Below are 72089 nucleotides of genomic sequence, written 5' to 3'. Positions count from 1 at the left end.
TTAACCTAATATTTAGAACAGGGGTTGGCAACCTTCGACCCGCGGCCCATCAGGGTAATCTGAAGGCGGGCTGCGAGACATTTTGTTTACGTTGACCGTCCGCAGGCACTGCCCCCCGCAGCAGTTTGCCGTTCTCGGCCAATGGGCGCTATGGGAAGTGGCGGGCTGCGGGGACATGCTGGCTGCCGCTTCCTGCAGCTCCCATTGGCCGGGAACGGTGAACTGCAGCCCCTGGGAGCTGTGGGGGCAGTGCCTGCAGACGGTCAACGTAAACAAAATGTCTCGCGACCTGCCTTCAGATTACCCTGATGGGCCGCGTGCCAAAGGCTGCCGACCTCTGATTTAGAGACTGGCTTAAGTCCTGAAACTTGAGGTTTTATAAACCTTCTAAAACTTTTTTAGTATTTACTTATGGATATTCTCATTATCCATTTCAATGTACAGTCCCTTTTTGAATCTTGCTAAATTCTTGGTCTTTATGACATCCTGCAGTAATGAGTTCCATAGTCTATGCATTAGATGCATAGTCCAGGCATTATAGTCTATGCATAGTCCATCCTGATGTGCAGAAAGAATAGCAAGTATGGCAGGCGACCAGCTTGGTTTAACAGTGAAATCTTTGAGCTTAAACTCAAAAAGGAAGCTTACAAGAAGTGGAAATTTGGACAGATGGCTAGGAAGGAGTATAAAAATATTTCTAGAGCATGCAGGGGTATAATCAGGAAGGCCAAGGACCAATTGGAGTTGCAGCTAGCAAGGGATGTGAAGTGTAACAAGAAGGGTTTTTACAGGTATGTTAGCAACAAGAAGAAGATCAGGGAAAGTGTGGGACCCTTACTGAATGTGGGAGGCCACATAGTGACAGATGATGTGGAAAAAGCTGAAATACTCAGTGCTTTTTTTGTCTCGGTCTTCACAGACAAGGTCAGCTCCCAGACTGCTGCACTGGGCAGCACAGTATGGGGAGGAGGTGACCAGCCCTCTGTGGTGAAAGAACAGGGTAAGGACTATTTAGAAAAGCTGGACATGCACAAGTCCATGGGGTCAGATGCAATGCATCCGAGGGTGCTGAGGGAGTTGGATGATGTGATTGCAGAGCCATTGGCCATTATCTTTGAAAATTTGTGGCAATCGGGGGAGGTCCCAGACGATTGAAAAAAGGCAAATATAGTGCCCATCTTTAAAAAAGGGAAAAGAGAACCCAGGGAATTACAAACTGGTCAGCCTCATGTCAGTCCCTGGCAAAATCATGGAGCAGGTCCTCAAGGAATCCATTTTGAAGCACTTGGAGGAGAGGAAGGTGATCAGGAACAGTCAACATGGATTCACCAAGGGCAAGTCATGCCTGACCAACCTGATTGCCTTCTATGATGAGATAACTGGCTTTGTGGATATGGGGAAAGTGGTGGATGTGATATATCTTGACTTCAGCAAAGCTTTTGATACGGTCTCCCAGAGTATTCTTGCCAGCAAGTTAAAGAAGTATGGATTGGATGAATGGACTATAAGGTGGATAGAAAACTGGCTAGATTGTCGAGCTCAACAGGTAGTGATCAACGGCTCGTTGTCTAGTTGGCAGCCAGTATCAAGCAGAGTGCCCCAGGGTCAGTCCTGGGGCCGGTTTTGTTCAAAATCTTCATTAATGATCTGGATGATGGGATGAATTGCACCCTCAGCAAGTTAACAGATGACACTAAGCTGGGGGGAGAGATGGATATGCTGGAGGATAGGGATAGGGTCCAGAGTGACCTAGACAAATTGGAGGATTGGGCCAAAAGAAATCTGATGAGGTTTAACAACAACTTTAGAGGTTTTTAAGGTCAGGCTTGACAAAGCCCTGGCTGGGATGACTTAGTTGGGAATTGGTCCTGCTTTGAGCAGGGGGTTGGACTAGATGACCTCCTGAGGTCCCTTCCAACCCTGATATTCTATGATTCTATGATTCTAAGGATAAGTGCAGAGTCCAGCACTTAGGAAGGAAGAATCCCATGCACCACTACAGGCTGGGGACCGATTGGCTAAGAAGCAGTTCTGCAGAAAAGGACCTGGGGATTATAGTGGATGGGAAGTTAGATATGAGTCAGCAGTGTTCCCTTGTTGCCAAGAAGGCCAACAGCATATTGGGCTGTATTAGTAGGAGCATTGCCAGCAGATCAAGGGAAGTGATTATTCCCCTCTATTCAGCACTGGTGAGGCCACACCTGAAGTATTGCATCCAGTTTTGGTCCCCCCACTACAGAAGGGATGTGGAAAAATTGGAGAGAGTCCAGCGGAGGGCAACAAAAATGATTAGGGGGCTGGGGCACATGACTTACGAGGAGAGGCTGAGAGAACTGGGATTATTTAGTCTGCAGAAGAGAAGAGTGAGGAGGGATTTGATAGCAGCCTTCAACTACCTGAAGGGGGGTTCCCAAGAGGATGGAGCTAGGCTGTTCTCAGTGGTGGCAGATGACAGAACAAGAAGCAATGGTCTCAAGTTGCAATGGGGGAGGTCTAGGTTGGATATTAGGAAACACTATTTCACTAGGAGGGTGGTGAAGCACTGGAATGGGTTACCTAGGGAGGTGGTGGAATCTCCATCCTTAGAGGTTTTTAAGGCCCAGCTTGACAAAGCCCTGGCTGGGATGATTTAGTTGGGTTTGGTCCTGCTTTGAGCAGGGGATTGGACTAGATGACCTCCTGAGGTCTCTTCCAACCCTAATATTCTATGATTCTATGATAACAGTGTACGAGAATAACTCTCGTAGTAGTAAACATCTGGGAGATTCATTCTTGCATATATACCAACCCATTGCAGTATACAAGCATCTCACGATCACTAGCAGGGATTGAACCTTGGATCTTTAGCACCAAAAAACACAAGCCGCTTCGTACTGCATTGCTGAATCCTGAAGCTGTGAACAAGCAGCAGATGTTGTAGTTGCTGAGGCCAGCCAGTAGAGGGAGACATGATCACATGTATAGTAACTCCCCACTTAACGTCCTCTCACTTAACGTTGTTTCGATCTTATGTCCCTGCTCAATTACATAACATGCTCCATTTAAAGTTGTGCAATGCTTCGCTATGACGTCGTTTGGCTGCCTGCTTTGTCCACAGCTGGCAGCCCCCCTATGCCTCCCGCCTGCCAGCAGACCCCACAGATCAATGCCTTCCCCTCTTCCCCCCGCCTCCTGCCCATGGCAATCAGCTGGCTTGCGGCATTCAGGAGGGAAGGGGGAGGAGCGAGGACTCGACGTCCAGGCTCCCCTCCCTCCCCTACCTTCCGAACACTGCAAACCAGCTGATTGCTGAGGCAGGAGGGAGGAGGGAGCCTGCACTCCGAGTCCTCGCTCCTCCCTCCTGCCCCCTGGACATCGCAAGCCAGCTGATTGCCGTGGGCAGGAGGGAGGGGGGAGGAGCGAGGACGCAGTGCACCTCCCTCCTCCTTCCCCTGCCTCCTGCCCCCGGCAATCAGCTGGCTTGCGGTGTTAAGGAGACAGGGGAGGGAGGGGGAGCCTGTGCGCCATGTCCTCGCTCCTCCCCCCTCCCTCCTGCCTCCTGAATGCTGCAAGCCAACTGATTGCCACAGGCAAGAGGCAGGGGAGGAAGAGGGGAGGAGCGAGGACTTGGCATGCAGAGTAAATGGGGGGGGAAGGAGGGGAGGTAAGAAGAGGCGGGTTAAGGGTGGGGGGTTGGGGGAAGGGGTGACGTAGGCGGGCCGAGGGTTGAGCCCCCCACCCCTGGTGCTTGCAGAGTAGGGGAAGCTGCCGCTGCTGCTGCGCAACGTGCTTCTCCTAGCCTACAGCACCTTCAGCCTCCTTGCCTGCCTCATTGTCTCCAATGCCAGTGGGCTGTGGCTGTGTGGGGTAAGGCGGGGGCACCTCCCAACTATCATACTGTACGATATGGCAAAAAAAAATTTCCCTGGAACCTAACCCCCCCATTTACATTCATTCTTATGGGGAAATTGGATTTGCTTAACATTGTTTCACTTAGAGTCGCATTTTTCAGGAACATAACTACAACATTAAGTGAGGAGTTACTGTATTAAGCCAGTTTACCACACATTGCACACAAATTGCATAATGTATAAAATGATTGGAAGTCAAACACTGAATGCTTTGTTTCAATCTGTAGAGGAAATGTGTAGCTATGTTTTATAATCACAAACCTTCCTAAAAAGCTCCACTTCCTGCAAACAAGGACTCTGATGAATATGCTAACAATATCTCAGTGAGGCAGCCTGCAGAGAGACCCACTAATGTTACAGCAGCACCTCCTTATCCACGTTTTTCATTTTGCAGAGTATAATCAAAACCAAAGCTCTTTTGTTATAAAAAGAAAATCCCTCTATATTTTAAATCAGGATAAAAACATGTCTGTGGTTATTGGTTCAGTGTTTAGGTGGGCTGGAATGTTTCATAATCATGTCTATTTGCTTTTGCTTTACAAGAAAAAAACAAGCAACCAAAAAGATGTAACAGAAACCACTGGAGCCTTTGGAGGACACTGAACCCTGGCATGTGATATGAGCATTGCCTTTTGTAACCTTAACCCATCCCATGTGCTTGCAGTCAGTAATAAAGATCAGTCCAGCACTGCTGGGTTTCACACCTGAGTTAGACTATTAGGGCCAAATTTGCTTTCAGTTACATTAGTGCAGCTCCTGTGAAATTAGTGGGGTTGCACTAGAGTAACTGAACAAAATTTGGTCTATAGAGTGCATAGAAGATCCATGGAAATAAAACTACAGTCTCCTTTTGATTAACTAGAAGCTACATACATAAATACTCAAAATAAGAATAGCCCCCTAACCACTGACAGTTTTTTTTCTGAGCAAAGTGACAAAAGTAATGAAGGAAATAGGTATTTTCTACTTTTAGATTTCCCCCCCCCCCCCCGATTCTTGGAACAGATTTTTCACCCCACCTGAGTTCTGCTTGGATGCAGTGGAGGATGTTGGTTCCATGATCCTGAGCTGCCCAGCACAAGTTAAAGTGGCAGAAGAGTAGTCACATTGGGATGGCAACTGGCCCAGGAGCCACCTCTGCCAGCTTTCTGTTGGTGGAGAATTCCCCTGCCCAGGTAGAATTTGTCACTATCTATTTCCAGGTGCTTTTAGTCAACTTGCACTATGCACACTTACATGATGTAAAGTGTATGGAGTGGACCAGAGAATGTGTCCCTTTATCATTAGAAGTGTGTCAGAATTATTGGGCCAGTTCCTATGTTGATTTAAAAGAGCATATCTCCATTCATTTCAATTCAACTATTCCCATTTACCCCAGCTGAAGATCTAGCCCAGTATCTTTGGACCCAGAAAGTATTTAAGAGAGAGTCTCACAGCTTCTTCCAAAGGGCTTTGGAAACTACGTTTAAAACCTTAAGTAACATAATATACAAATGACATACACTGACTAGTCATGTGATGTTCTAGTGACATTTTCTGTACTTTAAAAAAAAAGCAGGACTACAACAGGATCTAGTAAGAGAAAAACAATAGATTTCAGGCTCCTCGTGATTTAAAAAAGAATCCTGCAGGGGTTCAAGGGAATAGGAGATGGAGCCTTTAACCACAGAGGTTGACTGTTTGAATTCAATAAAGGTTGATGGATATTGTGCAAAATATATGATCTTATGGTTGTGTGTGGTCGTGATGTCATGAGCTGGTGGGTCACAGTCTAGTATGAATTGTACAGGTGTCCTCTTGACAAAAATCATCATCCAGATTAGAACCACTATAAGCATCTCAGAAAGACCCCCACCTGCTGTCTCCAAAAAACAAAAAAACAAACCAAATCATGTTGACTGAGCCTCCTTACCTCTAGATGGGGTCCCAGTGTGGGGGCAGGAGCGAGGGTGGTTCCCAAACTTGCACAGCCACAGCCTGCTCTGTGGAAAGGGAACTTCAATGCCCAAGTCTCTTAGTCCAGTATCAACTCATTAGAAGTTTGAGAGGTTTTAAACAGGGATATGCTGCAAAAGGATTGGGAACTGTGGGGAAAAGGACAGAATTAGGCAAACCAAACAGCTTCCAAAAGCTCAAACAAATGTCACCCCAAACTTCCATTTTTAATGTTTGTATCCTTAAAGTATTCAGGACTTGCTTTTATTTTTCCTTTATTTCAGTGCATCTGGACCGGGCTCTTTTACTGCAGATGTCAGGCGGGGGAGGGGGTGTTTTCCTTTTCCAACTGCAATAAAAACAGGGTGTTTTAATGAGATTGCTGTGCATAGCTATGCTGCGGAGTTATTCCCTGGGCAAGCAAAGCCCAGCCAGCCACCCTCAGCGAAGACACTCTCCCTGCACTGAGGCCCTGATCCACTCTGTGTCCCGCGTTCTCTTTTAGAACGCGGCCCAGGGTTGCTAGGGGAACGCCGAAAGAGGCCGGCTACTGAAAGGTAACTGTAGCAACAGCAAACTCACCTCCTCCCTCTTCTCCCCCTCCCCCCACGCTCGCCCGCCCGCCTTCCCCCGACTCTTGTGCGTGAGCTCTGCAGGAGCTTTGCAACGCGTTCTGAAGCTGCTACTAAAATAGACTGCTCTGCATCGCTCGTGCAGTTAAAACAATGCACTTCTAATTGCTTTGCTGTAGTTAGACGTCTGTTGCAAACTTTTTCCCTTCTGCAGCAGGAGAACGACGCTGCAAAGCACATGGCTTGTGCATGAAGTATTGCAGGGAGGGAAAGTCGCCAGCTGGATTCCCGAGCTCATCATGAGTGACCTGGAGTCCCTGGCAGTGCCAAGGAACGATCATCCTAGGTACTCACTGCAGCTGGAAAACAGGAGGAGGAACGTTTTTGTAACCCAGTTAGGGGAACACAGGTAGGTGATGTCACTTGCACTCACGGTTTTATTTCCTTGAATCTAAAGTCTAAAAGGGGAGTGTTAAAGTGAATGTGCCTGAGAGACCTGAGTTTCAGAAATTGAATTCCCCTTTCCCTGTGTGTTTCTAGACATTTAGAATAAGAAGAACAGATTAATTAGTATTGAAGTAGCCTTTATGGTAGACATATAAAAATAGCTCCCTCCCCTGGGGATCTGCCTTGACTGTGGAGTTTGTGTCTCAGGGGCTGAGCTATCTTGGATGATGCTTTTAGGCTGGACAATTTAGTCAGATTGAAGCCATCTCAATTTCGACTATAAAATTATTGTTTGTAACATCTGAACGTGTCCATGTATTGTATCTGAATCGATCTTGCAAACCCAGAGTAGAGTAGAAGACAGCAAGGCAGTTAATCATTTAAACTTACAAGGTATAGAAGATAGTATGGAGTCTATTAAAAAAAAAAACCCAACCATGCATAATGAGACTCATATGCACAATTGGCAAACTCAGCCCTGGAAAAGTCCAGGACAAATCTGGGAAACTGAATATGTGCAGCAGCTGCTGCATATGTGTGTCCTGTTAATCTGTCTAGTTTGCTGTTTGTAATGTGGCCATCAGTATGGTTTCTGTTTGCCAACATACTGTAGTTGTGACATAAGTATGAATCTACCATGTCTGGTTGACCTGCTGGCTGTCTAAAAAGTCATGAGAGGTCAAGGATGCATAGTCCTCATGTATTTTGGCAGCCATTTCTTTTTTTATAAAACATCTTTTCAAAAGAATAAGTAACATACCAGACATGCCCATTAGTTCTAATTGTGCACATTTAAGGGCCATATCTAGAGTTTTATAGCACCCTAGACTCAAATATTTCAATCCCCAGTAATACAAGGCTCAAGGCTTCTAACCCTCATGACCACAAACAAACCAAAATGGAAAATGATAACTTGAGACATTTTGCAGTGGGATTAATCTTGTAATGGAAACTTAAATTCTTGTTCCAGTTCTGCCTGACTCTGTGCCCAGGGGCAGGTCACCAACTGCCAATGTTTCACTTTTCATATTTGTAAAACAAAAATAACATTCATCTATCCAGGTACTTATTTGAACATTTGAGAATACTTCTGTATGTCTTACGGTGTTGTGAGAGCACTAAATTAATCTTTTATACAGTGTTTAACTAAGGACACCAGGGCAAACTTCTAGTCTTAAGAGAAGTGCCAGGAAACCTTTAATGTGCACACAAGAGGTCTCTTTCAGAGTCTCACACTATAAAGAGCACTGAACTTAACTTATTGGCCATAGAAAGATGAAGTGAGTCTACCCTATTGGGATTTGAACATGTGGATTTAAGTTTTATTAATGACCTTGGCGCAAAAAGTAGAAGTGTGCTAATGAAATTGCTGATGATACAAAGTTGAGAGGCATTGTCAATACAGAGGAGGATCGGAATATTATACAGGAAGATCTGGATGACCTTGAAGACTGTAGTAACAGAAATGGGATGAAAGTCAATAGTACAAAGTGCAAGGTCATGCACTTAGGGTCTAATAATAAGAATTTCTGCTACAGGCTAAGAGCTCATCAGTTGGAAACAAAAAAAGAGAGACCTGGGTGTGGGGGTCGATTATAGAATGACTAGCCATCAATGTGAGGCAACTGTGAAAAAGGCAAATGCGCTCCTAGGATGTATTAGGGAAGGCATTTCCAGTAGAGATAGAGAAGTATTAATGCCATTGTACAAGGCGTTTATAGGACCTCCTCTGGAATACTGTGTACAGTTCTTGTCACCCATGTTCAAGAAAGATGAATTTAAAGTGGAGCAGGTGCTGATTAGGGGAATGGAGGGCCTATCTTATGAGAAGAGGCTGGAAGAGTTTGGCTTGTTTAGCCTAGCAAAAAGAAGGCTGAGGGGGGTTATGAGTGCTCTGTATAATTACATCGGGGGTAAATACCAGGGAGTATGAAGTGCTATTTAGGCTAATGGATAATACTCTCACAAGAACAAGTGGATATAAACTTGCCATGAAAAGATTCAGGCTGGAAATTAGAAGAAGGTTTCTAAACATCTGAGTGGGGAGGTTCTGGAACAGTCTCCCATTAGGAATTATGGGGGCAAATAACTTAATTCTCTTTAAGAGAGAGCTGGACAAATTTGAGTATGATTGTATGAGGGAGTTGCTTGTGATTGGGGGGCGGGGGAAGGGGCAGGGCTCAACAGCCCTGGGACTCACTCCCAGTTAATACAGGGATGGCCATGACTGGAGATGGTACTCTGGTGAGGTGGGCCAGGGCTCTGAGAGGGCACCGAGCATTCTCTCTCTCAGGTGCTTGGCTGGCTGGTTCTTGCTCATGTGCTCAGAGTCTAACTGATCACCATGTGTGAGGTCGGGAAGGAATTTTCCCCCATGTCAGATTGGCAGTAACCTTGGGAGGTTTTCGCCTTCCTCTACAGTGTGTGCATGCAGGTCACTTGCCAGCTACACCTGGGTCCATCTCACTTAATCAATTCCCTGCCATGGCAGGGGATTGGGCATTGGTGCATCAATCCCTCCTATTCTCAGCCTGTGGCACACAATAGTCTGGTCTCTTGTGGGTCTTATTTACTTTGGTCTAATTTTCTTTGTTGGGTTTAGTGTGTGGGTGCTGAGTGTTGTTGGTGGCCTGTGATATACAGGAGATCAGACTCAACAATCTAGTGTGGTCCCTTCTGGCCTTAAACTCTATCACTCTGATCTGGCCTGTCAAAAAGGTGTCCTTAATTCTCTCCATGTAAAAGTGACTCTCATTTGTTTTCCCAGGGAAGAAGAGGATAAAGACGTTACTCATATCCCCATCATCAGCGAGGTTAGATGTGGGTTTTTTTGCCTCCTCCTTTTGTGTCTGTGTGTCACAGGGAACATAGTTCAAGAGCTTCCCCTTCAACAGGGTGCTGTGTATGTGTCATCAAGACTCAGATCACCTGTGTCTGTCTATATGGGAATTGTATGGCCCTCATTGGTGTAGGATCTGAGTTTGGTGGCTGGATAGCTGTGTAGGGCACCTGAAAATTTGGGGCACCACCGAGACCATAGGCGATGACTTCTCATCTTGCCCGGGGATGCTGGACCGCCCCCCTCCGCTCCAGGCCCCGTCCCCACTCCACCCCTTCTTCCAAGCCCCCGCCCCACCTCTTCCTGCCCCTGCTCCATCCCCATCCCACCTCTTCCCCGCCTCCTTCCCTGAACGCACCCCATCCCCACTCCTCCCCTTCCCTCCCGGAGCTTGAACACCGCAAATCAGCTGTTTGCGGCACTCCGGAAGCACTGGGAGGGAGGGGGAGGAGTTGGTAAGCTCCGGGCCACTGGTGCGCGAGAGGCGTGGGGGGAGGAGGGTTGAGGGGAGGAGCTTGGTGCCAGTTCCCCATGGGTGCTCCAGCCCCAGAGCACCCACCCACGGAGTCCACATCTATGACCGGGACAGCAGGTAAGAGCAGGTCAGTTCCTGCACATCCAGCGCACGCTGCAGCCTCCTTACTAGGCAGAAGGCGGGGCCATATTCACAGAGCCGAATGTGCCGGCTCAGGGGTACCAGTTGCACTGGTATAGGTGCACCAGTATAGGGGCACCAGTATTCACAAAGCCAAATATGCCAGCGTAGGGGCACCAGTTTAATAATACTGCATAGGGCCCCATAAATCCTAAGGACAGCTCTGTAGGTGAGACCGTGGAACCCTTTTCCTCAGGAAAATTACCTCAGCGCCACGTATCAGTTGCTGAGCTAATGTGATGACATAGTTGCAGAAAGTTCCTTGAAAGGATGCTGCAGACAGCTCATACAAGAGCTCTGTTCAAATGTGGGCCTCTCAACCCTAGCCAAGCCATGTCATTCTTTATATGGGGGATTTCTTTTGCAAAAACACCTCAGTGCTCTTTTTCATACACACACAAATACGAGAGGCCAATTAACAAAGAGCATTAACAAACCAGTGTGGGCACCAAGCTGGAAAAATATATTCTGATAAGGAAATAAATTTCAGCTTCAAGCTTCCAACTACCATGGGCCCAATCGTGACATCTTTAGTTAGGAAGACTCCCACTGACCTGAATGGCAACTTTGCTGTGGACCTCAGTAGAAAGTAGAGCAGACTTTTATTAAGAACTTCAGGACTGGGCTAAGAAAAAAGACCATGACAAACCTCCTGAGGGTTTAGTGACACCTGCTAATCACTTCTTTGTAATTGGGATGTCCTGTCACATCTTAACGCCTTAACACCATCTTCTGAAGCATCTCATCCAACATGGTAAATTCTGATTCTTCTCTCATTTACCCCAGTCGAATTCCATTAACCAAAATGGAGTTATTCTTGAGTTACGCCAGTGGAGAATCAGGTCCTGTGTGCATTGCATCGCCATCAAGACTGGATTGTAGAAAATGTTGCCTGTGAGGAAATAAATACAGCCCAGCTGATATTAAGCCCCTGCACTGATATATAGCTTATGTCCCTCTGTATAAATTCTTTTCTCACATTGTGGTCACATTTGGCAGGTTGGGAGCTCTGGGCCACTGTCTGCTCTCAGTGCAGTCAAGGAAAGCTCTGTCATTTGCCTTAATAGGATCAGGACTTGGCCCTAAAACTGCAGCATTCATGTTCTTGTTTGAATCCTTGTTTTCTTATTTTAATCCATACCTTGAGGGCAAGGGGATAAAAATTATTATTTTGTTTAATATTTTAAGACAAAAAGTAATGATGCACTGAATTTGTTTTTATGCAAGACCCATGGGAACTTCACAGGAATTTATGTGCCTCTATTGATTTGAAAACCCAATTCCACTTGTAGGCCCCCAGCAAGATTCTTGAGACTGATGCAAACTCTTTGCAAAAAACCTTGGTTCTGAAGAAAGAGGTTGAAGTTGATCGTGTCACGGCAGAGCTGATTGCTAAGAGGCAGGAATTTAAAGAGCGGATGGAAGCTGTGGCTCAGCGGAGAGCACAATTTGCCAAAAAGCAGCAGGATGTAAGCATCATTTCCCATCTGTGTTATGAGAAGAGAGCACGCAGGGTCCCTGAGGAGTTAGTCTTGGTCTTTTCACATTCCCAGGACTCTGCTCTTGTGGTTTGCATATCTGCACACTTGCTTCTGGGCCTGGTGTAGTCAATGGTGCATTTGAGTGCTTGGCAGAGTCATGTTGGAGCAGGCAAGAGCTGCAGCCTGGTACGCTTTTTCCCAAGTGAGAGCAATGTGCTCTCCTTCGCTCTCTGTCTGATCACACTCACAGTGATAAGAATGACTTTCAGATTGCTCCATCAGCATTGGGTTGATCCTGAAGGCCTCTATAGACTGACACTGCTCTCCTCTGCTTATGCAGTAAAACATGTAGGGCTAAATTCAGCAGTGACACAAATGTTGGTGTCAGGTACCTAGTGGGGACCTGATCCTTCATCCTACAGGACTATAAATGGAAACAAACCTTGGTCTTTGAAGATTTGTAAAACTTTAGTTTAACAAGGATCAGCAAGCAGAACACGCACACATTTCATTGATTTTACACATAGTCCCTTCCCTGAATGGAGTGTTGCCCTGGTTTATTAAATATGTCATCTTTTTTTCTTTTTCTTTTTTTTGCCAGAGCAGGAATCAAGCTCTTAAATTTGACAAGTTTCTTAAAGAAAGTGATGTGAAGAGGAGGCGTGCACTCCAGAAATACCAAGCAGAAGTAAAAATGAATGAAATAAAACAGAGGGAGATAGATAAATTGGTAGCAGAACTTGAAAAACTCAAAGTCAGGTATGCAGCAGACCCACCTAGGGTTATCTAAAGAGTTCACTTTCCACCACCCACTTAAAGAGTTTTACTATTTCATTTTGCATATGTCTTTCTAACCTGTGTTTGTGTCTTAGAAACCTAAACTTCAGGTTTGCATTGTAGTAATCTAAACCCTGAAAGTTCAAATACTAGCAGGCTTAACTCAGTTTCTCAGGTAGATAACTTACATTCCACGGAGTGGTAAAACCTTCAGAACAGAGCTAAACCCCCAGATTTGAACATGTACACATTTTGTGAAAGCTTAAATCAGAAAGTCCAGAACGTTAAGAACATAAGAATAGTCCTACTGGGTCAGACCAATTGTTCATCTAGCCCAGAATTCTTCTTCTGATGCCATTGCCAGATGCTTCAGAGGGAATGAAGAGAACAGGGTAATTAGTGAGTGATCCATGCCCTGTCTTCCAGTCCCAGCTTCTGGCAGTCAGATTATGGGACACCCAGAGTATGGGGTTGCATTCCTGACCATCTTGGCTAGCCATTGGTGGACCTAGCCTCCATGAATTTATCTAATTCTTTTTTTACCCAATTATACTTTTGGCTCTCACAACCTCCCCTGGTAACAGCCCCAGGTTGACTGTGTGTTTTGTGAAGAAGTACTTCCTTTTGTTTGTTTTAAACCTGGTGCCTATTAATTTCATTAGGTGACCCCCGGGTTTTGTGCTATGTGAAGGGGTAAATAACATTTCCTTATTCAATTTCTCCGCAACATTCATGATTTTGTAGACCTTCTATAAAATCCCCCCCTTAGTTTCTTTCTAAGATGAACAGTCTCAGGCTTTTTAATCTCTCCTCATATGAAAGCTAATCCATACCTCTAATAATTTCCAATTCTAATATATCTTTTTGAGATGGGCTGACCAGAACTGCACATACTATTCAAGGTGTGGGTGTATAATGGTTTTATATAGTGGCATTTTGATATTTTCTGTTTTATTTTCTATCCCTTTCTTAATGGTTCCTAACATTCAGTTAGCTTTTTAGACTGCCACTGTACATAGAGCAGATGTTTTCAAAGAACTATCCACAGTGCTCCAAGGTCTCTTTCTTGAGTGCTAACAGCTAACTTAGACTCCATCGTTTTGTATGCATAGCTGGGATTATGTTTTCCAATGTGCATTACTTGGCATTTATCAACACTGAATTTCATCTGCCATTTTGTTGTCTAGTCACCCAGTTTTGTGAGATCTCTTTGTAACTCTTCACAGTCAGCTTTGGATTTAACTATCTTGAGTAACTTTTGTATCACCTGCAATCTTTGACTTCTCACCAGGGATCCTAGCTTTCCGTGATTAAAAAAAAAAAATCTCTGACAAAAAAATGAAAATCTGTGTTTTTCCACAGTTAAATGAAACACTGAACTTTAATTTCCCTAGCCATAATATGTATAGGTATCAGTTGAACACAAAGTTTTATTGCTATATTTACAATTTTTGGGCTGACAGCCCAAGCCCGCCACCCATTGGCCCGCTTGGCCCATTCTCCTGACTATCCGCATTTTTGATTATCCGATCTGGCCCCAGTTCCAATTAGATCAGATAATCAGGGTTCCACTGTATATATTTTTATTTTTTCACAAAATGTAAAAACTAAAGATGCTCTATAAAAATGTTGTTCCTTGTTTTTTCCATGGCAAGCGGATTTCTAAGATCCCTGCTTCTCACTGTTTACCCCTTTTTTTCAGATTATTTATGAATATGTTGAATAGCTCTGTTCCCAGTATAAATCCCTGGGGGACACCACTATTTACCTCTCTTCCCTGTTAAAACTGACCATTTATTCCTACCCTTTGTTTCCTATCTTTTAACCAGTTACTGATCCATGACTCCTTACTTGAGGGACCTTGTCAAAGGCTTTCTGAAAGTACAATACACTATATCCACTGGATCACCCTTGTCCACATGCTTGTTGACACCTTCAAAGAATTCTAATAGATTGGTGAGGCATCATTTCCTTTTACAAAAGCTGTGTTGACTCTTCCCCAACATACTGTGTTCATCTGTGTGCCTGATAATTCTGTTCTTTACTATAGTTTCAACCAATTTTCCAGGTGCTGAAGTTAGGCTCACCAGCCCGTAATTGCCAGGATCATCTCTGGAGCCTTTTTAAAAAATCGGCGTTACATTAGCTATCCTCCAGTCATCTGGTACAGAGGCTGATTTCAGCGATAGGTTACATACCGCAGTTAGTAGTTCTGCAATTTCATTTTTGAGTTCCTTCAGAACTCTTGGGTGAATACCATCTGATCCTGGTGATGTATTACTGTTTGATTTTTCAATTTGTTCCCAAAACTCCTCTATTAATACCTCAATTTGGGACAGTTCCTTAGGTTTGTCACCTAAAAAGAATGGCTTTGGTCTGAGAGTCTTCACCATATCCTCTGAAGGATACTAGTGGAGACTGATGCAAAGAATTGATTTAGCTTCTCCACAGTGGCCTTGCCTTTCTTGAGTGCTCTTTTAGCACCTCAATCATCCAGTGGTCCCACTGATTGTTTGGCAGGCTTCCTGCTTCTGATGTAATTTACACAAAATCTCACAGCATTTTTTTTTATTTTGCTAGTTGCTCTTCAAATTATTTTTTTGGCCTGCCTAATTATACTTTCACACTTGACTTGCCAGAGTTTATGCTCCTTTCTATTTTCCTCAGTAGGATTGGCTTCCAGTTTTAAAGGGTGTCTTTTTGTCTCTGCCTCTTTTATCTGTTTAGCCATAATGGCATTTTTTTGGTCCTCTTGCTGTTTTGTTTTTGTTTAATTTAGGTACACATTTAGTTTGAGCCTTTAGTATGGTGTTTTTAAATAGTTTCCATGCAGTTTTCAGACATTTCACTCTTGTACCTGTTCCTTTTAATTTCTGTTTAACTAGCATCCTTATTTTTGCATAGTTCCCCTTTTAGAAGTTAAATGCTACACTGGTGGATTTCTTTGGTATTCCCCCCCCCCAAGGATGTTAGATGTAATTACATTATGGTAGCTATTATTGAGAAGTTCAGCTATATTCATCTCTTGGACCAGATCCTGGGCTCCACTTAGGACTAAATCAAGAATTATTTCTCTCCTTAGGAGTCTCAGGATCTCCTGCTCTAAGAAGCAGTCGTTAATGGTGTCTAGAAATTTTATCTCTGTATCCCGTTCTGAGGTGACATGGTCCCAGTCAATATGGAGATATTTGAAATCCCACAGCATTACTGGGTTTTCTGTTATTATAGCCTGTCTGATCTCCCTGATCATTTCACAATCACCATCACCATCCTGGTCTGATGGTTGGCAGTGTATTCTTACTGCTATTTATTCAATATGGAATTTCTATCCAGAGATTTTATGGTATAGTTTGATTCATTTAAGATTTTTACCATATTTGACTCTGTGCTTTCACATATAGGGCCACTGCCCCACCAGTGCGACCTACTCTGTCATTCCTGTATATTTTGTACCCTGGTATTACTGTGTCCCATTGTTTATCATCGTTCCATCACCTTTCTGTGATGTCTAATATATCAATATCCTCATTTAATACCAGGCACTCAAGTTCACCCATCTTAATATTTAGACTTGTAGCATTTGTATATAAGCACTTACTAAATTTGTCAATATTTAGTTTTCTGCCTTCTACTTTTCTCTGTGTCATTGGTACCTAAATGTACCACGACCACTGGCTCCTCCCCAGCACTGCACATAAGTCTATCTAGATGTTTCGAGAGCTCCGCAACCTTCACACCCGGCAGGCAATTCACCATGTGGTTCTCCCAGTCATCACAAACCTAGCAATCTATATTTCTAATAATCAAATCTCCCATAACTGTTAGCTGTCTCTTCCTAATAACTCTGTAGGTTGGTCCCATCTCTGCTTAATAACAACAATCAAAGAGACATTCAACAATCAAAATCAAACAGTATGTTTCATAAGACCTGAATTTTCCATGGGGCCTTTGGTCAAACTTTCCTCTCTCCCATGTACTTTTACTGTATGCTGCTTTTGCTACATTCTACTCCGTAGGCACTTTAGTTAAAAAGGGGTGACTAGTCAAGACAATTATTTGTGAACATTTTGCAAATTCACATCTCTTTGATTTGCTTTTGAGTGATATCAGAAGTAGTAGTTGATAAGCGTCATCCAATCAGGGAACAGAAGCAATACCGTGCGACACAGCTTGTGTATTGAAAGATAGAATGTTTGTTGCAGCCACTTAGTTACACACACTCAGGCTGGAATTTGTTTGCAAAAAATATTAGTGAGACAACTATGAACAAAAGACGTGTAAAAGTCATGCTCCATTTGTGGACAGCTTGCAAACATCGCTATTTATTATTTATACTGTGGTAGCACCTAGGAGCCCCAGTCTTAGATCAAGGCCCCATTGTGCTAGTCACTACACAAACACAGAACAAAACGACAATCCCTGCCCCAGTGAGCTTAAGAACAAAGGGCTAAATTCACTGAATAACTTGTACAGGTTCTGAAGCTCTTAAGGCTTCCACCAGAAACTGAGAACAGGGCGATAATATTAAAAACATGGAATTTAATATAAAATAAATAACACCTATTTAATTAATCCAAACCCTCCACTTTTAATGGAGCTGGTACAGAATTACCATACTAAATCCCTGAACAGTTCAGCACCTTGATGGTGAATTTAGGTCCAGCTGTCCACAGAGCACACATGTTTCATTTTACAGATGGGCAAACAGGAGATTAGAGAGACAAAGGGGTTTGCACAGGAAGTCTGTGTGAGAGGCAGGAATAGAATCCAAATCTCCTGGTCCTGGGCCTTAACACGACTGTTCTTTTTTTGCTATTTACCATCAGAAGATAAAAGCTCTTGTGGCTATGGGGGAAAAATGTTTGTCATGGTTAGATTCAAAAGAACATAAGAAGGGCCATACTGAGTCAGACCAAAGGTCCATCTACCCTAGTATCCTGTCTTCTGACAGTGGCCAATGCCAGATGCTTCAGAGGGAATGAACAGAACAGGGCAATTATTGAGTGATCCATCCCGTCATCCAGTCCTAGCATCATATATTCCGAGACCAGAAGAGACCATTCTGATCCTCTAGTGTGATGTCCTGTATAGCATAGGCCCGAAAACTTCCCCAAACTAATTCCTAAAGCATATCTAAAACATCCAATCTTGATATAAAAATTGTCAATGATGGAGAATCCACCATGACTTTTGGTAAATTGTTCCAATGGCTAACTACACTCTCATCATTATAAATTCATACCTTATTTCCAGTCTGAATTTGTCTAGCTTCAGCTTCCGGCCATTGGATCGTGTTATAACTTTCTCTGCTAGACTGAAGAGCCCACTGTTAAATATTTGTTCTTTATGTAGGTACTTATAGACTGTAATCAAGTCAACCCTTAACCTTTTCTTTGTTAAGCTAAATAGATAAACACAAAGGGTATGTCTACATAGCAAAGAAAAACCTGCAGCTGCCCGATGCCAGCTGACTCGGGCTCACAGGGCTTGGGCTGCTTCATTGCTGTGTAGACTTCTGGGCTTGGGCTGTAGCCCGAGCTCTGGGATGCTCCCACCTCGCAAAGTCCTAGAGCCTGGGCTCCAGCCTGAGCCCAGACTTCTACACAGTAGTGAAATAGCCCCACAGCCTAAGCCCCACGAGCCGAGTCAGCTGGCATGGGCCAGCTGCGGATGTCTAGCTGCTGTGTAGATATACCTAAAGAGCTCAATTACCATAAGACATGTCTTCTAATCCTTTAATCATTCTTGTGGCTCTTCTATGAACCCTCTCCAATTTATCAACATCCTTCTTGAATTGTGGCCATCAGAACTGGACACAGGGTTCTATCAGTGGTCGTACAAGTGCCAAAACCAGAAGTAAAATAACCCCCCTACCCCTACACGAGATTCCCCTCTATATGCATCCCAGGATCACATTAGCTGTTTTGGCCACCACATCGTGCTGGGAGCTCATGTTCAGCTGATTACGCTCCACGACCCCCAAATCTTTTTCAGTCACTCCTCCCCAGGATAGATGGGATGGTCCCGTGGTTCAAGCAGGCCACTAGAGTCCTACTCTCATTGGTTATTGACAAAATTCCCATTGACTTTATTGGTACAAGGTCCCAAGAGTGTTGGGTTCTTGGCTTTGTCACAGACTAGCTAGATAATCGTGGGCAAGTCACTTAACCTCTCATTGCTTCAGTTTACTCATTTATGAAAATACACTATGACTACAATAGTACAGTAATGCTATTCTAACAACACTAACTTCTGCGCGGTGTTGGGAGGCTGAACTGATTGGGCACTTTTGGATCTGATGAAGGATGCTATGTCATTTATATGCAACATACTTACACCATTATTCACATTACTATAAGGGAAATCCTTTCCCATGAGTAGTGCAAGTGTGACAAGAAGCCACAATTGACACAGGGGATTCATGTAATTAGCTCCTTGTGTTCTCATTGGTTTTTATTAAACTTTAAATATTTCTTGCTGCATTTTTACAGACAACAGAAGCTGCAGAAGAAGGTAGCCAAGCAAAAAGTGTATGAGGATTTCCTACTGAAAGTCATTGACCAGTTGCCTGACAGTAAGTGCTCTTACACTGCATCTGCAGTCTCCTTAAGTGTAATAGTAGTAACTTTCACTGACTCATTTTGCTCCTGGCCACATAGCCTAGTCATCGGTACTTTATTTCTGCTCTGCTCTGCATGTTTGCTATGGAAAGAAAAGTCCGACATGCAGCTTATCCTTGGAATAGAAAATGATGAGGTTTCAGGCAGTTCTTAGCTCCCGTGGGAGTTTGTTCCACAGCCATGGACCAGCCCCCCACGAAAGCTAAGCTTTATCCTTGCAGTGGGCAGATCCATTGTGCCCAGCAGTAGAGTGATGATCCACAGATGACTCCTGCCAAAGCTTCTGGGGATCTTTTAGGCATCCTTGGCCCAGACCATTTCTCCTTCCCTATTTATTAAACAATTAGGGTCACTAGAAGATGCTCCAGACTAACTTCTCACTCAGTGTTTCTCAACCTGTGAGTTGCAACCCAGAGGTCGCAAGGTCATGAAAGGTAATCAGGGGTGGGTGAAGTAGAGGGAAGCATTAAATATTTTATTACAATATAAAGTAAAGGAACTCTTTCTCCTCCACTTCTTGCACACTCTTACCCTCCAAGGGCAAGCATTCTCTGGCAACATCTCGAAGCACAAATAACAATGATAAGCCTATAGAGTTTATCACTGATACCTTGTTACTCTTGTACTAAATGTAATGGGATCATGAACATCTTTGCTTTTGACTTGGGCGTCACCAACCTGAAAAGTTGAGAAACCCTGTTTTAGCTTACAGGAGTGATATTTTGGCTGATATAAGCTCTTCTAGTTTTAAAATATGTGGTTTATCTTTCAGTTTATTCCTATTATAAGTAAATACAGTGTAGCTTGTTATTTGCATATCAGATAAAGGATCAGCTACTTAATTAATTTTTCCAAATCTCAGATTCTGCCTTGTTACTTGCACATTCCTCATAGAATAAGAATGTGCTTAAATGCATCAAAACATCCATCTGAGTTCTTTCGAGTATGTCAGGTCTTGGTTCTCTAGCCCAGACTCAAGGCTGAAGTGATAATTGTGCACTAAAAGGTAATCAGATTATCATAGATATCTCTTCTGACAGCCATTTAACATCTAGTCAGGTGTTAAGTCTATAGATTATTCATCTCTTAGCAACATTCAGAACCTGAGCCATGGAAATTTACCAGCTTCCCTTCACAACACGGTCACGTTTGCGTGATGCGATCACCTGCTTAACTCAGAATTCATGACTAAGAGTAGATTCTTTTAAGCAGACTCTTCTATGCCATATTTTACTTTTTGGTACAAAATCTTAATTCTTGTCCCATCCTATTGCTGGAGAACCTGGTTCTTCTGATTCTGCACTTAGATTCTCTTGCCGTTATATGATATCAATATTCTGTCCTGTGAAAAACTCTTATAGCCTCTGACCAAGCTTCCCACAAGTGAAATGTCCCTGTAATAGAACCAGTGCCATCCAGTGGTGGAGAGGTGCAGCTACATTTCAGTACATCTCTTAAAATGGACTGCATTATATTGTCGTAGAGACATAATCATAGAATTTAAGGCCAGAAAGAACCACCAGCTCATCTAGTCTGACCTTCTGTATATCACAGGCCACCAACACCACCCAGCACCCACACACTAAACCCAACAACTGAAATGAGACTAAAGTATTACAGCCTACAGGAGATCAGGCTGTTGTGTGCCACAGGCAGAGAATAGGAGCGACTAATGCACCAATGCCGAAGGCCCCTGCAATGGCAGGGAATTGATTAAGTGACATGGACCCAGATAATCCCGGCAAGTGACCTGCACCCACATGCTGCAAAGGAAGGCGAAAACCCCCAAGGTCACTGCCAATTTGACTTGAGGGGAAATTCTTTCCTGGCCCCACTATGGTGATCATAGACTCTGAGCACATGAGCAAGAGCCAGTCAGCCAAGCACCTGAGAGAGAGAGAGAATGCTCGGCGCCCCCTCAGAGCCCTGGCCCCTCTCCAGTCATGGCCATCCATGATGCTTCAGAGGAAGGAGATAACCCCAGCTCCCAGAATCCATTGGGGGAGGGAGTGGAAATCCCTTCCTGATCCCTGCAGTTGGCCAACTGACACCCTGAAGCATAAGGTTTTAGGAACATAAGACATAAACTGCAATTGATCACTGGGGCTGCTGAACCCTGCCCCTTACCATCACAAGCAGCCCTGTCATCCAATCATACTCATAAATTTGTCCAGCTCTCTCTTAAAACTAATCCAGTTATTTCTCCCCACAACTCCTATTGGGACATTGTTCTAGAAGTTTACCCTTCTGATGATTAGAATCTTTCTTCTAATTCCAGCCTGAATTTGTTCATGGCCATTTTATACCCATTTGTTCTTGTGCCAACATTGTCCTTTAGCTTAAATAGCTCTTCACACTCCCTGGTATTTATTCCTCTACACCTCGATATATTTATTGAGAGCACTTATATCCCCTTTCAGCCTTCTCTTTGGGAGACTAAACAAGCCAAGCTCTTCCAATCCCCTTTCATAAGACAGGCCCTCCATTCTCCTGGTCATCCTAGTAGCTCTTCTCTGCATCTGTTCCAGTTTGAATTCATCTTTCTTGAATATGGGTGACAAGCAGAGGTGAAAGTAAGCCGGTACGGTACGGCGTACCGGCAAGAGCCAGTACACCGCGCCGGACCGCACCCACTTCCGCGGCGGGGATTTAAAGGGCTCTGGGCTCCCCGCCGTGGTGAGCCCAGAGCCCTTTAAATCCTGCTTGCAGCTCCGGCGGCCGGGCTGGGGCCGGAATTTAAAGGGCTCAGCAGTCCCGCGGCTGCAGGGAGCCCAGAGCCCTTTGAATCCCGCCTGCAGCTCCGGCAGCTGGGCTAGGGCCGGGATTTAAAGGGCTCGGGGCTCCCCGCAGCGGCGGGAGCTCCGGGCCCTTTAAATCCTGGCCCCAGCCCAGCAAGGCTTGGGGCTCCCCGCAGCCGCGGGAGCTCCAGGCCCTTTAAATCCACGCCTGAGCCCGGCTGCCGCGTGCAATTGGCCCCTCCTGGAAGGTGTGGGAGTTGCAAATACACAGTATCTCCCCTGAGCCACTCGGGGTATGTCTACATTGCAATAAAACACCCACGGCTGACTCATGTCAGCTGACTTGGGCTTGGGCTGCTGGGCTATAAAATTGCAGCGTAGCTGTTTGGGCCTGGGCAGGAGCCCAGGCTCTGGGACCCGGTGAAGGGGGAGGGTCCTGAGCCCGAGCCCCACGAGCCCAAGTCAGCTGACATGGGCCAGCTCTGGGTGTTTTATTGCAGTGTAGACATACCCTCAATTGCTTAAAGGATCCGGTACATAACTTGAAAAGTGAGGAAAATAAAGTGTCTCTAATACCTGGTAAGCTAAGTCTGTTTTCCCTTTGTGCTGTGTTTCCCCTGTGTCTCACTACAGACTATCTGGAGTATGGTGCAGATTCTGTCATTGGAGCTATCAGACGGCATGAGACGCTGTCAGCTACAAACCAGACCTTGATAAAGAACTTGATCACCCTGTCAGATGACTTTGAGAAAAGTCAGCGTGACCTTGAAACCTTGCAACGGGAACATGATACCACAAAACTTGTAATGTTATCAAGCATGTTATTTATGGTATATTAGATAGTAGTTAGTCCAAGAGAGTTAAGCCAGGGTCTGATTCTGTGAGATACTGAGCACCAGCGACTTCCACTGAACCCTTAGCTGGGGTCCATCCCCCAGCCCTCCAGGTCTGTCCTGGAGTCTCCAGCATTAAAGATTAATTAAAGATTATGTCATGTGATGAAACCTCCAGGAATATGTCCAACCAAAATTGGCAACCATATGTAACTGTTGAAAGGGACAATGATTTCTGGAATATTGCTGATCACAAACACTATGTACATTCTCATCACTTGATCACCCTGGGCAAATTTCTACTCTCATATGAGTAGTATCAATCTCTATGGCACATTCTGCACTCCATCCCCCATCAGAATGTCCCATGGCTATTGGGTCAGGCAGGCCCAAGGGCAGACTATGTAGTAATGGTCCACAGCATGGGTCTTCTAGCACAATGTAGACCTGCGCTTATAAACTGTGGCCACTGAAGGAGATTCCTGATAGAGAAGAGTTTCTCCGGGTGTTTTATTTTTAATACAGTGAATAATCCTTAACCTTTTCTGTTAATAAAAACAGAGGGCTAGATCCAGGCTCCTACAAGGGAAGGGGAAGACTTATGGTTCCAGCTCTTTGGGGCCCTTGTTTATTCCCCTGTTTGTTGGCCAAGATGGTGGCCATCACAGTAGCATTTGAGTTGCACCTGGAGGCATTGTTCTGTCAAAGGTCAGGAACCTGGCATTAGGGGCCAAATTCTGTGCTCAGTTATATCAGTGTAAATCCAGAGTGAGGGCTTGTCTAAATAAGGAAGTTGACCCAGAATAGCTATTGTGGAGTTGCTCCCTGTTGTGGACACTCGCCTGCAGGAATAAGAGTGTTGAAATACTTCAGAATCGCTATTGCTCTTTAAATTTGCACCCTACGTTGTTCCAGAATAACTTCCCATGTGGACGAGCTCTATTGGAGTTGCTTTGGACTTATATTACTGTCATTGAGAGCAGAATGGCCCAGTTTTTTTCAGAGTCATGGCAGGCTGCAGGGCATGCTGGTAGCCTATACAACACTTGTTGAACAGGTCCAGCCTGTGCTTCCCCCAGTGCAGCCATGGGGCCAGGGAAAGACTTGCCTTTGAGTGTAACTCACAGTTAGTGACATAGTTTGTTAATCTGTAAAGTGCTTTGGGATCCTTCAAGTTGAAAGGCTCTAGGAGAATGAGTGACACTAGGGCTAGACTCCTTCTGCAGTGCAAAGCACATCCCCAGTGGGCATTCTTGTTTACCTTGCCTAGATGCTGATTAGGGAACTTTCTGAGCTTCAGATGAAATGCAACAGAATACAGGAGAAAAACGAGCAGCTGGAAGTCAGTATTAACCACGAGAAAGGTCACTTCAGATATCAGGTAAGTTCAAAAGTGCCCCTTCTGTTCCTTCCAGCAGAACACAAGTTATGGATAAAACAGACGAGACACATACCCTAACTGAAAAGACTGGCACATGAGTGAGATCACAAACATTCAGGGCCTGATCCTCCTTCCTTGGAGGCAAGTGGGGGAGCTGGCAGCAGGATCAGGCCCAGAATTCATTAACTTGCCCATTGTTCTAAGATACACAAATCATCACTCTTCTTGGTTTGCTCTCCAACTTATTATTTACTTTCATCTAGTTTGTTGTTTGCTGTTTGCTAAACTTCCAAGTCAGGGCTAGTCCTCACTGAAGTCAGCGGAACGTTGTGTGAGTAAGGAGCTCTGGGTTTGGCCCTACGTTGTTAAACTTCAGTTCTTTCCAAAAGGACAATGTTAAAGCCAGAAGCTACCATAAAATCTGCAGCAACTTGCTCCAAACACTACATCTTCAGTGGTTTCCATGGATGGATTCAAGCCTTGTTTACACTGAAGATTTGCCTCTGTTACAGCGATAAGTGACTAGCCACTGGTATAGCTGCACCACTGCAAACCCCTACTGTTGCCAGCAAAGAGGCTGTAGGCCATGACTTGTGGCCAGTGCAGTCTAGCCCAGTTTCAAGCAGTGAGTTTGAACTTCGAGTGGCTTTTCTTGTCTACTCTAGGAGTTTGTACTGGTGAAGAGGGCTAGTCACTGATTGTCCAAACTGGGGATTTCAGTCAAGGCCTTAGGCACAATCCTTTCTCCATACAGACAAGTTTTCTCCCAACCTAGCTCCCAGCTGACACCTAGAGAGACTTTTCCCCAGTCCAACCCTATAGACACACTGTCTTCCTCCACTCCATGAGTTACTACCCAGTTTTCCCCCTCTCCCTCTTGCCCTTTTTTCCCGTCTCCCTCACTAGCCCCTCCCAGAGCTCCCTCTGGTTTCCCCTTTTCCCCACTCACAGGGCCGGCTCCAGCTTTTCTGCCGCCCCAAGCTAAAAAAAAAAAAAAAAAAAAAAAAGCCGCAATCGCGACCGGCGGCGGCAATTGGGGGAAAAACAAAAAAAAGCCGCAATCGGCGGCGGCTGTTCGGCAGCAGGTCCTTCGCTCCTAGAGGGTGTGATGGACCTGCCGCCCCCGAATTGCCGCAGGTGCCGCCCCTCTCCCTTGGCCACCCCAAGCACCTGCTTGTTAAGCTGGTGCCTGGAGCTGGCCCTGCCCACTCATCCCTTCATCTTCCTAGGTTTCACTCTCCTGCAATGCCCTACTTCTGTGCCTCTCCCCACCCACAGCTGCCACTTAGCACAGCACATTCTCACTAGTGCTGCTGCCTCTCATCACCAAGTGAGGCAGCCACAACAGCAAGTGGGAGCCATGCCATGGGCTGGGGCATGACAGAGAGCCCAGGCAGGAGGCAACAGGGGCTTGTGGGAAAATTGCTAAGCTCTGCAAGCCTGGCAATCTGGAGGGACCCCAATCTGACTAGCCCCATGGGGGAGAAGACATCTGGGAGGGGGGAAAAGCAGTTAGGAGGGGGTTTCGCAGGTGTAGGATGAAGGGCCAGTGTCGTCATTAGCAGTTGCTGAGGCTGAGAAGGGCACAAAGTGAGGAGGAAAGAGAGAAGCTTGGGTAGAACGGAGGGCCCAAGAGAGGGATGTAGGAGGAAATGGGGGCAGAGATATAGGCAGCAGCGCAGTTGGGTCGCACATTGAGGAGAAGCTAGATCTCACAGCAGAATTGTTACCCAGCCAAACTCCTGTGTAGTAGCCTTGAGAGACGTTTCCTCATCATGGAGGTTGGCAATCCCAGGCACACTTGTGCGCAAAGTGTTCTGTGGGGCAAAATTCACCAACGTCTTTTATGCCTTTACAGAGTCAAGAGCTAGGCAGCTTGTTGTTAGCTATCGCCAACCTGGCTGAGCAGTGCCACACGCAGCATTATGGCCCCTTGCAGGAAATGGAATGGTTGTCAAAACTGGACATGATCCAAGTAAGTAACAAACATTGCTGTAGCATTAATAGAAAAGCTGCTCAGGATAGCAGGGTGCCTGCTGCTAAGGGAATACAGATTGTATAGGCAGCTAAAATTTAAGCGACTCTGATGTCTGGCTCATTCAAGGATGGGTGTTTTGGAGCCTTCTAGCAAATGCAGTAGTGCATGTACTAGCAACATATGTAGAGGTTAGTTATATACACAGTGGGAGAGGGCACACTGCATAGCAGTTAAAACCTGGAACTGGGAATCGGGAGATCTGAGTTCAGTTCCCAGCTCTCCTAGTGACTCACTGTGTGAATCCGAAGAAGTGGGTTGTAGCCCACGAAAGCTTATGCTCTAATAAATTTGTTAGTCTCTAAGGTGCCACAAGTACTCCTGTTATTTTTGTGTGACTTTAGGCAAGTCACTTCATGGCTCTGTGCCTCAGTTTCCCCATCTATAAAACTGGAATAATATTTCCCTATCTCTCAGCCATTCCACTGCACCTCTCTCTCTTTATACTAGGAATTCATTCTGGAAAAAAAGCATATCCAGCAATTAGCGACTCAGCCTGATGAATCTGGGGCATTGCTATCTAGTCTTGGAGACCAAACTCAGAGCAGAAAAATGGGAATCACCAAGAAGTTCCGAAGCCAAGTTCCAGCAGGCAGTGGTGGTGTAATACAAACTCCTAAAAACAAGGGGAAAGCATCAGTGTGACACTGTTTTGTATTAATGTGTTGTAGTTTCCAAAGCAATGGAAGAGAGGAAATATACAATCTTCCTCAGACTTACTGACTTTTCTTACTGTGAAATGCTTCTTTCTAGTGCCTTCATTTTTAATATTTGTGGCTTCCATACACTCACAAGTTTGGCATCCGTTCACACAATTACTGGACTGTAACTCAAAAGGCAAAAAGCCCACCAATAATGCAAATGAAAATTACATTGGTTTTGCTATATGAGTATAGGATTAGTCCATTACTAACTGTGGGTTTCATCCATGGCACCTCCAGTGAAATTAGTAAGGAGTCATTTATGATATTCCATTCTTTAACCAAAAAGTAAGACTAAAATAGATTCAATAAAACATATTGGACCACAGTGTGAGAATAGTTAATTTGTTGTTTGTAAAACATACACTAAGATCCTTATCTGAAAATTGCTATGTGAATGCCAAGTATAATTATGTTGCAATGTGTGTTTTTCTGTGGACTTGTTTGAAATTACATCTGGGGACAAGTTCTCAGCTATACTGATTTACAGCAGCTGGCCCGAGACTTTTTCAATGTCATAACAAGGGTTTCAATTCCCTGTTGCCAAGGGGAGAAATTGAAACAGAAGGTACAAAGTGACTTATCAGCTGGAAAAGCTGGAGGAACTCAATGCCGATAACAAGAAGTTCAGTACTAGGTTAATGGCTTTTGACTCAGTTCAAGTATAATATGAGTTTAATAGCTCAGACATTCAGATGCTTTCTCGTGGTCAAGTCTCCCATGACACCTAAGGAGTTAGCCAACTAATAATGGCTTACATGCAGGGGGACCATTAATATTAATTTATTATATTAATATTGTGTTTTTTCCTCCCATCCTTCATCTGTTGCTTGTCTTCCTTGATTGTGAGCATTATTACTTATTGAATTACCATTTGTTTATTGTTATATGTTACTGTGACATTCTGTGAACATTCCCTTACCTTAATTGTGAGCTCAACTGTGAGAAGTAAATTTATAGGCCCAGTTATTATAACATAGCCCGAGTCATGGACCAGCACCTCATTGTGCTAGGTGCTGTACAGATACAGAACAAAAATTGCCCCACTGCACCCTCTTGGGAACTAAAGCAAGGGCTCAATTTTAGAACCTCATAGATTAATTATCCTCAGCTCGGTCTCACTCCTTTCCCAAAACAGAATCATTGCTGTGTGGTGTTCTTCTAAGAATCAAAAAATTGCTGCTTATTGTTGAGATCGGAAATTGGTCTTATGGTGAAGGTGTGGGAACAGAACTCAGAAGAGCTGGGATTTTTTTCCTGGTCCACCACAGCCTTCCTATGGGACCCTGAGCAAGTCAAGTCACCTATCCGTGTCTCAGTTTCCCCATCTGTAAAATGAGGATAATTCTTCCATTAGGTGTAACTCAATAATATTTGTAAAAATGCTTTGAGAGTCTCAGGTGGAAGGTGATATGGTTACATTAACTGGGGTTATTTATCACTGGTCAGTCCACAGGTTAGGAGCTTTGAAAAAAAGCTCTCAGAAAAGACCTCTACTGCATGACTGCCCCAGAACACAGTAAGAGGGACATGGGGAAGTCAAGCAAAGCTGTACAGTAAGAGTCTCTTAAAGGGAAAAAAACAAGTGGAAAGAGCTGGGGAAGGAAAGCATTTTTATTGCCTAGTACATTAGAGGAATGCTTCAACAGCAGTTTATCCATGTGAAAATCTGGCCCGCCAGTAATTCTACCAAAGTCCATGAGCTGTGGGGCAACATAAAAAGGGGCAGTCAGGCAAGTTAAAGTTATGTGAGGCTTAATTTACCAGGGTAACGTGCACTCAGCTTCACCAAGACTTTTAAAAAATCCAGAGCATAGGCTTTGTACACCTTACTCATTCAGGCCTCTTTCTCCACTCTCTTCTCTTCTCCACCATGGGCAGATATTCTGCATTTCCTTTGTGTATTACACCTTCCACATCTCCCAGCATACCCATACAAAGTTTTACAAAGGAGAAAACTGATGGGTATCATTTTTATTGAAAAAGGTGCAATGCATCACTCTTTGTTTGCACTATATAAACTAGGACTGGTCAAAAAAATTCCCATCAAAGCTGTTTTTTGATGAAAAATTGGGTTCTTGACCAATTTAAATTTTTCACTAAAAAATTAAAATTTTTGTTGAAATATTTCAGCTACAAACCAAAATATTTTGGCTGAAAATGGGAGTTGTGGCACCTCAGAGGTGTTGCAGTTTGCTCCTCATATCCCCTTTCTGCACTTTATCTCCCATATTGCACCATAACCAGGAACTCCATGATGTACAGCTTCTCCTCACCAAGAGGGGAGATCATGGAGCATGACGAATTCACTTCAATAATTTGATTTTTATTACAATGTTGTTGGATAACATTGACGTTTATTTTAAAGCAGTTTTAAAAATTACTTTTATCAATTTAAACTTTCACAGTTGCAGGAAATGGGGGGGTCACACGTTTAACAACAGTAGATGTTGAGATTCAAAATGTTGAAGCTTTAGACCTGTTAAAACACAAATTGTGAACAGCACATGTCAAAATATACAAAGTAGATATGCTAAAATCAAACTCTAATAAGTTCTCAAGCGGCATTTTTCTTACCTTGCCTATCTGTACATTTCTATTATTACCGATGGAAATATTTTGTGTTGGTTTGTATGTGTATGGTGAAAGTGACATTTACTGAGATTTACCGGTAAAAAAAAATTCGGAGACTAATTATGAGAGATGTAGTGCAGCTGATGATCCTGGCACATAGCGGAGCAAACTGCAGGTGGTGCCAGAGGTCATGTTTTCAGGGAAAATCTTTGAGTTTTCAGAGGGAAAAAATGAAATTTCTGAGAAAACAGACTTTTTTTGTTTTCATCAGAATTTTCCACGGGGGGAAAAGACATGCAGATGAGCTCTAATGTTGAATTCCGGGACATGTGGACTGTAAGTGAGACCAGAACAGGGCTTAAAGTCTGGGTTTCATGCTTACTTACACCCATATAAAGCTGAAGTGATGGTTATCCCAGATTTACACCAGTGAAACTCGGAATGGAATTTAGCCCTTAAAACTGCAACAACATAAGTCCTGATTCTCCTGGCATTACATGTGTTTAGTCATTTACACCTGGACAAAGTGGTGTAAAATGCTACCAAATCAAAGTGCAAAGGGGGTGTAAAATGATGCCATTCTGATCTGGATGCATTCTACCTCAACGCTGCACAGCTATAAATAACTATGCATGCAGGGGAGTGGAGCATCAGATGCACAGTAATTTATACAGTCCTGTTATAATAATGAATGTTGCATTCTTCAAGGCCTCAGCCAGTTCACAAATGGTGCAGGGACAAGGTGTGGTCTAGTAAGGTCTGATGGGTGTCTGAACCTTGCTCCCACAATTCCCTCGGTTGCTAACAGGGATCCTACAATATGCCGTGAAGGTTGCCCACAATGCAATGAGCCTGGAGGCATTGGGAAGGACTCTGATACCTACACACACTATACCAGCTTACATCAATGCAGTGTGGCCCGGTGTAGACACGAGCATGCCCTGGTGCACAAGGAGCAGTGTGAACACACTCAACTCAAATAGCTGCATCAATTTAATTGAACTAATATAACTTTCTTTGGCAAAACTTCTATGTGCAGACAAGGCCTTGGAAGAAGTCAAGTGAATTACACCAGCTGAAGATGCTGGTCCTGAGCATTGATCAGTTATGTTCTCAGTTAATATCTGCATAAAGCAGAGTTATTCCAGATTTACACCTGTGGAAGAGATCCCAGAGTTTGGCCGTCTGCCGTTTGCTGATGTGTTTACTTGTTTTGAAACTGTGACTGTCAAGTGAAATTAAGTGGATTTCTTAGCACATTTGTCATATTACTTGTGCATACATTTTCCAAGCAATGTTTCTGCAGTTATAAAATAAATGGAGAAAGCCGCAATTGTCTTACCTTTTCAGACTTAATTAAAAACAACGACAGGAGCTAGAACCTATAGTTGAATCATTCCCTCCCCTTCCCTCTCCCACTGCTTCAGCTATTTCTATGTGCCTGCCGGTTGGGATGATCTTATTATTACTACTTTATTCTACTATTTTGATTGATTGACTCTACTACCTTAGAAATGTAACACCACCACCAAATAGTTCCCCTTTACTCCATTGCAGTAAAAAGATAAATAAAGATAAATGCTTTCTAAAAAAATTGTAAAGCACTGTTTCTCTGCTGCTTTATGCCATCTGGATTTGTGGAGAAGTCAGATGCGCCTGCCTTAAGGCTGCTCTAAATTATCTTCTGGCTGCATTGGCTTCTTAGGGGTCATCTACCAAGGGAGGGTAGCTGGAATGCAGTGTGTTTTGCTCCCACTTCCTGACCCCCACCCCCTCATCTGTATGGTGGGAGCAGGAAGAGGAGGCTGACAGTGTTGTTCCAGCAGCTCTCCACTAGCTGAAAACCCCCTTATGGAGGGGACATTCATCAGGGGTCATTTATAGCTCCTTTTTGCCAATGGAACAACTTAAAGGGGCTTCAGTACAGCTGAGAATCAGGCCCTTTGCTTTGTTTGTTTGTTTTTTTTGGTCAAAATACAGTTAACTCAAACTCCTGAGAGACACTTGGGAGAAAAGCTCTCTTTGGTAAAGATTCAACATTCTTTCCCCTTCAGTAAAGCTCTGTGAAATCCCTGTTTTTGCTGGCGGTTTCTCTAGGGAGAAGACAAGACTTGACACTCCTGCTACTTCTTTGGTAAAAAGCAAAAGCAATTATTCCAGGTCTCTGTAACAGTATGATCTACCCCTTTAAAGGCCATGGGGCCTGGAGCCAGACAGCCCTGTTCTGAAGCGGAGCCTCTTTAAGAATAGGTGTTTGGACCTGGTAGTGATTATTAGACCCAGCTGGGAAGGGATCAGGTGACTGCCTGATGAGCATCTGATTCCTGTAAAGATAGAAAGAGGTGAAGGAAGCAGGTTAATACCTGGGTAAGGAGACTGCTAGGTGGACTTTCCAGTCTACTGGAGGAGTGGGGAAGTGCTGTCAGGAGCTGGGAGGCTCTGGTAAAGAAGTGGCTGAGTCAGGTGAAAGGTAGCTCTGGTATTTATGTCAAGCTATTTTATTTTAGGGTTTGCTAATTATTGTTGATGTCACCACTAAATGGTGCCTTAAAGAAAGGGCCTGAGCAGACTCGAAGTGTGGTGTTTAAGCCTTCATTGGCTAGGGAGATGGGCCAGCAGCCTGCATCTTATATCTAGCTTCGCTTCCTCCTTCTTTCTTCCCCCCCCCCCCAAAAAAAGTTCTTTGTAGAAAGCTTATTTTAACCCTTTGTTGGTTCCCCTCTCCATTCTCCATTGCTGAATATGTTTATACAGGACTATCTTCGCTAAAGGGTCTGCTTTCCACCTTAATGTATTGGCATCAGTAGATCCCTTAAAGAAAGATTGAAGTAACTAATAATAATCTAGAATAGTATTGATGTGGGACTTCATACAGGTATGGATGGCACAGTGAAGTGGAGATCCAAGAAGACTTTGATGGCATTAGCCAAGCTGTTTGGATTAATACTGTGAACTGTATCTCGGGGGTGTTCAGAACCTGGATTTGTTCCATGCCCATCTTTCCTACTTGTGGCAGATTGATCAGACTTTGTGTGCAATGCCCTGAGTTGTTTGACTCAGAAATGCTGGGATAAAAGTGCATGCTGTAGAAACCTAGGAAAAGTGCAGGTAATATGTTCATCCTATGTCAGACATGTCTCTCCTCTTTGCTAGGTAATTGTCAGGATAAGAAACATCATAGCTGAGTTTATCCATAGAACAATGGAAGACTAATTTGGACTATCCTGGTGGAAATAGAAATGTCAGGTAAGGTATCTTCCTGATTATTGGAGGCTAAAAGGAGCTGGTTGACTCTGGGTATGTTTAAACTTATGTCACAAACTGACTTTAAAATAACCATAGTGGAAAAAACATCAAAAATATACTAGGGGAACACTGACTCCTCTGCTAACTATGAAATGGCATGGCAGAAACAAAGGGACAACAGAATATTAATAGTAAAAAACAGCTCAGCTGTAAGCCTGAGAGAGTTTGCTATACATGGCTAACCTGGTGTGGTAGTGGTGTTTGCAGACTAAATGGGAGGGAACGTTGTCTAGTAGCTTAATCCACCTACACTGGAAGGTTTTATTGACATACATAGAAGAGGTCTGCTGAATGAATGGCTCATATGGATTAAAACAAATGTCCCATAATCTAAAACTAGAAAAAGTCAGGTCAGTCCGAGCTGTGTTTGAACCATGACTTCTGATGCTACTTCACCCTGAAGAGGATGTTTGCTCTATGATGATAGGTGGCTTTTGGATTTCGATTTGGTCTCCCTTTACTGAAGCACTTACTTCAAGACACTTTATCTGTAAATGTTTGTTCTGCTGTAGCAAGTGCCTTAGCCCTAGCTCTAGAATGCTGTGTGTTAGAAATACCTGAGCTGGACAGACAGACTAGAGAAGGGTTAAAACGGCGGCACTGACCAGTTAAGTGCTTTACATCCAATAACTAGGCAATCTACCTCAGTCAGCTACGCTCATATTGGGGTGAAGGTGGTTTGTTTTTTTTTTTCTTTTCTTTTTTTTCTAATCCCTATAATGATAGCAGAAGTAGCTGCTTGTCACCTGAAATCTGCATCATGGGAATGCTGGAATCTAACCAATCCATACTGTAGGGATTTACTCATAAAGAACTGAGCTCCCCAAGGGTTTCTATAGCAATGCGATACTGAGCTAAATGTAACAAATAGGTCTTTTCCTGATCTAGTAGAGACTGTTGTAGGATAAGCTTCTCTGGGACATCACCGTCTCCTATTCTACAAACATACATAAATCTGACCATGCTTGAAGTACTGTGTGAGCTGCCACAGGCAGTTTAGCAAATGGGGGCTGGGTGTGTGTGTTTGGGGGGCATTATATGACATTGGAGAGAGAGGATGGTTAAGGCATTGCGCTGAGACTGAGAGCTGGGTTCAGTTCTGGGCTTTGCAATTGGTTTCCTCTGATCACTTTTAATCTCCGCTGTAAAAATGGGGGATTTGAGGGGGAGAGAGGTTCTTGTCTATGGGGATTGTATGTACAATGGGAGCCTGATCTTGGTTGTGGGGCCTCTATGCTACTGTAATACAAATATAAAATAGTAACAAGCAGAAGCATGTCCTTTGGAATGGTGGCTGAAGCATGAAGGGACATATGAATGTTTAGCATATCTAGCCCATAAATACCTTGCAACGCCGGCTAGAAAAGTGCCATGTGAACGTCTGTTCTCACTTTCATGTGACGTAAATAACTGGTCAGCATGATCTCCAGTAAATGTAAACAAACTTGTTTGCCTTAGCGATTGGCTGAACAAGAAGTAGGACAGAGTGGACTGGTAGGCTCTAAAGTTTTACATTTTGTTTTGGAATGCCGTTGTGTAACCCGAAAAGTTTACATTTGTAAATTGCACTTTCACAAGAGATTGCACTACAGTACTTGTATGAGATGAATTGCACTGTGAAGATTTAGTATTTTTCAAATTTGTAGTAATGTGAAGTAAGCACTGCATACTTTGTATTGTGTTGTAATTTAAATCATTATATTTGAAAATGTAGAAACATCCAAAAATATTTATAATTTAAATTGGTATTCTATTTTAACAGTAAAATTAAAACTTCAATTAGTCACAACTCAAAAAAATTTACTTGATTAAAAAATTATCTGCGATTAATTGACAGCCCTACTAACTTTTCATCTTCCATAACTTCTTTTCTGAAGGGTAAGAGCTTAATGTGGTAAAGCTCTCCAAGCACTCACTATCCTCACCAGTAGTTAAACCTACTGAAGAGTGACGGTCTAATCAGTACTGCAGGCTACATGGTCCAGACATAAAAAGAAATCCTTTTTCACACCACATGCGATTGGAATGCATTGCCATAGGATGTTGAAGCCAAGAATTTAGTAAGATTCAGAGGGATTGGAAGTTTATATGAATAACCAGACTATCCAGAATGATGATGGTTAATTCTAACTCAACTGGAAGGGAGATAAAACTGCTGGTTTCAGCCCTGAAACTAACTTCTAATCTCCAATAGTTAGGATGATACTTTCATGGGGGCAGATTATCCCACATCTGCCTGCTGTGGGATTTCTTGCACCTTCCTCTGATGTAGCTGACACTGGCTGCTGTCAGACAGTATGCAGGACAAGATGGGCCATTGGGCTGAGTCTGGCAATTCCTATCTGAGGCCTTGGCTACACTTGCAGCTGTACAGCGCTGTGAGTTAAACCTGTCTTCGTACAGCTGAGTAGGGAAAGCGCTGCAGTCTGTCCACATTGACAGCTGCCAGCGCACTGTCGTGGCCACATTTGCGGCAATTGCAGCGCCATTGGGAGCGGTGCATTATGGGCAGCTATCCCACAGAGCACCTCTTCCCATTCTGGTGCCGTGAGTTGTGGGAAGGGGGCGTGGGTGCAGGGGATTCTGGGTCCTGTCCCAACACCCCGTGATGCATCACTTCACATCCCAGAAATCCCTTTGTTTCTGTCCACCTTTGGCGCCATCTTTCAACGGTTTCTGTGCGGCGCGATCTGTCTGTGGGAAATGGAGCCCGAACTGCTGAGGCGTATGCTGACGAGTCTCACCAGCACGTCACGTTTGGCTGTCGAACTTTTCCTTAAGATCCAAAGTGAGAGTGAGGAGTCCGACGATGCTATCGAGCCGCGTAACGCGTACGACACGAAATTGCTTGTGGCATTCACAGACATGCTCAGCACCGTGGAACACTGCTTTTGGGCTCGGGAAACAAGCACCGAGTGGTGGGATCACATCGTCATGGAAGTCTGGGATGACTAGCAGTGGCTGCAGAATTTTCGGATGAGAAAAGCCACTTTCATGGGACTGTGTGAGGAGCTCGCCCCCACAGAGATCCCATTAGAGATCGCCAGCTGCCTGGCTTCCAGATACAGATGTTAAACACTACACCATCCTTACACCCAGGCACAAAGATGGGACAGGGTGAGGTGAAGAGCCAAAGTGAGGGACCTGAGCATTGTTGGTGCAAAAAGCTTCTGAACAATGTGAGACCCATTTCTGTAGCCTACATGCAGAACTATGAAACAGAGGAGAAACCATGGCATCTCTGAGGTCAATAACAGACTGAAAATAATAGTGAGGCAGCAAATTTGTGGGGGGGGGGGGCTGGGAATTTGGGATGACCTTTATTTCAATAAGCAACAAAGAGGAACAAATCTAGGTGTAAGCGTCTGGGCCTTTGGCATCTCTCTAGTGCTAAGGAAGAAGGGCTGGGGGAGGGTTTATTACACTGTGAATTAGTAGTCACCATTGTTCTTCCTGGTGGTAGGTAAGGTAGTTTGTCAGTCTGATCCAATCCACTGTCTTGCACACTCAGTGGGGAGAATACCCACTAGTGTGCTTGTCTTCTTTCCCAGCCTATCTACTCCCCATAGTCCTGAGATCTGCATTTCTTGGGCTAGGAACAGATTTGCTGATGCATTTGTGCCATCTAGTGTCTGCTCTTGGTGGCCGTCAAAATGTGTCTCTTCCTAAAGAGCAGTCCTTGATCATGATAAGGAAGTAGAAGAGACTTTGGAGAGCTGGCTTCTTGGGAGGGGGGGGATTGGTCTCTGGCTGAGCACAGAATTCATGTCATTTAAAGGGGCACTGTTAACATGAAACCTAGGTGACTTAAAAGAAAGAAAAAAGTTAAAAGTAGTTGCAGGGATCACATGCCCTTGATTCCTCCTGCCAACGTTGGTGTTCTTTTGTTGTATCTTCCTGTTTTGTTTGCAATGTTTTCCCTCCTCTGTTGAAAAGAACAGAGCAAACTGAATGACTACAGCAAAAGTGCTATCAAATGTATAAAGCAAATAAACTGGAATAACAGGTTTTTTTTTTTTTTTTTTTTACCCTCTAATCTCCTTCATGTTGCTTTTAACAATATGCTTTGGTTTTTGCTTCTGAGAATGGGGGGAGGGGGGTACAGAATTCTTGCCTCACACATGTTGTGAGGCCTAATTCCCTAATGTGTGAAGTGCTCTGAGATCCTTATATGGAAGCCCAAAGACTCGCCACAAAAAGGGGTGGGGGGACTGAAAGCGTGTGTGATTCTTGACACAAACCAAGTGTATAGTGGCTTACTACTTTTTTACCCCCTCTTCTCAATCACCTGTCTCCACTGTATCTTGGCTTGCTGAATTAAGCTAATTGAATCTCTGAAATTAGTCTCTGGCCTCCCTACTGAGACGATAAACAAGTTTGCTGGTGGCTTTTGTGGTGTGGGAACCTGTCCGCTGGTGGTGTGGGAACCTGTCCGCTGGTAATTGGACTGAGTCAATTAGCTCCTTTTCTCACACACCACCCAGCAGCCATATTAGATAGAAACAATTTTAGGTTACTAGACTGTATGCTCTTTGGTGCAGGGACCAAGTATGTGTGTTTGTACAACGCCTGGCACAATGGCCTATGGTCACCACTGCACTACTAACTTTAGTAAAAGTAATAATTAGTAATTACTATAATTGAACTAATGACCGAGTCCAGTGGTTCTCAACCAGGGGTACGTGGTACATCTAGATATTTGCCTAGTTTTACAATGGGCTACACAGAAAGCACTAGCAAAGTCAGTACAAACTGAAATTTCATACAGTCAATGACTTGTTTATACTGCTCCTTATACTATACACTGAAATGTAAGTACAATATCAGTATTCCAAATTATTTATTTTATAATTGTATAGTAAAAATGAGAACATAAACAATTTTTCAGGAATAGCGTGCTGTGACACTTTTGTATTTTTATGACTGATTTTTGTAAGTAAGTAGAATCATAGAAAATCAGGGTTGGAAGGGACCTCAGGAGGTCATCTAGTCCAACATCCTGCTTAAAGCAGGACCCATCAATCCCCAGATAGGGAACAGGGTCACACACACACACACACACACACACACACACACACACACACACACACAAAACAACCCACTAAGTGGCCCCCTCAAGGATTGAACTCACAACCCTAGGTTTAAGCAAGGCAATGCTCAAACCACTGAGCTATCCCTCCCCCAAAGTGATGCTGATGGAATTTGAACCCACAACCTTTTGAATGACTGTCCCAATGCAGGCAGGCCAGGCACTGCTCCTTAGACATCTAACATGCTATTCATAAAGCAATTTGCCCTCAGGCTACATCTACACTACAGGGGGGGGTCGATTTAAGATACGCAAATTCAGCTACGCGAATAGCGTAGCTGAATTCGACGTATCACAGCCGACTTACCCCGCTGTGAGGACGGCGGCAAAATCGACTTCCGCGGCTTCCCGTCGACGGCTCTTACTCCCACCTTCGCTGGTGGAGTAAGAGCGTCGATTCGGGGATCGATTGTCGCGTCCTGATGGGACGCGATAAATCGATCCCCGAGAGGTCGATTTCTACCCGCCGATTCAGGCGGGTAGTGTAGACCAGGCCTCTGTGTAAAGGTAGTTTGGTTGCTTTTTTGTATTTAGATGGAGCTGTGGATCATGGGATGTAACAGTACCATTGATGCAGAGAATTGTTCCGGTGCAGTTGTGAAAGTTAACTTTGTTGTTAGGAAGCAGGACCTCTGTTAGCTTTCCTTAATGTGCTCCATGTTCCTCTAGAAATGGGCCAATAAAGAATTTATTTGCATAGATGAGAGGGTGTGAAGAGGAGGGGTATTTATAGGGGAATGAAAGCCAACGCAAAAGGGAGATACTGTATCTTAACCAAAAGGAAATCTCTTTAGGGAAAGGATTAAACACAGACAGAATTGTTGTGGAATTTTAAAATAGCATGGAAATGTGATGTTACACTTTGACCTATCAGCCAGTGTTTCTTTGAGATGACTGTTATCAGTGCTGTAGTTTATCATTGGTAACACTTATAGAATGCCTTTCATTCCTGAGAGAGGGAGGGGTGTGTGGATAAGTGAAGTGCAGCCACTTCTGGGGTGGAAGATGGGAGGACCTAGCAATAGCACAACAGTTGACAAAACAAAATGAAGAAAAATCTTACCAGCTGATACCATACAGGGAATTTAGGAATTAGGTGGTCTTGTGGTACCCCAGGACTGAGTCACCTAGTTGGCTAAGCACAGGAAAGATTCTTACGTTAGTGGCAGGGGCTGAGTGTCAGCTTCCTAACACCGCCAGCCTTCTGGCCACTCAAGGACTCTCCTCTGGGCTATGTCAGCCCTTTCTTTGCTTGCAGATTAACAGTAGGTGCACCTCAGATCCCTTTGAAGCATTGCCCTGGTGATATCCAGCTCCTGTCACTGGCTACTCACAGAAATATCAAGTCTGCTATCCCCAAAGGGACCGTATCCACGCCAGCTTCAACTCTGGTGCAGCACTTTGCATAATATTACACCACTTAAACTTATTCTTGTTTTCATTATAAATATATTTATCAAAGGTTCAAGTGATAGTGGGGAAAAAGGATATGGGGAAACAACTGGTTACATATACAACAAAATCATAACGTGTTTTCTAGAGACTAAACTTAACTAACAGGTTGACCTCCTTTCTAAAGAAGTTTCTCATGGAAGTAGTCTTCAGTCAACCTAGCTACCATCTCTCAGGTAGGTGGATTACCTACAGTGACTGGAGACTCCCTCCCATCTGCATAGGTAGTGTCTGCAGCTGTGCCACTGTAGCATTTTCAGGGTAGACATACTCTCAGACTTCTGTATGGAATCTGCCTTGATACTGCATGAGATTTTGATTAAAACAAACTAGAATGATAGTTTTATATTACAGCACACATCACACGGATTAAAAGCTGGCTAACTGATAGGTCTCACAACCTAACTGTTAACAGGAAATCCTCATCAAAATGGTGTGTTTCCAGTTGGGTCCTGAAGGGATCGGTTCTTGGCCCTATGCTATTTAAGATTTTTATTAATGACCTGGAAGACAATATAAAATCATCACTGAAGGTTTGCAGATGACACAAAATTGGAAGAGTGGTAAATAATGAAGAGGACAGGTCACTGGCATAGTGATCTGGATTGCTTGGTAAACTGGGCTCAAGCAAATAGTATGTGTGTTAATATGGCTAAATGTAAATATATACATGTAGGAACAAAGACTGTAGGCCAAACTTACAGGATGGGGGACTTTATCATGGGAAGTAATGACTCTGAAAGATTTTTTTTTTGGGGGGGGGGGGGGGAAGGGGGTCATGGTGATGATCAGCTGAATATGCGTTCCGTGTGATGCTGTGGCCAACAGCACTAATGCGATCCTGTGATTGGAAAAACGGGAATGTCAAGTAGGAGTGCTGAACTTATTTTCCCTCTGTATATGGCACTGGTGTAACTGCTGCTGGAATACTGGGTTTAGTTCTGTGTCCACAATCCAAGAAGAATGTTGATAAATTGGAGAGGAGGCTCAGAGTAGAGCCATGAGAATGATTGATTAAAGAACTAGAAAACATGCCTTATAGGCGCTCCATTGATTTTTAGCTTAACAAAGAAAACGTTAAGGATCACAGTCTGTAATTACCTACATGGGGGAATAAATATTTAATAATGGGTTCTTATACCTTTCTCTGCTAGACTAAACACAACCAATGTCAAGCTGAAGCTAGACAAATTTAGACTGGAAATAAGGTGGTTTTTTTTTTTTTTTTTTAACATTGAGAATAATTAATCATTGGAACAATTTACCAAAGGCCATGGTGGATTCTCCATCCCTGACAATTTCTAAATGAATACATTTTTTCTAAAATAACCTGCTCTAGGAATTTTTGAAGTTCTCTGGCTTTTGTTATACAGGAAGTTAGATTAGCTGGCCACAATGGTCCCTTCTGGCATTGAAATCTATGAACAAAGTATAAACCAGAAAAGAATTTGGGCCCAAAGTTTCAATTGTACTAATTTGTGCTAATACATACTGACTTCCTGTAAATTTTAAATAAAGGAACTATTAATGGCCATGCAATGTGATAACATTCAGATTATTGTGTGCGCTCACATTCTAAATATCTCTTCCAGAGGACTGCAGGTGAGATGGACCCAGCAGTTAATCATTATAACAGCTAATCCTTCAGTTTATTGTGGTATACAGCTCTGGCAGAGCTGTCGCAGTCTGCTTAGAATATGGTATTTGATAACAGAATATGCTCAGTCAGCTTTCAGTGGCTGGGATAACACCTAGTGTTTTTCATAGCAAATAGCAATTTTTTTAAAACATGAAGGTTTACCTTCATGTGTGGGGAAAGTCTTTTGGACTATGAAGGGAGCCTGAGTGCAAAGCCAATATCCACAAAGCCTTGATAAATGTCAGTCACAATATCAATTTGGGATCTATTTTCTAATCAAGGAAGAAATTACCTCCCATCACATGATATATCCTCATTTGAATACTTCTAAATCTGCATAGTTTTCGGCTTAAGTTATTTAAAACTACAAGTGACTTGAGCACCCAACCTGAGACATTTAAAGGGGCCTCACTTTCACAGCTCTGTGGGGCAGGAGCTGGGTTTTTTGTTTTCTGTTTGTACCAGACCTAGCACTGTAGGATCCTGGTTTACAACAGGGGCTCCCAGGCACTACTGCAATACAAATAAAGTTGATCAGAAATTGGTGAAAACAGGCAACCAAAAACTGAGGCACCAGAAATCACTGATCACCTTTGAAAATTTAGGCCTTTAGTTTCATGACAACTTTGAGAAGTTTTGCTGCTAATTGAAAACCAAAGCAGGAAGGATACTGTTATAATGGTACAATCACAATGCAATATACTTTTTCTGAGTTGCTGCCTCTTCCTCTTGGGAGGTCATTTGGCACAGGAGAGCACGTGTACAATGCTTGTATGGCTGGGCACTAGATTTCTGAGGGGAGAAACTGTACCATAAATCTAAGTGCCCAATTTGCTTTTCAAAGCTTAGAAAATGGTTGTAAATATCAGTGAAAGGAGAGCAGAAACCTGTATTTATGGCATTGTTTGTTCCCAACAGGGAACAAATGCTTCAGTGCTGGCTGTTCTTACATCTCTTAACCTAGCCATGGGAGATTTTAACCTGATGCAAGCTGAAGTTTTGGTCTGATCACACCAATATAAGAAATTGCTTCTTTAAAATGTAGGAGTAATAAAGAGCGCTTTTGCTGACCGGCAGTGTGCACGCCATTCTCAGTCAGACCTCGGTATTTTTAGGGCTTGCAAATAATTAGCATTCTGTGAGCGCATATGCCCTTATAAGACATTTTAGAATAATAAAAAAATGCAAATGTTTCCTTGGTTTGTGAGTGGAGAGCTGCATCTGGCTACTGGTAATACCCATACTTCTGAATATAGACCGGCTTGCTGGGATAATTGAAAGACCCTTTTACTAACAAAGCCACTATCACTAAACATTATTAAATGTTTGGTTTTTATACTGCACAAACCATATTTTAGAGTGCAGGATAAAAGCTGCTTGGTTTGTTTAAAAAGAATTCTTGTTTTTCACATTACAAATATCAGGTCTTTAATTTCCTTTTTTTTTTTTTTCTGGAGAACTGATGGGATTGTGATTTTTGAGATGGACCAATAACTGTTGTGGAGTGTTTTGTTTTTTTAAATATAATGCTTCAAAAAGGTATCTTTTTTTTTTTTTTTTTTTTTTTTTTTTTTTGATCAAACCAAAATGGAAGAACTTTCAAAATTGTTGATGAACCAAAAAGTTTAAAACAAAAAAACTGTTCTGGGTTCACATCATGTTTTGAGTTTGAACATTTTAATGTGTTTAAAGAAAATGGAAGGAAATTTTGAAATTGTTTTTAATTAAAAAACATTGAAATTTCCATTTTAAAAATGTCAACTACAAATTTAGACTTTTTGATTTTATTTTTTTGATCTTTTTACACTATTAGTTCAACAAAACCAACAGGAATTCATGAAATGTTTCAGTGGTCTGAACCTGTCAAAAATTTGCCCAGCTCTAATTGAGAGCCCCAGAGACTGGAAGCTGGGTAACTTAGTGAGGAAGAGATCTTTTGTTCATACCCATTTAATCCAAACTCTTGACAAACAGGAGAAAAGTTGTCTGTGTGGAAGATGCAACACCTTGAGCCTTTAACTGAAAATGGTTAAAAGCTCCAACTCTCCAGCAAAATAGGGACAAGTCTTGATATTCCTGCTATTTTGAGATTCTATAAGCAGGATTTTGTTTTAAATGCTGAGATCTTCCTGGTTTGCCTTTCAAAGCATGGAAGTAGAACTTCCTACCAATATTTATTTTATTTACCACAATTTCTCAGCAGAAGCAAACAGCTCTGTGTGGGTTTACTTACTGCTTTCAGTAGCCTCAAGGATTTTGTAGCAGGAACATGTGCAGCATTGGGAATAGCATTGATTAACTGCTCTGGCAGTTCAGATCGTCAGGGGCTACTCACACTTCTTAAAAACATACCTGAGACTACATAGTGTTGCCTAGTGGATAGACACTGTACTGGGCCTCAGGCGATCTAGATGCTAATCCTGGCTTTGCCACAGATATGCTGAGTGAACTTCGGCAAGTCATTTTGTGCCTCGGTTTCACCATCTGTAAAAGGGGTTCAATGATACTTGCCTCCAAGAGCTAGGTGGTGGCAGAATATATGACCTGACTTAAAAAAATGAATTTCAAAATGTTTTGATGGGTATGGGGGAGAATGGGGAAAAGGACAAATTTTCCAATACTATTTGTGTGGACAGATAGATGCACTGGTGATCTTTCAAATTAGGACTAGTAGGATGACATGATATAAAAGCACATGGAAACATATCAAGGAAAAAAATTGCTAGCAGTAGAGTTCATTATTTGGAACAGTCTTCCACTGGCTGGGGTTCAAATCTCCTCACTTGAACTAGTCTGGAAAGGATGGCCTGAATGATACTGTGAGTTATCTTCCATTCTAATTTCTGTGACTAGACATCAGAGGATACTCCCTACCATAGTCTGACAGTGTCTTTATGTAGCCATGCGCATGTTCCATATGAGTGATAAGTCTCAAAAAGCTGTTTTTTAAAATCTTAACTAAGGAGACATTTCTTCTGGTCAGGATTAAGTCCTCCCAGCTGGAAATTGCCCTTCTACAGACAGCTCCTTACATGTGTTAGCTAAACAGTGCCTAAAATGCCAACAGTGGGAAGAAGTTACGTGAACTAATCTCACTGCCACTGATTGTGGCAGTGAGATTAGTGTGTGTGTGTGTGTGTGTGTGTATATGTATAAATATAAATATAAATATTTTTTTTTGAAGTGACTTCAATGTTCAGCTGAAAGATTTAAACCTGATAATTTTCCCATGAGAAGGTTATAGCTTTAAGGAAACAAACAGATTCTGGCCTTAGGCCCTGCCTTTACTAGAAAGTTGTACAGCTTTATCTAGCTCAGTATAGTTAAAGTGGTACAACCTCCAAGTGTGGACACAGTTATACTGGCATAAAGGTGTAGATAGCAGTATAGCTTTATTTTCCCATAAGGGAAGTGGGATAAACTATACTGGTATAACTATGTCCACCGTAGGGTTTGTTCTGGTATAACTACAGTGTTAAAGACCCCTCCTAACCAATGTAGTTATACTGGTACAAAAATGGAGCATAAGCCCGGCCTAAAAATCAAATTTGCTGTGCTTTGCGTGGTGGTTTCCCTTCATTCTTTATTGAAATCAGGATCTGTATCCACTTTTTGTTGCTTTATTCCTCACCTGACGGCATTAGCCTGTTGGTAGCATCTCAGTTGGTTGCCCTGAAAACTACAACTTCAGGTAGGGCATGAGCTCTTAAGGCTGGGTACACTACAGACCTGTATCGGTATAACTTTGTCGCTCAGGGTGTAAAAAATCCACACCCCAAGCAATGGTTATACCAACCTAACCATATGTGTAGACAGCGCTATGTTGGTGGGAGAGCTTCTACCACCTCTTGGGAGAGGTAGATTAACTACGCTGATGGGAGAAGCTCTCCCATTGGCGTAGGAACATCTTCATGTAATACTCATGGGGGAATTCTGCACCAATGCACATGTGTAGAATTCTTATCTGGTGTAGAAAATACATTCTGCCGTTCTTCCACCAGAGGAAGCTGTGGCACCAGAACAGCTGGCTGCGTTTATCACAGCACCCTGCCCACAGAGCCAGGTTAGGAGGCATGGGTTGGGGGATGTGAAGACAGATAGAGGCACAAGGGGCTGTTGGGGGCTCACAGACTGGGGTTCAGAAGAGCTAGTGGGGTGACAACATTGAACCCGGGGCTGAATGGGCCACACTAAGACAGGGGCAGATGTGCCTAAATGGGAGAGGCTGGGGTCAGTTGGGCTCTACATGGGTGAGGCTCCCCAAATCCCTAACAATCCCCCCTGAAAAAACCCACCCACACCCAACAATCCTACAGATTCACTCCCAGGTTCCTTCCCTCTTCCTCAGCTCCTCCGTAACCCCTGACTCCCCCAGGCCTTTGCACTGCTTCTGCGGGAAATACGTTTCTGTATTAATTTGCCTAGCAAAGAATCCATTTGTCAAAAAAAAAAAAAAAAACCCTGAATCTTTTGTCTGTATTGTTACATACTTGCTGACATTTATTTTGAAATAAATTACCAAAATAATTGAAAGCGGTGTGATTACTTTGTGTTATTTTGACAAATAAAATATGTAGAATGTTTAGGCACAGAATTCCCCCAGGAGTAACTTAAAACACTGCATCTGCACAGCTGTGGTGCTTAAGTGTAGACCTACCCTAAGCCAAACACAGGCTAAGTCTCTGTTCATGTTTCTGTGGCATATTCAGTGGCTTCAGGAGTCATAAATTCTGTGACTTTCTTCTCCCTTCTCCCCCTCCTCCCATGACTCTCACCTCCCTGAGCATGAAGAGGGATTGGCTTTTGACTTATTTTGAGACAACAGTGGTGCTCATAAAGAACCTCTGGTGATGGGGGGGGGCTGGAATGTGAGGTTACACATCATACGCAAACTGATATTAAAGAGCATCTGTCTTAGGCCTTAGTAATAAGGGGATCTATAGACTGATACAACTAGGATCATTCCCTAAACAAAACCCCTGTGGTGTGTCCCCCACCCTGCTATAAAGGGCAGCTGCTGCTCTGCAAAGAGCTGAGGTTGGAAGTGGCCTGGCTCAGCCAGTGTCTGACACACCACTTTTTTTCTTTCTCTCATATATGTAAACTATTCAAAGTTGGCACAGGAGGCAACATTATACTACTTCCTTTCTCCCCCTCTCCCTATAAGTTAGCTAGTGCTCCCCACAGTACTGTTATAATTTGCAAGAACTGTCTTAAGCTCACAAAGATTTTCTGAGAGGAAGGAAGTTTGTACATTTAGCACCAGGATCTGCCCTTGATTCTTACCGCTGGAATTTAAATACAACCTGCCTCCTGTAAAGCCCCTTAGGGAGGCACAGAAGCTGCAGCTCTCCCTTTCTTTTGGTGAGGGGAGGATGTGATCAAAATCATGCTGATAACAAAACACAATGGCACAAGCAGCAGTGATTGACTTTTCTCTTCAGAATTCCACTTGACAAACTCTCTCCCACAGTACCTCCCTCTCACTTGTAGTTACTAGAAAGTGAGTTTTGAAGATACATCTCTTCTCCAACTCACACGGAGCCCCTCTGGTTTCTCACCCATGCGCCTTTTACTCCGAAGGATGAGAGACAATGAGACCATCCCACTGCTGAAGCAATGAATGTTGCTCACGCAGGATTTAACTGTCTCTTTTGGTTTTGTCCTTTAATAGTATTCGATGGAATCCTGCAGGTCAGAATGAATGGATTGTAAAAGGAGAAGAGCTTGTACATTTTAGCAAGCAGGGGGGTTGGCAGAGTAAAGGTGTGTGTTAAGGAGGCATTGCTGGAGAGGGCAGAGCTAAGGTTGATTGGGCATTTCCTGGTTGTCAGAAGCTTGAGCTTTTGCTCAGCTGTATTCTGCAAGGGGGAGATGTACCACCAAGCAATCTTAACTCTGCATTCATGTTAGCTGATCTTGGATTTTGTAATTTAATTGAAGCCCACTTTGTGATGTGGGATCTTAATATTGAACAATTTTTTCCAATAATCAAGTTAAGATGTTTTATTGATGTGTACTTCAGTGCCCATTTCTTCAGTGACATGCTCTCGTTTTCACAAAAACAAGGGTCCATGGTGCTGACACATCTTCAAGCTGATTCAACACCAAATAAACAAATCAAGGAGTAGCAAAGATTATATATATATATATATATATATATATATATATATATATATATATATATATATATTTTTTTTTTTTTTTTCCTTAGAAAGCTAAATCTGGATTAGAATTCTTATAAGACTGGTTCCAGCGTGCTGCCATTCCAATTCAGTAGCACATTATATAGAGCACATCAACAGAGACTAGTGAAATTACACCCAGCAGAGGGAACTGAGAAATTAAATCTCCATCGAAAAGCTCCAAGGAGATGGAAATCTGGAATTGATTCTGTTAACCAGAGCTGCTGGTTTATGGGCAACACTGCTATATATATATATATATATATATATATATATATATATAAGCGCCATATTTTTTTCTTTTTCTTATTTCACTGCATTGGCACTTGCAAAGGTCAAACTTCACAGCAGGTCTATTTTAGCAAAGGTAGAGCTCCACAGCAAGAACCCTCCTTAGTCTCTCCCTGCTCTTTTAAAATGTAAAAGTCCAAATTCATTGAAGTCAATGGAGTTACACCTGGGATGAATTTAGCCCAATACCTTTGTTCATAAGGTAGGTAAAGACTGATTCAAACTTCTTACAAAGCTGATCTTTAATTGGCATGCTAAAAAGAAAAGGTTAATAAGAATACAGCAAACAGGATTTTTGACAGTCAAGACATTAACTAGCTGCAGTTCTCATGTTACCAATGCCATTTAGCTTAATTTTCCAGAGCGTGCCAGTACAATCAACAATATGTAGGAGTTGTTTGTCTAGAATATCCACCCACATGGTACTAGGTGTCTTGTTCTCCATCATTGTATAAGCAGTCATTCATTAATGTAATCAAGTTCTAAGGAAAAAATGGCCCCTCTTTTCTCCCACACCCCATGGTGCTATCGATCATTTATCTAATTCATCTGTAATTAATTTCTTTTTCTTCCTCCTCTTTGCTTGTTGTTTTGATACAGTGCTCAGAGCAGATTCTGAATTGCTCACTGGTGAATGAGGGAGTAATAGCTTTCCAGATTGTGTTGGATATTTGGTCTTCAGAAGGACTTTAAATACTGGTTGTGATAGCAAATGTTTCAGCTGTTTCTTCATTCCCTTCAGCATCTTTTGCTTCTGACTCACTTCTTGCTCATTCGATCGTCCTCCTTGGGGGACAAACCAAAGACAGAATAAGGGCTTTTATTATGATATTTAAACAATCTTTTGTATTTATAAATATAGCAAAGATCCAAATCTCCCCCCCCCTTTAGGGCTCTTAACATAGCCACGCCACTCACATGCTGCTTTCCATGGATTTGTGCTTGGGGACTATCACGCCTCCTCTCCATTTTGGGTGCCAGCAAGCCAATGACACTGAGGAGAGAATCTTGACTTCTGAATTGTTTAAGTTTCAATTGGCTGCCCAACTATGAACAGAATAATGGGAGGAAGGATGGTTCAAGTGGTTAAGATGCTAGCCCAGGATTTGAGAGTGCTGGGTCCAGTTCCTAGCTCTGCCACAGACTTCCTGTCTGACCTTAGACAAGTCACTTAATTACCATGTGCACGATAGCACTTCCCGATCATCCCCATTTTGCATATCTCAGAGGGGTGTTGTGGGCAGAAATACATTAAAGATTATGAGGTGCTCAAGTACTACAGTAAGGGAGGCCTATCACCTAAGGATCCTAGATAAATCATTCAGTGAGAGGCCTGAATTAGAGACTATCATTGGAGTAAAATTTAGCTAAGCAGACTTTCCATTTAAACTGAAGGGAAATGATCTGGTCTACAGAGGACAAATAGCAATTCATTTAAGAAAAGGGACCAAGGTTTTAATTTGTTTAGTGCAAGATCTGGAAGAAACACCAGGGAATGCTCACACTTAAATGCTTGACTACCACGAGTCAGGATGATGATTACGAAATGCTTTAACTGGTTAAGAGCTACTTAGAGTAGATGTGGCATTTTGAAACCTAGTTCAAGCCTCAATGTTTTCAGGTTGTCAAAACATACAGTAGGGCACTCATTAGACATCCTAAATGGGCTGGGAACAGGGCTGCTTAGTGTTCATTCACACAACAGTATGGAAGTAACTAGTCATGTCTATCCATCCTTTAGAGGACAGGGGAAACCCTGCATTTAAATAAATGCTACAAAATAAAGAAATTTAGTTATGTAGTGACACTCATGCTACTATCAGTTTAAGCCCAAGATATGCTGCCGACAGTGCATCATGTTGATTGACTCTCCCCAATCAAAATCAACCACCACCACAGGGGGATTTTTAAATTAAATCCAAGAGTAGACACATGCATTTAAGGTTTTCAGTTTAAGCCCAAGATATTCTGCCGACAGTGCATCATGTTGATTGACTCTCCCCAATCAAAATCAACCACCACCACAGGGGGATTTTTAAATTAAATCCAAGAGTAGACACATGCATTTAAGGTTTTAATTTTAAGGTGTTGGGTTTTTTTTGTTTGTTTTTTAAAAAGACAAAAGCAGCACAGAGTTGTGTGAATAGAGCTAGTAGCAAAATGGGACTTTTCCTGCTGAAAATTTCAACTTTCCATCAAAGAATGGAAAATTTTCAGTCAAAAACCATTAAGCTTTCTGTGGTTGGGTTTTCTGATGAAGTGGAAGTTCTCCACAGAAAGCAGGCACTTTCCATGATTTTTCTCAGGGGAAACCCAATTTTCTGTGTCTTCCCTCCCCACCCCCCCCCCCAAAAAAAACACCTCACAATTTTTAACTAAGCTTAATTATAGTAGAATAACTACCCTTCTTAGGGGTTTGACTAGGCATTCTGCCTTTGGCCCAGGTCACTCCATTCACACCACATGCAGGCATGTCCTGGTGTGCTCTTGTATACAATACACAGGGAGAGTTGTATCCTGCTGCTTGATTACAGGAAAGAGCAGGAAATAGATTCTACACAGTCATGGGGGGGGGGGGGGGGGGGAGGGGGTACAGGGTCACAGAAGCCATCACACTGTCATAGAACAGATGAAACTCTTGCAGGACCTGCTGGGACAGCATGTTCAATTAGGCTAATCTGGCTGGCAGGAGCTCCTGACTTCTTAGCCCAGACCTGTCAGTGATGTGTCAGAAGTGTCACATCTCTCTACCTCAGCTTCCCATCTGTGAAAGTCATTCGCCCAATCTACTCACCTTACAGAGGGGCTGTGAGGATTAGTGTTAATACAGTTCTAAGTGGTATCATCCCACTCTCTCCCCTTCACCCCCCTCAGGGTTGAGATATTTCTTCTAGTATGGTTGGACATATGCTAGACACAGAGTTGTCTCTTTGGGAGATGGGGTGGGGGAGGAGAGGAAGGGCAGTGAGCCAAGCATATTTGCAAGCGGTTCTACTTGCCTATAAGGACATCATCATCAAGATCAATTTCAAGAGCCTCCGCAGCTTGCTGGAACCAAGAGTTGTGCTGTTTTGCCCGGCTGTTGTAATATTCCACCTTTTCAATCTGCCTTGCTAAATTCACCCGCTCCTGCAACAAAAGCACAGCAGTACGTCAGAGGAACGTGGGATGGCTGTAGAATCAGCACTCGACAGCATGTGTTGGAACACAGTTAGTGTGCTAATCTTGCAAAGGCAAGGACAAAAATGAGCAGAGAAATTCATGATATAGGCTTTGTCTCCAACGAGTGATTTACTGTCACCGATGTGGTGGTTGTATGACGTCTAGAACAATGAGGGCCTGGTAGATGACTCAGACTCCTAGGCACTATGGTAACAAAAATCCTAATTCTCAAGTAATGCACAAATGAACACTAACTCTTAGTCTATCTTGGAGTGGTGGGGCCATGAATATAGGGACACTCTTCAGAAGTCGGGAACAAATCAAAAGTCCATTTGCCCTTAATTCCTGACCCAGGTATTACATATTACAATTAACTTACATAACTAAGAATAGATGGAAAATTGTCACTGTTATTGAATAAAATGTAACAGAACAATAAAAACAACAAGGAGTCTGGTGGCACCTTAAAGACTAACAGATTTATTTGGGCATAAGCTTTCGTGGGTAAAAACCTCACTTCTTCAGATGCATAGAGTGAAACAGCACTTTCACTCTATGCATCCGAAGAAGTGAGGTTTTTACCCACGAAAGCTTATGCCCAAATAAATCTGTTAGTCTTTAAGGTGCCACCAGACTCCTTGTTGTTTTTGTAGATACAGACTAACACGGCTACCCCCTGATACTTGACAGAACAATAAGATTCCCTCCCCAGCTTGCAGACAGTAGAGATTGCACATAAGACTATACAGCGTGTGGGACATGCTGACTGAACTACTCCAACTATACTGAATAGCAAGATGCTACAGTATCTCAGCATCAAACAGCACCGCTGGATGATCAGGGGCTAGAACACTTATGAAATCACAGAAGCAAAATTAAGCTTGAAATCATTAATTAATTGCAATCAACCATTTGTCCTCAGCTCATTACAGGAACCTTTAAATAGCTTTTTATCATTTCCATATAACTTCTTGAGTCCTCTACTTGTCCCTCCATCATTAGTGGTTTGCTAGGGTCCTATCAAGTCTCTGTTCTGCCCAGAGGTTTAGGATTGCTTATAAGATTCAGACAGTACCTAACTCTCTTTTTTTTTTTTTTTTTTTTTTCTTCATCTTTAGATCCCAATGCTTTTCCAAAGGAGGTCAGTATCATTATCCCAATTTGACAGATGGGGAAACTGTGGCGGGGCGGGGGGGGGCGGGCGGGCAGGAATGACATGCCCAAGATCATCCAGCAGGCCAATAACAGATCTGAGAATTGAACCCTGGTATCCTGAGTCCCAGTCCAGTGCCCTATCCAGTAGGTAATAGTGCCTCCCTTGTAGATAAGAAATTCAAGGGAAGCCATCTCAAGTCAAAGGTGGAAGATATCGATGGGAGAGATGATGAGAACCAACACTAGCAGTCCCAGCTCTGTTACCAGGACCAGAATAACATTTAATATGGGGTGAGCAACTCTCCCAAACTACACAGACGTCCTGCTGGCCTCCACTTCCATAATTTAACAAGCATTTAAACACTCATTTTGGTAATCAACATCAGTGGCTTTCACCTCATAACATACCACTTTAAATACACAATCATAGAATATCAGGGTTAGAAGGGACCTCAGGAGACCATCAAGTCCAACCCCCTGCTCAAAGCAGGACCAATTCCCAACTAAATCATCCCAGCCAGGGCTTTGTCAAGCCTGACCTTAAAAACCTCTAAGGAAGGAGATTCCACCACCTCCCTAGGTAACCCATTCCAGTGCTTCACCACCCTCCTAGTGAAAAAGTTTTTCCTAATATCCAACCTAAACCTCCCCAACTGCAACTTGAGACCATTACTCCTTGTTCTGTCATCAGGTACCACTGAGAACAGTCTAGATCCATCCACTTTGGAACCCCCTTTCAGGTAGTTGAAAGCAGCTATCAAATCCCCCCTTATTCTTCTCTTCTGCAGACTAAACAATCCCAGTTCCCTCAGCCTCTCCTCATAAGTCATGTGCTCCAGCCCTCTAATCATTTTTGTTGCCCTCCGCTGGACTCTTTCCAATTTTTCCACATCCTTCTTGTAGTGTGGGGCCCAAAACTGGACACAGTACTCCAGATGAGGCCTCACCAACGTCGAATAGAGGGGAATGATCACGTCCCTCGATCTGCTGGCAATGCCCCTACTTATACAGCCCAAAATGCCGTTAGCCTTCTTGGCAACAAGGGCACACTGTTGACTCATATCCAGCTTCTCATCCACTATAACCCATAGGTCCTTTTCTGCAGAACTGCTTCCTAGCCATTCGGTCCCTAGTCTGTAACAGTGCATGGGATTCTTCCGTCCTAAGTGCAGGACTCTGCACTTGTCCTTGTTGAACCTCATCAGGTTTCTTTTGGCCCAATCCTCTAATTTGTCTAGGTCCCTCTGTATCCTATCCCTACCCTCCAGCATATCTACCACTCCTCCCAGTTTAGTGTCATCTGCAAACTTGCTGAGAGTGCAGTCCACGCCATCCTCCAGATCATTAATGAAGATATTGAACAAAACCGGCCCCAGGACCGACCCCTGGGGCACTCCTCTTGAAACCGGCTGCCAGCTAGACATGGAGCCGTTGATCACTACCCGTTGAGCCCGACGATCTAGCCAGCTTTCTATCCACCTTATAGTCCATTTATCCATCCCATACCTCTTTAACTTGGTGGCAAGAATACTGTGGAAGACCGTATCAAAAGCTTTGCTAAAGTCAAGAAATAACACATCCACTGCTTTCCCCTCATCCACAGAGTCAGTTATCTCCTCATAGAAGGCAATTAGGTTAGTCAGGCATGATTTGCCCTTGGTGAATCCTTGCTGACTGTTCCTGATCACTTGCCTCTCCTCTAAGTGCTTCAGAATTGATTCCTTGACGACCTGCTCCATGATTTTTCCAGGGACCGAGGTGAGGCTGACTGGCCTGTAGTTCCCCAGATCCTCCTCCTTCCCTTTTTTAGCCTTTTTCCAGTCATCCGGGACCTCCCCCGATCGCCATGAGTTTTCAAAGATAAGATCATGAGAACAATCATGCTCAGTAGTGAGTGGTAGGTTAGGCACAATAGATGAGGCCATGATTGCTTGAAATATAGCACACACTCCAACTCAAGCCTACTGGCACTTATGAGTAAAAACATTCCATGCAGGTAAAGAAGAGGAAGAGTGGAGGAGACAGAGATGGTGGATATACCTACCACCCAGCAGTCTGTAGGTTACAGATTGTGAAGTCCTATATAAGTGCTAAGTATTACTCTGGAAAGAAAAGCAGAAGCAAGCTCATTTCAGCAGCCACACACCAAAGAAAAACTCTGAGACAAGAATGGTTTTGCCTCACTAGTAATCAGAGAGGTTTTGAGAGAACTGATGTTTTCTGGACACTTTTTAAAGGAGAAAGCTTGCATCTAGCAACCCAACCTGCAGGTAGCCTGTAATACGTGGAAGTTCCTGGGTCTCCCATGAGAGCAGTACTACTCTAGCTGTTGGGCTGGCCCATGTGCCTAGTCCTAGTGGTGTATATGACAGTCCAGATACCAGGATAGGAGGGGCATTCACCATATTAACTGAAAAATTGCTTTTTTCTCTCCGATTCTTTTGGATTGTACAAAGTTCAGCCCCTCCTCTGCCGGCCAACTGTCACACCAATGTGACAGACAAGCATTATTCTTGTGCCATCACAGCTACTAGAGAATCCTGATGGAGTATGAAACCACCAATGCTTAGGGACAAAAGGTGCGGTGAAAGACTGTTTTGCAAAACCTTGCCATTATTTATTATTCCACCCTTCAAGATACTGAACAACAACATAAGTTTTGTGTAACACAAACAACTGCTCAAAAATAGCATTTATCCAGGGTTCAGTGATAGATGTAACATTTGCCAGCATGGTCTGTACTGGGATATCACAGCAGAGGATGACCTCAGATGTGGAAGGGCTGGATGTTGTGGGACCTAAAAGGGGTAGATATGGTCTAGCAGATTGATCCCAGTACTGGGATACAGGAAGCCCAAGTTCCATTTCCTACTACTAACTCACTGTGGGATTTTGAATAAATCACTTAATTTACTGCTGCCTCAGTTTCCCCATCCATAAAAGAGGGATAATGATACATGCTCACCTCTGTAAAGCATTTCAGGATCTATATATGAGAAATTATACATAACTACAAAGAATTATTAAACAATGAACATTTAAAAAAATCTGTGTGTTTGAATGCCTTCCTTAGCATTAGGATGCCTTCCTTGGCTAATAGAAGCATTCAGCACATTGCTATTGAAGATGAAAGTTGATTAATTTTGTTTCCAACTCCCCTTTTGAAGCTCAGACTTACTCTGTAATCTTAACATGTGAAGGGTGTTTCATTAAATATAATACATGAGCAATCACTTGTATTAAAAATGTTTTTTTTACCTTGATAGCAAACATGCATTTTGTTTCAACTGGGAAAAATGGAAGCTCTTCATTTTTCTCCAATGTCTTATAAATCTTCCTAAAATTTATCATATCATCAGGGCCGATCAACAGCAAGCTAAGGCCTTCGTTGGCAGCTCGAGCTGTTCTGCCGCTTCTGTGCACATAAATCTCAGATGTGCGTGGAACCTGCAAAAATTCTATGGTTAAAAGGCTTCAATAAATCAAAAAGTGTGTATATGAAAGGTAAGGAAATGCTTGCAACACTCGGACCCAGAGATGACAAGCAGGTGTCTGATAAATTGCTTTCGTAACATGAACGTTGTTGATAACAAAGAAAGGAAGTGATTAAGGCATAGAGGTGGGATGTTCTAGACCCAGCTCTGCCAGAGACGGCTTGCGCAACTTTTGGTGAATCACTCCTATTCCCTGAGCCTGTTTCCCTATGCACAAAGCAAGGAAAAATGATACCCAACCTCAGACATGTTATGAGGTGGGGTCATCTGACTCCTCTGGAGTGGGACCCTCTGCCTAAGTTCAGAGTGTAAATGGGAAAGTGAGAAGAGCCATAACCATACAGGTAACTTCTTGTACACAAAACTGTCTGTAAATTGCACCCTGACACTAGTGATGGTCACTCTAGCAATGGGCAAAATTTATCTTTGTATAGCATTTTGAGATCCTTAGATGCAGAGGGCTATAGAAGCATTAAATACTTGAGCCTTAATTTCTATACTTCTTTACTAGGGACTGAGAAGCACTGTTTTATATTGTAGCCAGGTTTTAGATCAATGAGACCTTGGTTCAAAAGCAGGCAATAGAAGCTTCAAAAGATTTTTATAACCTGGTAATGGATGACATGCTGCACGTTAGGAATATCCAGACCACGAGCTGCAACATCTGTTGTCAAAAGGACACAGCTGAAATAGAGAAAGTGGGGATACATGCTATTCATTAAACATAAACCTGTAATATAAACCAGATGCCAGTAAACACGCAGTGTGAGTGACCCAGAATTTTTCCAAAAGAGTTTGAAGAGCATGCTCATTTTATAACATCTGCTAGGAATATGCCATCTATTTGGAAGTCAAGAAATTGACACCTAAACACCTGATCTAGGGCAATCTTGAAATGTGAAATATTGAAAGGAAAAGAAATAATGTAATTGTTACTGGCTGTGGACCAGATACTGCTCCCAATGAGGTCAATGGCAAAGCTGTCATTAACTTCAATCCTAGCAAAATTGTGCCTTGCTATTCTTTTATTCTCTTCCTATTTCACAGAAGTCAGTGTGAAAAGACCTATTTGATCATCTAATCCAACTTCCTGGCAGCGCAAGTCTGCTCCCCCTACAAAACATTTTGCAGCGCTTTGTCCAGTCTAGGTTTAAACGTCTCATTAATTTAATATGATTTTACTACTAATAATGCTGATTCTTTTAAAAAGGTACATGATACGGCTATGACAGCTTTTGCTGGTAGGAACACTGCAATGCAGGTTGCAAAACTATTCCTCCATTATAGGCCTCTGTGTTCAAACACACTGAATTTTCTGAACATAATTCCTTTTGGACTGAAAATTCTTATACTGAATTGCATTTGAGGAAACTGCATTTAGCCAGTTCTGAACTATAAGAGGGTGGGGGGGAAATACAGTATTTTTTGTATTCTGACCACTAGATTTTTTTCATGCAATTATGTCAAACAGATGCATTTTCAAGCAAGCTATGTCACATGTAAATAATCCATAACAAGGGCTAGGGCCTCTGTAAGGATTGGTGATAACTGTGTTTTGTTTTTGTTTTTAACTCTGCAGGCAACTGAAAAATCATTCACAAGCATTCTCAGTAGGAACCGGCTACGATTTTAACAAAAGCTGTTTTATGACAATGCATTGCATAGCTTATAGTTATAGGGCTCAATACAGGGGGATAGCTGGGTGAAATTCCTTGACCATTGCTATACAGGTGAGACTAGATGATCTAATGGTCCCTTTTGGCTTTAACAATCTATGAAATTCTGCTCGGTCTGTCATAAACCAAGGATAGGATTGATAAAATGTTCTGCAGAAGGGATGTTTTATCAAAAGTTTAACTGAAAATACACACACACACACACACACACGAGTGTGAATTTTGTACTAACGAAAGATGCTCAGTTACAAACTCTGGAGACAGAGGCCATCAACTTGTGCACAGAATAGGTCAGTTTGGGCAATAGCAATGTGAGCTTCCCCGCACAGCTCCTGCCTCAACGTCTTCATGTGCGATTTAATCTTTGGCTTCTCTGCCTGAGTCGGTCAATCAGTGTGCCAATCAATTCCAACTGTGTAGGCGTTTTGTTGTTATGGACCCTTATGCGCCACGAGATGAACTGAGACCACCACATCATATCACAAAGGCCACTGAACAGCCAGCAGATGGTAACAATTTTCAGTTATTACCAGCCTGGATTAGATTTGAACTGGTGACCTAGAAGTTGTCAAGAGCTGTGTCCTACAGCCAATCCCCTGAACCATTCGTCATCTCCCCACCCACTCTCCTCCGGTAGTCAACCGTTTTTCCTTTTCATGCACAGTTTTCCCACAACAGATCAACTTACGTCTCTCGCTCAGCAAACCTTTCCAGGTTTTTTAACCTTTGCTTCTGGTGCATGTTTGCATGCAGAGGCAGGGGGTTACAATCCAGGATTGTGAGGAGTGCACTCAGGCGTTTTATGCAGTCTATACTGTTTGCAAAGACCATGGTTCTTCCTGGGTACTGAAGCAAAAAATAATAGAGGTAATAGTCTTTGTCATCCATGTCACAGTGGATCCTGGTTTCGGTCAGAGTCTCTACAGTGGTCTCTTTTCTTGTTAAGTCTATCACTTTAGGTTTTCCCCTAATCCCCACTTTTTCCATTAGCATTTCCAGTTTGGTCTTTTGGTCTATTTTTTTAGCATATTTCTTTTGTAAAACTCTTGTGGGAGCCTGATGGACCAAAGTCAGCGTGGCAGAAAACACAAAAGTCTGACGTCGAGAGTTATATTGTGAATCATTTAACATTTCCAGCAACTGAGAGAGTTCTAAGAAATGTCCCCTTTCAACCATTCGGTCAGCTTCATCAATCACAAGGCACCTGTTGGACACAAGACAAGTACAGTATAGAAGCACAGTGGTTACTTTAGATAAATAGAAATCTGATACACTTCAAAAGAACCTTTCTTGCTTTTCCCTATGTAAAACATAAAGGAGGCTAGGCATGCATGGGTAATTACAGCAGCCGTTTCTGTTCCTCTCTGAAAGTTCAAAGGCAACAATTCGTTTTTTGGTAATGCGGTTGACATCCCCCACTCTCAATGTAATGAATATGAACTTTAATGAGATCTTCTAGCAAAGACATAAGTGCTCCTGCACAGTCAACATTAGTTAATCAGTAAGTAATTAAGCATGTTTGGTGATACTGGATAGTCTTTCCCAAGGATATTAATTCTGAGTAGTTAGATTAAAAGCCACCTTTACCTGAGCTGCCGGAGATTTGAGAGATGTGGGTGTTTCTCTTTAATTAGCTCCCATAAACGACCTGGGGTTGCAATTACAATTTCTGGCTTCTGATTCAATACTCGTTCCTGTTTCTGAGCAGCCATTCCACCGACCAGAATTGCAGTTTTAATGCCTAGAACATACAAAATCGCATGATGTAAAGACCACGGAGGATTAGTTTACTTTAGTTACTTCCCACTGGAAAATATTCTCCACATTTTAGGAAGGAAAATGGATATATTCCATAGTATACTGCAGCTTTGGGGAATCATTTAAGAAGTCTTTATGTAGACTGTAAGTTCATTTGGCCAGGAACTGTCTCTTCCTCTTCTCTGTACAACATTAAGCATATGGTCAGCATTACAGTGAAATGCTGGTTATAGAAAGAGGCCAAAAGTAAAACGATACCTCTTGAATTGCACTTGCCTTCAAACAGCAGGAATGATTATTTATATACTAGATAGTTAATGCATGTTTTCTTCAGGTTCTAAATGCCCACATAGGAAGGCAACCCACCACTCTCCCTCAAGGTCTAAGCTTTGACATTCTTCCACTCAGAATTAGATAATATGTTAAATGTGTCTAATGGGTAAGCAGTCCCTTACACTGTCAGGAGGTCTGCACACAATGAATAAAGTTGAGGAAGGCATGTCTTGTACTTGGATTATGAACTGCTCATTTTAGCAACCAGCCAGTGGAAGTTGTTGACACCTAAAAGTGGCCAGACTAAGCATATGAAGATTTGCTCAAAGTCAGTTTAGGGTGACAGGGACGGACAACACTGGGAGGGATTTTCCTTCCTGCCTCCAAATGCTGTTGCAGCAGCAGCACACAGTGGTTGTTAAAAACCCCCAGTCTACTCTGACTACATAGCAACTGTCTCTCATTGGGGCACAAAGCTGCAGTAGCTTTTAACAGAACTGTATTTCTGCAAATCGATGTGGTGTTTTAAGGGTAAGAGTTAAAATTAGCCTTCCTTTCAGTTACACAGCAAGAGGTATAAGAGGCCAAAGGAACACATTTTAAAAAAAACACTCCATGCTCCATGTATTCCTGAAGAATAGCAGTATTACTCTAATGAATACATAATCATTAATATTAGGAAGGAGAGGTAATTTTTGCTACTTGATTCTCCGTATCTTACCTCAACTCATTCACATAAGAGTTGCATGGGCTTCTAATATGTAAAGGAGATGAGGAGGTTTATAATATGCTTTAGTCAAACAAATTATTGGGCTCAAAGCAGGGGGTAACTGGGTGAAAATCTACAGTATGTGTTATACAGGAGTCAAACTAGATGATCTAATGGTTCCTTCAGGCCTTAAAAATCTATATAATTTCCATGTTGATATATTTAACCCACATCATCAGAAAGTGGTACTTGGGTATCTGTGGCCATGTGACCACTGATTTTAGTGCAGATTTTGTATTTCTAAGTCAACAGTGACAGTAAACATTTGTAGGTGGAAGTTCTAGTGCACAGCTTTAGGCAACACATTAATGGTAACTTTGCACTTCTACAGTGTTTCCCATCAAAGAATCTCAAATCACATTTCAAACATTCATGCATTAAGCTTCCTAACACCTCTTCCAAGGAAAAGGAAGTATCTCCATTTTATGAAGAGGAAACTGAGGCACACAGAGTCAGTAGCAAAGGCAGGAACAGACCCCAGCTCTCTTGCCTCTGTCTCTCCTACCTGTAAATTTGGCCACGGCATCAATATGATGTTTTACTTGTACAGCTAGTTCCCTTGTGGGAGTCAGCACCAGCCCTAAAAGAGGCCGGTTTTTATTCAAGTCAGCAGCACGTTTGTTGGCATCAAAATCAAATTCTACATTTTCCAGCACCTTCACGCAACCTATTGTGCAAGATTCATCTACGTCATCATCACCCCCACTATCTTCATCCTGCTTAGGGTTTAGGTGCTTAGGGTTTGTTTCATTATCACTTTCCCATCCTGGTTTGTCTTCATCATCACAGAGAGGCTCTTCAGTGGCATTGTCACTTCTGCTTTTTGATTCTTGCCACTGTAGCACAGAGTGGATCACTGGAATTGCAAACGCGAGTGTTTTCCCACTTCCTAAAAACACCAAACAACAAGACAGAAACACAAGCATTACAACTGTTTGCAAAGAAGCAGCAACCAACTGCAGTTACTAAAGTAAATAAAAAATTACTCTTATTTTATTTATTTCTATGGTATAAGTGCACATTTTTGCTTCTATGAAATTAGAAGCTAAGCCACAGCACCTTGCTTTAAATGCCTATAATAGTGATCTCAAGTCGATATTTTCTGGATGGAGCAGGTATTTTTCCAAGCCCCAGATGGGCAGGCAAAATATACATTTGCTAGGAAAGTAGTTTTAAAAAATTGCAATAGCAGCCAAGGTCTTTTTAAAGAACCGTATCCCCTAAAGGAGAATACCATGCCCTAATTGACTGCTCTGATCAATGTTCTCCAAATAAAGGAATAGCAAATGAGGCCAAGGACAAACTGAAAGCTATTTAAAGTATTAATTTATATTTTTTTCATTACGTGATTTTGCTTATTAACTGAGAAACTAAGTGTAACCATTATTTCACTTTTTGTAATAAAAAGACCAATCACTTGACTTAACACAGAGCACAAACTAAAGGGGGAAGATGGAAAAGTGCTCCATTAAATGTAATTTCAGGGGTCTACTGTAGATTCATTTATAGCCTGGGGCAGCAAACCTTAATAGTATCTGATATGTAAAGGTCATCTAGGGGATGCTTTGGCCAAACACTGAATCTCTTCAGGGGACCAAAGAGATTAAACAAAACTGTTCATCTGGACTCAATTAATATATATTATCTAGTCACTGTCTGATTTACCCCCTTCCCTTTCCTGCTTTGTGTGACCAGTCTCTCTCTCATATCTTTTTGTGATTCATCTCCCCTTCTACATGGCCCTCTCTGTATTGTCTGCCAGCAGCAAAGTGAAATTTACAGTTAGGTCCTTGTCAATTTCCCTTTTCTCCTAAGGAAACATCTTGGGGACTAGTGGCTTAGCATCATATTCCTGTAGTAGGTTACTAGTGGTGAGTGGTAGTTTAGAGACTGCAACCCCCTTCTGACAACAAAAATTACTAAAGGACCCCAGTGCCCTGTGTTACTCTAGATTTTAGAGTCTAGAATCGGGGCCAGCGCTAGCAAGCAGGGCAACCGCCTGGGGCCCCGCAAAGCTAAATTGCTCGGGCTTTGGTTTCAGCCCCACTGCCCAGGGCTGATGCCCTCACTCTTCTGCTTCAGCCCTGCACGGCGGGCTCTGGCTTCAACTTTCTGCCCCGGGCCCCAGCGAGTCTACTGCCAGCCCTGGCGACCCCATTAAAAGAAACTTTTTTTTTTTTTTTTTTGAACCCTGTTATAGTCTTCGCCTTCACAACATCCTCTGGCAAAGAGTTCCACAGGTTGACTGTGCGTTGTGTGAAGAAATACTTCCTTTTATTTGTTTTAAACCTGCTGCCTATTAATTTCATTTGGTGACCCCTAGTTCTTGTGTTATGAGGAGTAAATAACACTTCCTTATTTACTTTCTCCACACCAGTCATGATTTTACAGACCTCTATCATATCCCCCCCTTAGTCGTCTCTTTTCCAAGATGAAAAGTCCCAGTCTTATTAATCTCTGCTCATATAGAAGCTGTTCTATACCCCTAATAATTTTGGTTGCTCTTTTTCTGTACCTTTTCCAATTCCAATATATCTTTTTTGAGATGGGGTGACCACATCTGCATGCAGTATTCAAGATGTGGACATACCATGGATTTTTATACAGGCAATGTGATATTCTCTGTCTTATTATCTATCCCTTTCCTAATGATTATCAACATTCTATTAGCTTTTTGACTGCCACTGCACACTGAGTGGATGTTTTCAGAGAACTATCCTGAAACTTGGAGCAATGACTCCAAGATTTCTTTCTTGAGTGGTAACAGCTCATTTAGACCCCAACATTTTATATGTATAGTTGGGATTATGTTTTCCAACGTGCATTACTTTGCATTTATCAATATTGCATTTCATCTGCCATTTTGTTGCCCAGTTTTGAGAGATCCTTTTGTAGCTCTTCGTAGTCTGCCAGGCACTTAACTATCTTGAGTAGTTTTCTATCATCTGCAAATGTTGCCACCTCACTGTTTACACCTTTTTCCAGATCATTTATGAATACATTGAATAGTAATGGACCCAGTATAGACCCCTGGGGGACACCACTATTTACTTCTCTCCATTCTGAAAACTGACCATTTATTCCTACCCTTTGTTTCCTATCTTTTAACCAGTTACTGATCCTGGAGAGGACCTTCCGTCTTATCCCATGCCAGCTGACTTTGCTTAAGAGCCTCTGGTGAGGGACCTTGTCAAAGGCTTTCTGAAAATCTAAGTACACTATATCCACTGTATCCCCCTGGTCCACATGCTTGTTGACCCCCTCAAAGTATCCTAGTAGATTGGTGAGGCATGATTTCCCTTTACAAAAAACATGTTGACTCTTCTCCAACAAGTCATGTTCATTTATGTGTCTGATAATTCTGTGCCCCAGAACTCCCCATAGCTGATCTCCCTGTGGATATACCTGGCTATCCAATCCCTACTAGTTCCCTTTATGCTGCTGCCGGTAAGGGAAACAGATCAGTGTCTCATCAATCCCTTTCTTCCCTGAGGCCCAACCTTAGCATACTAGATGCTTCAGAGGCAAGCAAATTCCTACTCCATGCACAATACACCAGACCCAATATATACCAATATGTATAGGTCAACATTGGGAATGGGATAACTAGACTGGAAGTACTACTGGCTGTTTTTGCTACAGCAAAGACACAGTGTTCTTCAGGGACAAATTCTGCTCTCATTTACACCTTTGCAACCCCATTGGTTTCAATTGGATTGTATGGGTGTGTAATTATGGCTTACTCTTTAAGAATAATTAAAAATAAGACTTGTTGATGAGCATGGATGGGGAAGAAATGGAGGATTTAAAGCTTTGCATGTAATACTTGTGAACAGGCATAGTATGTGACACAAATGCACTGCATTTAAACTTTTCTACATCATAACTATGCATAGTAAACACACCCATTGAAGCTTATATGCTCTTCACACTGTTATTGCAATTATGACAATACACTGCATGTTTTAAAAGGGAGAATGGGAGATTCAATGTGCTAACAGCATGGATTTGTACCTGTTTCTGCAGCACCAAGAACATCCATATTATCTCTGATTGCAGAAGGCAGGGCTAATGCTTGAATAGGAGTTGGAGCACTAAATCCTAGATAGCTCAAGGCCTGCAGAACCGGCTTAGGAACGAAGAGGTCTTTCCACGCAGACACATCTGCTTTTTGATCAGATGAGGCAGACAGAACTCCCATAGTCCAATTTTTAACCTTTTTAGAAGACTTTGCTGGTAGAGGAGCTCTCTCAGGTGGAAACACTTTCTTTTTCACTTTCTTTTTTTTCTTTTTCTTCAAAGTTTTTTCTGTGGTTGTGGTGCCTCCTGATTCACATTCATCTTCCTCATAACCAAACAACTTGGTGGTGTCTTTAGGCTTGTCCTCTTGATCAATTACATCTTGCTCCACTATAAGATTATAATTTTTACTTGCCCTGGTTCCCAGCTCTTTGTCTTTCTTTCTCTTTTTTTTCTGGGAGGTAGAATAGTCTTCCTCCTCCTCTTCTTCAGAAACACTATCCGATTTTCTCTTTCCTTTTTCTTTTCCAATTTTGGAAGAATTCACCAATTTATAATCTGTAAGCTCCTCAAAACATACTAAATCTCCCAGCTGCTCATCAGCAAACAGATTTGGGTCAATTTCTATGGGTTTCCATTTTCCTACTACTTTGATACCCTTTTGTTTCAATTTAAAGGAAGTCTTAGACTTATTTCCTTTTTTTGTCTTCATGATTATCTAAAAAAAATTGGAAAATAAACCATTGTAAGCCACCAGAACAAAACAGTGACAGTCAAGTTAACATACTCATAAACACTGGAATGCATTTGTGTAAATCTGATAGGCTGTCTGTTGCAGATAACTGCAGTTTGTCTCTGGATTCTAGCCTATTAGCCTTATTGACTGACTTTCATGGTGCTGGATTGGGACTCTGTTTTGTTTCTGCACTTTTAAAAACACTTGCAACTCTAAGCTCACACAGCTATTTGACAAATGAATTTTAATTACCTAAATTGCATTTGAAATGACAGGTCTGTTTAAAATGATTTGTCAGGCTCCTATTGAAAAATGGATGAGACACCTAAGCAATATCAAAGCCCCAATGCCAGACTCTCAAACCAGCTTCTGTTGTGCTGCTTTTTATTAATCTGACATTTTTAGAATTTAGTGTTGAAAACTCTTCTGAGGGTCACACAAAATGGAAAGTAGGCTGCAGCCTGATATTGGGGTTCCTCTATTGCAGATTCATAGATAACATCCCTTTTTACCAGAATACTGTTTATTTGCAGTAGGCTCATATATGATCACAGTTAACCATTTGAATTGTTTATGTCCCCTTGAGATAAAGTGATTTCTCTCACTAAAACAGCATAATGGGCAGGACACTGTGCTCTACTTTAAAGAGAGAATCCTGTACCCCTCCCTTCCAGTTCCTCTGAGGAGCTGCCTTTCCTTTAGCAAGATGGGTGGGGGTATTCTGAGCACAGGGCAACTGAATCTAGTTATTGAAATGGGAGCTGCATAATTTGTGGAGGATTCCTTCCCTTCTCCAACCCTCAGAAACTACCCCACACACACTACAAAATAAGTACTTATGTGAGCAGTTTGCCCTTGTGTATGTGCTTAAGTTTTATTGCTGGTTTTGAAAGTTTAACCCTCAACTTCTTGACCTGGAGGGCAACTACTTACTGCACCATTATATTATTAGAAAGTGTGTACCAGTTAAATGCTAAGTTCAACTATACTGTATGTGGGTTAGATCACTGAGGTGATGAAGAATGGCTTTGGAATGTGAAAAGTCACTGGGTAATGCTTTTATTTAGGGGATAGAAAGGCATAAAGATCTGGGAAGCTAGCAGGTGGAAGGAAGCACTGGGAAGAATTAGAGGTAGCCACCTGCTGTTGGCATCTTCCCACAGTGCTGATCTGAGCATGGCCTTTGTCCTGTTTTTAACTATATCAGGGGTTCTCAAACTAGGGGTTGGGTGTTAAATATATTTAATGATGTTAAATATATAAAAAACTGTTTTTAATTTATTGGGGGCGTCATAGTCAGAGGCTAGCTATGTGAAAGGGATCACCAGTACAAAAGTTTGAGAATCACTGAACTATATCATCTTAGGAAGTGTCACAGCCCCTGGTGTGGATTCCCCCGTATAAAAGTGTTCACACGATGGGGTTGTACCCCTTTACCTGTATCCACTGCCACACCGCTGTACAGGTGGAAGGATTGGCTGTAGACAAAAACAGGACAGGTTTCAGAGCGGTAGCTGTGTTAGCCTGTATCAGCAAAAACAACGAGCCCTTGTGGCACCTTAGAGACTAACAAATTTATTTGGGCATAAGCTTTCGTGGGCTAGAACTCACTTCATCAGATGCATGGAGTGGAAAATACAGGAGCAGGTATAAATACAGGAAAAAATGTGATTTGCTTTACCAAGTGTGAGGTCAGTCTAACGGGACAATTCAATTGACAGCAGGATACCAAGAGAGAAAAAATAACTTATGAAGTGGTAATGAGAGTGGCCCATTTCAGACAGTTGACAAGAAGGTGTGAGTAACAGTAGGGGGAAATTAGTATTGGGGAAATTAGGTTTAGGTTTTGTAATGACCCAACCACCCTGATGCCAACTCTGTCCACATATCTATTCAAGGGATACCATCATAGGACCTAATCACATCAGCCATACCATCAGGGGCTTGTTCACTTTCACATCTACCAATGTGATATATGCCATCATGTGCCAGCAATGCCCCTCTGCCATGTACATTGGCCAACCGGACAGTCTCTACGCAAAAGAATAAATGGACACAAATGTGACATCAGGAATCATAACATTCAAAACGCAGTAAGAGAATACTTCAGTCTCCCTGGTCGCTCAATAACCGACCTGAAAGTGGCAATTCTTCAACAAAAAAACTTCAATAACAGACTCCAACGTGAAACTGCGGAACTGGAATTAATTTGCAAACTGGACACCATCAGATTCGGCCTGAATAAAGACTGGGAATGGTTGGGTCATTACAAAACCTAAACCTAATTTCCCCCTACTGTTACTCACACCTTCTTGTCAACTGTCTGAAATGGGCCACTCTCATTACCACTTCATAAGTTATTTTTTCTCCCTTGGTATCCTGCTGTCAATTGAATTGTCCCGTTAGACTGACCTCACACTTCGTAAGGCAAATCACATTTTTTCCTGTATTTATATCTGCTCCTGTATTTTCCACTCCATGCATCTGATGAAGTGAGTTCTAGCCCATGAAAGCTTATGCCCAGATAAATTTTAGTTTCTAAGGTGCCACAAGGATTCCTCCTAAAACCAGCACAGCATTGCACGCTACCCAGGCCTGGCCCACGCGCTGATCTGCCACCAGGGAGAAGTCGCCACTTACGGTGGCCACTTAGGCTGCTTCTCAGGGGCGCCGGACAGCAGCAGCGTAGCGCCCCCGGCCTGAGTGCGAGCGGTGGGTCTTCCCCTCTCGGCGATGGGGGCTGGGCCCACGAGACGGGCCCCTCGGCAGAAGCCGAACGCGAGCAGACCCACAAGGGGGAGGGGGCCGGCGTAAGGGGCAGAGTGAACGGCCTCCTCGCGGCGCGAGCTAGACCGTGCCCGCGAGCCCGGCCGCCGGGAAGGGAGTAGGGCTGCCCTTTACACCCGCCTGCCGGGGCGGGCTGGGCTTCCCCCGGGGCCCCGGCGTCCCCCGCCAGGCCGGACACCCTCAGGCCTCTGGGCCCGCTCCCTTCTCCCCGCCCCCGGAACGCCGCAGGCAGGTCGAAGCAGGAGCGGCTGCCACCGGCCGTGTCCTAAGCCGCGACCCAGCTGCCTCCCGCGACCCTCACCGTCACCGCCTGCTGCTGCTGCTCTCCGACGCGTTCTACCACGTGGGGACACAGCCGGGCGCGGCCATGGCAGCCGTGACGTCACTGCCCTGCGCCCGCCCCGGGTCAAAGCGGGGGGCCTTTGCAGCCTCCACAGGCTCCGCAGTAACAGCAGCGGTGCTGCTCCGGGTGGGGCTGCGGGGGAGTCTGGGCCAGGCCGCAGGGCTGGGGGGGAGGAGTTGGGCTAGGCCCGGGGAGAGACAAGGGGGATGAGGTGATGTATTTTATTGGGCCAGCTTCAGTTGGGGGCAGGTACAGGCGTTTGATCTGCAGGTCTGGGGAAGGAACGCGGCCCGTCTGAGCTAAATACACGGTGGTGCAGATTGTGAAGCATCAGGCATAACATGTATGGTCGGAGGTAGCAAGGAAATGGAGCAGGTGGGGTTAGTTTGTTCTGCAAAGAGGTTTGAAGTGGGCCACCAGGGCCATTGAGGCTTAGCAGGCAGGTGTGTGTTGCAAATTGTGGTAATAAGCCATGAAACCACTGTCTTGCTTGAGAAGTGGGTTGTAGCCCATGAAAGCTTATGCTCTAATAAATTTGTTAGTCTCTAAGGTGCCACAAGTACTCCTGTTATTTTTGTCTTGCTTGAGTTCATGGTTTTTAGTGTCCAACAGAGTTATGAATTTAAGTTCCTAGATTTGTCTTTTGGAAGTGGTGTGCAGGTTTCCTTTGAGGATGAGGCCGGAGAGGTGAGATAAGTGTTAGCCCATGGGTGATGGGATGTTTCTATCTTTTATCATTGTTCTGTGTGAGTTTATTCAAGAGCGTAGTGGTTGCCTGGTTTCACTCGCATAGGTGGTGTTGGTTAGGGACAGACAGGTTGCAATGTTAGGAGAGAACTGGGCATGGCATGGCCATGTGTCTCTGGGTTAGGAACAGACAGGTTGCAGAATCCTGGAGGAGCTGGGTCCCTGACATCCAAGTTATACTTTACTTACTCCTGGGAGAATTCTGTGCCACTGTGCAATGCAGAATTTTGCAGACATTAATGTGCATGCAGAAATTATTCCCCCCCTCCCACCCCCCCACCCCCCGAATGGGCTGCAGAGATGTTGGTTGCTACTAGGGGCTGCTGGACCAGGGAAAGCCCAGCTCGCAAATAGAAGAAGACAGGGGGAGGGGCAGGAACTGGAGGCTTCCCAGCAGTTGCAGTTCCCAGCACACCCTGAAGGAAGGAGGTGGGGGTGTGCAGGAAGCTCTGTGCAAGCCCGGGACCCAGCATCAGGCTGTTTCTTCTTCTGGATCCCTAGGCTCTAGGAGGGTAGGGTCCATGAGTGTCTGGGGCAGGGGGACCATGCAGCTGGCCTCTGGGGGGGGGGGGGTCTGAGTGTCTGGGCTGGGGGGGGCATGGCTGGGCTTTGGGGGGAAAGGAAGAAGGTGTGTGTGTTTCCCCCCTGGCTGGGTGGGAGGGGGCGAAGCAGGAACTAAGTTGTCGTATGGGGTTTCTTTAACTCTCTACTCCTGGGGGAATTTTTGTGTGTCTTATTGTTACAGATATACTTGCTGACAGATATTTTGAAATAAATTACCAAACTAAACTGATGTGATTATATAGTGTTATTTTGACAAAATTTGCAGAATTTTAAAATATTGTGCACAGATTTTTTTTAATTTTTGGTGCAGAATTCTCCAAATTCTGAATTCTCCAAAGGAGTATTTACTCCAAAGATATCACAGACACAGAGCAGTGGACTGAGATTCTCAATGCCCACCAGGAATGTAGCTACACAGCTCCCATTAACTTCAGTGGGAATTGGGTGACTAAACCCCTTAGTCAGCTATGACAATCTCAACTGGGAGGCTTGGACCAAATAATGCTTTGTCCTGAGCAGTGAAGAGCTGGTGCAAAGCCTGAACTTGAGTTGAATGTTCGATCTAATGATGCCAATCATAAAGAAATAGGATTGAGGATAAGAGTAGAATAAGGGGTCTAGAGAAGTAGCAGGGAAGAAGGGTTCAGGTTGCCTACTTTGCCAGCTGCCAATGTGGAACAATATATTGGCAGTAGATGGTGTCTTATGCATTCTGATTAATGAATGTGTAGGCAGCCAGTTGTTGGAGAAACACTCTGGTGGTGTCTGTAGGGCAGATCAGTTTACAGGCTATGTATATTGGTAGCAAAGTCTTTCTGATTCAATAACTTCTAGTTTCAGAGATGCTGTCTACAAGGCATATCCATCTAAAGTGAACAAACATGGATTATAACAATTACAGAACATGTGTGCCGACCTCTTCTGTACTTATGTGAATGCTCTCATATTGCCTACGTTCTCAGAATGAGATTTCCAGTCATTCATAATTTAATTAATTTCATTCATACGTGATGGGGTATAAATGTAGATGAGGATTATTTACACACCACCTTTGAAGTTTAGCTCTTTTTGAATTATTGTTTACGTAGGGGTGGGAAAACTTAGTGCAGCTGGTTAAATATTTTTTCCACATCATCATAATTCAAACAGCTGATAGTATTTTGTAGAGAGGGATCAGTTGTAAAATTTGGACACATATTTAAAAAAAACCCAGAGAGGAGGAGTGAGGGGAAGTTTGAGATCTGAAGTATTGATTCAGCCTATCGTCAGTTTAAATGTAAATATCTTCAGTAAAGAAGTGTGACAAGAAAAAATTATGAAATAAATTGATTTTTTTAAAAAAACTTGCCTGTTATCTTTGAAAGTATTTCCCAGTATGATGGTCTGTGTAGTAGGAGGAGAGCCTGAGACATAAGCCCTTGTAGTAGAAGCCTGGTATGAGGCAGGACCTGCTCACAGAATTTGGCAAGAACAGGGCTGATATTGCAGAAATACATATTCCTAAGAAGTGCTAGTCACAGAGTGCTCATGCAAAAACATCTGGTACCAGAACATCCCAATATCAAGGATGGTACAAAAACATTCCCCAAGGATAACAGAAACAAACTGACCCTCCTAAAAGATAAGGTCAGGATGACACTACATAGTAGAGATGTTTTCATCGAACCAACGTGTACAAAATGATGGGTGATAACGAGCAATGGCAGGGGACAGTAATTAACTATGTCAAAGAGGCAGTACTAACTTGTTAGTATCAGGATATAAAAATGTATTTCAGAGGGAGTATCTTTGTCTGGGCTTAGGGAGGAATGGAAAGTCCCACCATTCACTGAGCTGGTCCATTGTTATGGGAATACATGTATTAGTGGTCTGATAACGTCTGCAGGATAATAGTACCATGCTTTGTCGACAATAAACCTGCCTGGGTGGCTTCATCCCTTAAGAGATCTTGTGGTCATTGGGTGGTTTGCTTGAGGTCTGCCATGCCAGCTGTCTGTGCAGGGCTGGGGTGGCACACAGAGGGAACACACACATGCAGCCAAACATCTATCAATATCTAACCACAGTCTAAGAGCGAGGCTATTGTGTAGTCTTGTAGTAACAGGACAAATGGGGAAGAGGGTAGAGAGAAACAAAGACAAACATTTTACCCAGGTTATCATTTAAGTATGGCATACCTGTAAGCCTCTGCACAACACCACATGTAAACTTAAGGCAGTTGTAAGAGGGGTGGTTTGTTTTTTAGTTGATACCCAAAAGTTGCAATTTTTCCCCTCAGGATTTGAGTTAGTGCACTTGGTGGGAAATTAGAAGGAATGTGGTAGTGTAGGCAAACCATAGGCCCCAATTCAGGGAAGCATGTAGGCCTGTGCTTAACTTTAAGCATGTTCTTAAGCCTTTTCCTGAATCAAGGCCTTACATACTGTGGGGGCAGGTGCTATGTAACTATCTAAAATAACCTGCAGAACACAAGCCACTGTCTTCACTGAAAGTTATCAGTCCATTGGAGAGAATAGGCCAGTGCAACAACAATACAGGTTTTCCCACACCACTTAGCAAAAATGCCTTGATCTAGAGCTGAGAATACCTCTGAGTAGGAAAGGACACTTCAGACTCCATGCCTATTCAGTCCTTTGGCTTTTCCATTGAGATTGCTAACATGACTGCTGGTTAATTTTAGTTGGGATGATGGATTTTGTGATGGGGCACCTGCTTATTGAGTTGAGGCCACCAAATTACTTCACATAGTTGGAGAGTAATAGCTGCTGTTCACTATCAATTTAGGCAAAAGTGAAAAGGAAATATACCATTTAAACAGCTTGCAATTCAGTCTGTCTTATTTTTAGTAAGAAAGCTAAACTGGGGGCAAGAAAAAGACACCCCCTTTTCTGACCAGGTACAATCTGCATCTTTCACAAGCCTGTGAGCACCTAAGGGTATGTCTACACTACGGGATTAATCCGAATTTATATAATTCGAATTTGTAAAACAGATTGTATAAAGTCGAATGTATGCAACCACACTAAGCACATTAATTCGGCGGTGTGCATCCATGTACCGGGGCTAGCGTCGATTTCTGGAGCGTTGCACTGTGGGTAGCTATCCCATAGCTATCCCATAGTTCCCGCAGTCTCCTCCGCCCATTGGAATTCTGGGTTGAGATCC

General features: G+C 43.1%; 2 protein-coding genes across 2 annotated transcripts; one reads left to right on the top strand and one right to left on the bottom strand.

Moving 5' to 3' along the window:
• The first annotated feature begins 6696 nt into the window (after positions 1-6696).
• Positions 6697-26848, top strand: CCDC197 (coiled-coil domain containing 197). Its single transcript, XM_065402369.1, has 9 exons — positions 6697-6806; positions 9612-9657; positions 11631-11807; positions 12421-12578; positions 19088-19170; positions 22588-22757; positions 24058-24168; positions 26027-26143; positions 26654-26848. Exons 1-9 carry the CDS (start codon positions 6697-6699, stop codon positions 26846-26848), a joined length of 1167 nt encoding a protein of 388 aa, XP_065258441.1.
• A 20964-nt stretch (positions 26849-47812) lies between these two features.
• Positions 47813-67627, bottom strand: DDX24 (DEAD-box helicase 24). Its single transcript, XM_065403701.1, has 10 exons — positions 67572-67627; positions 65921-65961; positions 63742-64465; positions 60233-60616; positions 58515-58668; positions 57616-58131; positions 55860-55935; positions 55016-55204; positions 50440-50569; positions 47813-48226 (listed from the first exon to the last, which is right to left on the bottom strand). Exons 3-10 carry the CDS (start codon positions 64457-64459, stop codon positions 47973-47975), a joined length of 2421 nt encoding a protein of 806 aa, XP_065259773.1. The 5' UTR covers positions 64460-64465; positions 65921-65961; positions 67572-67627; the 3' UTR covers positions 47813-47972.
• Between the last annotated feature and the right edge of the window lie 4462 nt (positions 67628-72089).

Source organism: Emys orbicularis, chromosome 4 (assembly GCF_028017835.1).
Source record: "Emys orbicularis isolate rEmyOrb1 chromosome 4, rEmyOrb1.hap1, whole genome shotgun sequence".
Lineage (NCBI taxonomy): Eukaryota > Metazoa > Chordata > Testudines > Emydidae > Emys > Emys orbicularis.
The sequence above is the reverse complement of the archived record's forward strand: the minus strand, read 5'-3'. Positions and strand labels throughout refer to the sequence as shown.

Bases quoted from the DNA above. Each gene is read 5' to 3' on its own strand.
- DDX24 (XM_065403701.1), bottom strand. From the start codon at position 64,459: ATGAAGACAAAAAAAGGAAATAAGTCTAAGACTTCCTTTAAATTGAAA. The intron at 58,132-58,514 runs GTAAAGGTGGCT...TGTGTCCAACAG, and splicing joins TCAAATCTCCGGCAGCTCAG to GTGCCTTGTGATTGATGAAG. The intron at 55,205-55,859 runs GTTATAAAAATC...GAATTTTTGCAG, and splicing joins AGCATGTCATCCATTACCAG to GTTCCACGCACATCTGAGAT.
- CCDC197 (XM_065402369.1), top strand. From the start codon at position 6,697: ATGAGTGACCTGGAGTCCCTGGCAGTGCCAAGGAACGATCATCCTAGG. The intron at 6,807-9,611 runs GTAGGTGATGTC...TTGTTTTCCCAG, and splicing joins ACCCAGTTAGGGGAACACAG to GGAAGAAGAGGATAAAGACG. The intron at 19,171-22,587 runs GTAAGTGCTCTT...GTCTCACTACAG, and splicing joins CATTGACCAGTTGCCTGACA to ACTATCTGGAGTATGGTGCA.